Raw genomic sequence first — 72,089 nt, 5'->3', positions numbered from 1 at the left:
TTGTTTTGCTTTGCTTGCGTGCGCAGCTTTTGCTTTACTTATTAAACTGTCTTTATCTCAAACCATGAGTTTCCTCACTTTTCCAATTCTCTCCCCCGTGCCACCGTGGGGGAGTGAGCGAGCGGCTGCGTGGTGCTTAGTTGCTGGCTAGGGCTAAACCACGACAGCATGCGTGGACATTTACATGGTAGGCGAAGAATTTTTAACCAATCCTTGTATGGAAACCTGATGAATATGTATTGACCTTACGATCATATGCCTATAAATGTTTGATTTTTGAACTGATTGGGTGAACACGATTTGGGAGGAGCTATTCCCAGTGTTCCCGGCACCGTGAATGAAGAATGCCTGCCTTTTAACACTACATTGGTGTTACGAGGTTTATTCCCGATTTCGGTGACGTGACGCTAGCAAAGAGCCAGACAGGGAGATCGCCTCCACCAGCATAAAAGGCCATGCGGGAGCCGAGGAAGTCACTGCTGAGCACGGGGGATGGCAGAGGTCAGAGGGAAAGTGCCAGCCAAGGAAGGGTGCGACTGTTCACTCAAGTCCTGCTGCATTTTGGCTAAGGCCTGATGTGTGCGGGGAGCAGCGCCATTAGGGCAAAGCGAGAGCACCACGTACGCGGGGCAGGTGGCCAGAAAGAGCTAACGAGCCATGATGCAGCCATTGCCACCTGCAGACTGCTGTCTCCTGCAGACATTCTCTTTTGTCTGGCAGTTTCCTCAGAATCCACAAACTTATGGAAATGGTATAGGCCAAAGCTGCAAACTGGAGGGTACAAAACATGAGCTTACTCAAAAAGCTCTTGAAGTGGATCCAACAGCAGCTGAAGTGCTGAGGCTTTCATGCTTCCCAGTGTGATACGGGGGACGCCCTCACGTCCTCCCCCGTGACGGAGGAGGAAGGATGAGCACTCTCGCTGTCGGCTAGGTAACTAGCTGGGGTTTTTTGCTCACGGGCGCACGGGATTAAGAGTTACGGATTGTAAATTATGAAGCCTTGTGACTTGACTGGTGAAGAAGTGAATTCACGCCATACACTAGTCTGGGCAAAAGGGGACTGAGCCCCTCTTTGTTTATGGTATTTCTTAGTGAGCTGATGAAAGAAAAGTGTAAGTCACAGAGTATGTTGTCCCGTACATTTGAGAGATCCAAATGGACCGTGACAAAGGGGAAGGTGTGGGAACGAGACCATGCCCCAAGGAGGGGAAGCCACAAGCACCCTGCACCTTGAGGCACAGCGGTGCTCCTCACACAGGCTGGGACAGTTCCCGAACCAAAGCTAAGGAGGGGCCTTGGGCACTTGGGCCTTGAGGCACGGGAGAGATACTGGGGTTTATGCCAGCGGCTTTGCCTTGCCCAGGAGAGCGCTGCGAGCTCCTGAGAAAGGAGCGGGGAGCAGTGGCATTAGTCCAGCGTGAGCAGGATCGGCGCTTGGGGACGAAGCGCTTGCCTGCAGGAGGGCAGATGTGCCATCAGGCGCGACACCCCTCTGCCGCGGCACCCGGGGAAGCCGGGGGCGTAGAGGGAAGCCCTAAGGCCTCCCCTGCCTCACCTCATGGTCTTGCAGCCGTGTTAGCAGGGAAGTCCCGACGGCCGCAAAGGTAGTGATGGCCGCAGGGACAGTCCCCGTCGCCCTGCCTCCATGCTCAGGATGTGCAGGTCTGGACTGGGAGCCCATGCATGGGCAGAGAGCTGGGAGAAAAGAATGAAACGGTTTTGCTGGCGGCAGGGCTTCGCGCCCGGGAGGGGTGAGGCTCTTCCCAGCCTCCCACAGCGCCATAGCCCACGCTGGGCTGTATTGGCAAGAGGGCAGTCTGTGGGCGGAGGGGAGGGAGTCCTCCCCTGACTGCGGCACTGGGACGGCCACGCGACGGGACTGGGCCCATTGTGGGCTCCTAGTGCCAGAACGGCAGCAACGCGCTGGAGCGAGTCCTCTGCGAGGAGAGGCCGGGGGGGTGGGGCTGGGCAGCCCCAACAAGAGCTGTCCGGGCCGGGCTGTCTCTGAGCGGTCCCCAGCTGCCCCACAGAGGGCGGGGAGAGGATGGAGCCAGAGCCCTCTGCGAGGGGCCTGGCAGCAGGATGAGAGGTGACGGGGACGCGGCCCGCAGCAGCCGGCGGGGAGGGACACTGCCTCCGGCAGGCATCAGCCCCCAGCCTCCCGCCAGCCCCTCACCTCTGAGTGCTCTCATCCTCCTCGCGGCAGCAGGATCTCTTCAAAAGAAAACAGAACTCTGTAGCTGAGCATATAGAAATTTCTGATTACCTTGTTGTCCAGACACAACTCTGGTTCCGTAGAGGCAAAATACCTGTTGTGGGAACCTCAAAGACCGTATCTCACTGGTGCGTTAAGAGACGTATTACTAACTAGTTACAGTGTTAGAGGAAAAAAACCCACATATGCAGAAGCCATCTGCTAATCTCTAAAAGACCCCATGTATATAAATTACCATATTTTTTGAGCTCTTTGAGATGTGCTGATTACAAATGCAATACAAAAGTTAAGGATTTATCCTTCCTAACAACAAATCTGAGTCGTCTAACACTGACACAGGGAAAACACTACTCAAAAATCCCACTGATGAGCAGGTTTCGCTTCACATTCTTGCAGATCTGGATCTTCGGAGTATCAACAGCTGTGCAAAGTTTCCATGTTCTGGTATCCCAGATTCTAATCTTTCACATCACAGGCACGTACCTCGGCGGTGCTGAATGAAGAATAGCCCTGAGGAAAAGCTGGGAACAAACCTCGGCTATCCGAGGGATTGCCGCAAAGTGCATGGCCTTTCCGCAGGGTTGCATTTAACATGGTGACTTTATGGCAGTTTGGCCAGCAGTTACTACAGATACAGGGAAGTGTGGCCAGGAGGGCTTAATCCAAATTGGGAAAGGATGTACAACACAGTGGAAATCATGAGTATTCTTTTCTTTTGAGGGTGCAGCTGTCACTTCCAAACATTCATTCCCCATCTCCAGCACAGGAAGACTGGACCTCCCCAAGCACAAAGCGCTCGGCTCGTTTCTGCCCCCCAGGTGCAGCTCAGTGCCTGGGCCAGGCTGCATTCACTCCACACAAATAATTCTGCCTGAAGAACAGGTTTTGAATACGTTTACGAACCTTCTTACCTGCCCCTTCTTTCAACACTAACACAACTCCGGTAGTTTCCAAATGCCAAGGGAGGTGGGGAATATTGATCTCTGTTGAGGTGGAAGCAGGCAGCACCTGAGGCCCCCAGCCTCCCACTCCAGTGCTCAGCTTCTGAACTGCTGGGGTTTGACGTTTCAAACGCCCAATGTGACGCCCATGTCGCACAGCCTGGAGCACACCTGGTGCCCGTTGCAGCGCCGGGCCCCGTCGGCAGGGCCGGGCCCGGGCCCGGGCCCCGGACTTCTAGGCAGGCTGCCCGCTGCCCGCCACCCGTTCCCCGGAGGAAAGTGCCTTCCTCGCCTGTACCTCGCGACCAGCTGCCCGCTCCCCCGGACGTCCGCCCCGAAAGCGCCCTCCTCCTCCTCAGGGCAGCGCCGCTCCGGACGCTCCAGCCCGCGGGCAGCGCCACACGCAAGCGCCGCGCGCCGGCGGCCGTTGCTTGGCAACGACGCCCCCCTTCGCCTCGCGCCGGCCGTTACCGCGCGAAGCTTCCCGAAGCCGCGCGTGCACCCGCCGCCGGGGAGAGGGGAGGGGGCGCCGGCAGCCCCGGGCAGAGGCGAGGGCAGCCCCGGGCAGAGGCGAGGGCAGCCCCGGGCAGAGGCGAGGGCAGCCCCGGGCAGAGGCGAGGGCAGCCCCGGGCAGAGCTTCCCGCCCGGCAGCGCCCGCCTGCCGCTCTGGCAGGGGCAAGGAGAGGGGAAGAGAAAGCGGCGCGCAAGGCAGAGCCCGCCCCAGGGACCAGCCCTGGGGGAAACGCGAGCTGGCAGGGAAGGGGTCCGGCAGGGAAAGCCCCGACGGCCCCTCCCCTCAGCCGCGGCCCTGGCCAAACCCCAGCTGAGGCCGAGCCTGGGGCAAGGCCCAGCCCCACGCTACAGACCTGCTCCGGTCCCTCCTGGGGAGGGCTCGCTGGGGCGGCTCTGCCCTGACACTGCCTGGCTCCAGCCAGGCCCTGGGCACAACCTGCAGGCCAGCTCTCCCGGGACGGGGCAGGACAGGCGAAGCCCAGCCAGGCCGGGCTGGGCACTGCCTCGCTGCTGCAAGGGCAGCTTCCTCCGAGGGGAAGGATAGCGAGGAATTGAAAATGCATTCATTTCATTGCAAGATTAAATCACATTAACTCATGAGTTACATTTCAATACCCACAAAAATACTCAAATAGATTATCCAAGAGTTCCTGTGTATTCAGGCCATCACAACAACAACAAAAAAACCAACCAAGTGAGAACTGTGAGAAAGGAGCTAAATGTCCCCGTTTCACATGTCAGTGCAAACAGACCTGTCAGAGAGACGGGAGGTTGGCAGGTACCGGTACCTGGAGGGTACGTCTCCAAGAAAAGCTAGAAGGAACAACAGGTCACACTTGGCTTTCAGGCAGGTAAAGGAATCAAGCAAGGCAGCACCAGCAGGGTCGGAGCGTGAACATGAGGTATGGCTACGCTAGTTGGTGAAATCTGGACTAGCTGTCAGCTAAGCGAGGCATTCGTGTCTACCAGGTTTGGTTTCTGTTCAACTTTTCACCTTCGAGAAAACACCATTTCTTTGCAAACTTGAGTTTCTTACCTGAAGCTGGAAAGTCACCTAAGAACTGCTCCTGGCCATTTATAGCAGAGAAGCCGACCTGCTGACCAGTCTGCGCCAGTCTCCTAATCTTAAGTTTCAAGCTTGTCAGAAGATGCTGCAAAGGACAAGCTGCATTACTACAGCCCATTCCAGAAGAAAAATAAAGCAGACAGATTCATTTCTGGGCTGCCAAATACCAGACTACAGCAAATTCTGCAAATGGGTACTCACGGGGAAAGCAATGAGCAAGCCAGTGCACTTTAGGCTAGACTCAACAAGACTTTCACATGTTTGGGGGGGGGTGGGGGGGGGCTCTCCAAAAGCAAGTTGCCATCTCTCCCTGCAAGCAGCAGGGATGGAAGAGCAACAGGTCAGCTACAGACATAACTATCTGCTTTTAAACACTTAGATATTGATATCTGTCAAGGACTGACTTGCTAAACAAAGGAAGTGATAACAGGAACTGCAATGATAGTCTTATCACAGAACCGGGTGGAACTTGTTAACAACTGCTGAAATCATCAAGTAAGAAGAGAGCACGTGTAAATGACTGAAGTTCATCTAAAAGACAAAAGAGGAAGCTAACACCCCTGAAGAAGTAAAGGACCACCAGAGACAGATCATTGATAACATAAACTACTGACACAAACCTTTGGAACCACTCCGCCTCACTTCACATGTATGTTTTGTATTGCGTAACCATATGAATATGTATGCTTTTGTGTAATAAATATTTGCCTGCTCGCCAAAACGCTGTGCAAGTTAGGAGGAGCAATCCCCCTTGCATCCGGCGCCGTAATAAACATACCTGTTTTGAGTTGTTTGTTTCCGCACGTTACTTTGGTGACCCAGATGGGACCCTCTCTGCCCAGCTGCGGGACTGGCTGAGAGTGGAACGTCCTTGGCGCGCCCCGAGATTTCTCGGAGGACCTCCCTCGCTCGCCCGATCACTGCAGGGACAGACAAGGACCATCAGCGGACCAGGTATGTTAATTTGGGAGAGGAACCTGTAAGTTGTCAGGAGACATCCTACGCGAGGTAAAGAGCATTGGCGCTCGTCCCTGGGAGGTTAGGATTCAAATCCAGTAGTGGCACAGGAATCTCTGGCTAGGGAAGTACACAAACGCGGGAATCCCTGATAAAGGGATTGGTGCTCTTCGCTGGAATTACGGGAGTATGGGATGGGATAGCGATCGTTTGGACCAACTATTGTAACCCATGGGAATGGAAATTTATTTTGTCGTGGCTATAATTGGGATTTTGATGATAGTCATTACAATCTGAATACTTAAGAAGTTTTGTGCCCGGTACCGTGTATTCTATGAAAGTGCTTCATTGTACAAGTCGTGTTGTTGCAAGTTGGGTGAGTGTTTGAGTGAATGATACGCAGTCTGACTGCGGGGCAAGTGCGGAGTTCTGATCCACGGTTCCGTGTTCTCCGCGAGGAGAGACGGACGAAGCGTATGACAGACTTTGGAACTGTGTTAGTTGAACCGGTTGTTAACTCTTACTGTCATATACACGGACATCAAGATTTTTCATGCAACCCAATATATGTTTTTGAATGCTCTGGTTGTAAACAGAACGTTTGGGTGCGGTTTGGGGACGATTTTTGGTGTGGTGAATGTCGAGGAAACTGGTCTAACTGGGATAGGATTGAGCGTTCAGGCCAGCTTAAGCAGGTATTTTGTGGAGACTTAGAAAGTGTAAAGAATCAGTAAGAATGTCGTTGGTATGGGGGGGAAATGTAGAACAGAGTTTGTTCACGCTAAGTGTTTGGAGTGTCATAAGTACATTCTTTTAAAGGGAGACAGGAGTTTCGTCTGGACAATCGTCTTGAATTTAGGTGCATTCGCTGGGGGTCGACTACGCCCTTACATCTTTTGCCTTGGATAAGGTATTATTGTCGTCAATTCAATCAGGCTGTATTCTTAGACGGAGGAATAAACCCCTGTGGGTAGGGTGTTCATTATGGGAGGTAAACAAAGTGGCGAAATACTGAAAAGAAGCCCTGGCTGTATTTTAGCTCACTGGAAGGAGATAGGAGAGCCGCCAGGAGGAAGTGTGAACAGGAAAACTTTAATTGAGTATTGTAATCCGTGGTGGCCTCTCTAAGTTAGATGATGAAGAAAAATGGCCCTTTAATGGGACATGGAAATATAATACATTGTTACAACTAATGTGGTTCCTTCGGAGAGAGGGAAAATGGGATGAAGCAGTTTATGCAGATATGTTTTTCACATTGCGAAATCATCCGGAATGGCGGAAAGATTGTGGAATCAATATAGCCCCTTCAGAGCCCTTTATCCTGGCCCTGGAGAAGGAAAAAGCGAAAGAACTGGGAAAACTGAAACGATGCTGTTCAGCGTGTAGTATAGGACAAAGACGCCTTAAGTTAAAAGAAAAGGGAGAGTCAGAGGAAAGACTGGAAGATTATATTACACCACTGCTGACTTCGGTGCCAGTCTCTCCCTCCCCCTTAAGGAATGCAGATACTTCTGATGAAGAATCTGTTTCTGCCTCTGGCAGTGCTGCTTTGGGTGCGGTAACCCGAAGCAGAGTCCGACTCAGGGTACAAGCCCCCCTCCCTCAGACAAGCTGATTGTAGGGACGACCCAATAGGGGTGGCAAAAAGATTTGAATTGATAGTTTAAAAAAAAAAAAAAAATCAGGATCCTGACTGGAAAGATACAGATTTAATGTTAGATACAATGATGGAAACAGAGAAACAGCTAGTGGTTAAAACCGCTCAAACACATACAGAAGCCCTTGTCACTGCAGGAATGTATACTGGTAGAGTAGATAATCACGTTCCTCTCACCAATCCGAACGGGGATGCTAATGATCGTATGGAATATAGACAACTGAAGTCATATCAAAAGTGGATAAAATTTGGACTCGAAAATGGAATTCCAAAATCAGTAAATTGGTCAAAACTTGTATGAGGTAAAACAAAGACAGGATGAAACCCCCTCAGACTTTTTGGAATGGCTAAGGGAAGCCATGCGTAAAAGTACAACTTTAGATCCTACCTCAGATGTGGGACGACAACAATTAGTTTCGTTGTTTTTAGGACAGTCATCAGAGGATATAAGGAGAAAGCTTCAAAAATTAAAAGCGCAAGAAACAGATGTGAGAAATTTAGAGAAATTGCTGGAGACTGCTTGGCAAGTTTCTATTTCTATCGGAATAGAAATGGTCAGAGAGAGAGTAATGGGTAAAACACCTGCCAGTGCTACGGTGGCTGCTTTGCGCCCCACAGGGGCCAGGTAACCTCTGGGAACCCACCAGGAAACAACACTAATGGGAGGAGAGGAGCCATGAGAAGTAGTGTTAAGTGCCCCATCTAAGGGAAATCACCCCCACCCCCCGAAAGATCAGTGTGCCTATTGTAAGCAAAGGGGGCATTGGAAAAAGGAGGTCCCGAGACTGGGCAAGTCGGTGATGATTACTGACACGGCGGATAATTGACAGGGACCAGGGGAATCTTCCCTAACGGAACCCTTGGTAAAAGCTCAGTTAGGGGAAAAAGAGAAACTTGTAGAATTTGTAGTTGATTTCACTTGTAAGAAGTGAAGGTGTGCCCCGGCGCACCCAGCGCCGTTTGCTTGCCTCTATTCGTTTAATAAATTGTAAACTTAAATTAGAATCCTGTTTGGGACTAAATCATTTATCACAGACTTGTTTGGAAAACTGGTTTTTCCTCATTGATGTAGGCACTACAGGAAGATTTTAATGGGGGCAGGGGGATTCAGCAATGCCTTTCTTGCCTATGTGTATTATTTTGGTGGAGGCTTTTTGTTTTACTAAGTGGTGGAGCCAGAGGACTGAGCTCTCAAAGTATTTTGGTGTTCCCGCCTTGCCCCAAATCTACTTCTTTTCTAGCACTGTTGGTAGCTCTGACGTGCGGAAAACAGACTCCACAATCTATAAGATTGTAAAGTAGGTATGTTTATTCAGTGCTGGGCAGCACGGGGGGGTAGTCCCACCAAAAACCGTGCGCGCCCCAACGCGGCACTTACTGCAAATATATACAGCAAAGTGTTGCATATACATAAAGTTTCGCAATATGCCTATACATATGCATGACCTGTCCTCGCTTCGTATTGAAATGAGTTCCAAGACGGTATTTCCATGAACTCCTCCCATCTGCGCTTGCGCAGTGCCTTCTGGTGGTGGTCGCTGAGGGTCGTGAGGATGAAGGCCGGTGGCTCCTCTTCATCACCGCTAGTAACCCCTTGCTCTTACGCAGACTCAGTTGTTCTTCGGTTTTCGTCCAAACCACAAGGTCAGTTTCAGCCGGTTCTTGAGGCACTCTCCTGGTTCTTATCAGGGACCGTCCTTGTGAGGGGCCACAAGTCTTCTCACTCCTGTCAGTTTATCAGGAACTGTCTTTGTAAGGAACTACAGATCTCCTGCTTTAGTTACTTTACGAAATAGCTAACAAGATTTCAAACCTTATCTACTAATTAACTGCTAAGATTCCCTTAACCCCTCCTCTCAGTCCCCCCTTTTCTAAAAAGTTAGTAAATTCTTTTACTATGCCTGTTTCTAATACAGTATTTTTTATTCAACATCTTTTTAAAGTACTTGTTAGATTCCAGTTTGCGTCGTAATTGGTTTCTCTTCCATTCACCATAGGAGTCTCCTGTATTTTGAAAACACTATAGACTACATTGAACCGTAATACAAAGAGTTATAAACAAAAAGATAATCACAATTATCAAAACAAATAATTGTCTTAACCAAGTTAAGTTTGGGAGCCAAGAAGTCAACTTATTCCAAAGATCAGAAAAAACAAGTGAAGTATCATCTTGAGATACTTGATGTTGATACTTTGACTGTTGTCAAATTCGAGCAATGTCTGTTTCGATTTTTTTTTTCTCTTGATTTATACATGAGCAGCAACTCTGGTTTATTATTAAGCAAACTCCTCCCTCCTTTGCCGTAATTAAATCTAGGGCCATGCGATTCTGCAAAACTACCTTACTAAGGGAAGATACTTCAGTTTGTAGTCCCTGGATAGCCTAGTTTCACAATCTTTTGCTTGATTAGGTGGTTCATTTTCTCTACTTGGCCACTCGATTGGGGACGGTATGGGGTATGAAGTTGCCAATCTATGCCCAAATGGTGGCTAACTTGTTGTACTATTTTTGAAACAAAATGTGGTCCCCTATCAGAGGACATTATCATTGGGACCCCAAAATGTGGTATTATTTCTTGTATTAATACTTTAACTATTTCTCGAGCCTTAGCGGTTCTAGTTGGAAATGCTTCTGGCCAGCCTGGAAAGGTATCAGTCAATACCAATAAATATCGATACCCCCCTTTTCTTGGAAGTTCTGTAAAATTAATCTGTCATTGTTTCCCGGGCCTATTGCCTTTCCTAATTTGGCCCACTTCTAGCTTGGGAGTATTCTTGGGATTAATTTGGAGGTAAAGATCACATTGCTGAGTAATTTGTCTCACCGTAGTGTATAAATTTCTGGCCACAATTTCTCTAATTAAATGTTTATATAGAGCTTCTATTCCTCAATGCCTCTTCCTATGTTCCTCTCTTACCAAATGCCATATTAGGCAAGAGGGAATAACTAGTTTTCCTTGTGGGGTATAAGCCCACCCTTCTTCATTGTATAATCCTTCCAGATCTGTAATAAGTTTTTGATCTTCCTTGGTATATTTTGGCTTACTTTCTAAAGAGATTTGTCTGTCGGGGACTAAAGCTTCTTCTGTTTTTACCTCTACTTTGGCTACCTGTTTTGCCTCTCTATCCACCAGCTCATTTCCTCTCTCCAATTCTGAGCTCACTTTCTGGTGTGCCTTAATATGTAGAATCATCACCTTCTCAGGAAGTTGGACTGCTTTCAACAGTTCTTTTACCACTTAGGACATAGCTGCTTTCGTCTGTGAACCAGTTTTCTCCGCTTTCCATAGGACTGTCTTTCAGATCTGGGCAGCTTGTATACGTTGTTTCAATAGTCTCCAAGCAGTCATGATGCACTGGTTCTCCTGTGTTTCCAGTGAGGAAAGAAGCTGGGTTGACAATGTTAGTAACTACGCATCTTGTTCTACCAGTATAGTTTGATATCTCGGGAATCTTTGTGGGGAAAGCCAATGCCCACCCTTCACTTCCAGCACTGCGGATACTGTGTGAGACACTAAAACAGTCATCTTCTGGCCCAGAGTAAATTTTCAGGTTTCTTGTATATTCAATATTACAGCTGTAATTGCTCTCAAGTATCCAGGCCAACTCTTTGCAGTTGTGTCTAACTGTTTGGAAAAGTAGGCAACTGTTCGTTGATAGGGGCCCAGATCTTGTGTTAATATTCCCAGAGCAATTCCCTGTTTCTCATGGGAAAAGAGAAAAAAACAGGTTACTCACGTCTGGGAGCTCTAAGGCCGGAGCTGACATCAAAGCTTTCTTTAGTAGCTCAAAGGCTCATACGGTCTCCTTGTTCCATTCAAGGTGTTTCATCCAGATCATACAATCATCTTCTGTTTCGGTGGCGATCAGGATATCATCCACATATTGTAACAGTTTCCCTTTTTCAGACGGGGTTTCCCAAGATTCCAAATTTTTGCGAGCTGATTACCAAAGATGGTAGGACTATTCTTGAATCCTTGTGGCAACACCGTCCAAGTGAGCCGAGTCTTGCGACTGGTTTTGGGTTTTTCCCATTCGAATGCAAACAATTTTCTTGGCTGGCTTCATGGAGAGGGAGGCAAAAGAAGGCATCCTTCAAATCTAAGACAGTGAACCAAGTTAGTTTAGGTGTCAATACAGTCAACAGGGTATATGGATTCGCTACTATGGGTTAAAGGTCTTCAGTTATCTTATTTATAGCTCCTAGGTCCTGAACCACACGGTATGACCTGTCAGGCTTACGAACAGGTAATATAGGTGTGTTAAAATCAGATTCACACTCTTTTAATAATCCTAGTTGTAAAAACCTTTCAATTACTGGCCAAATTCCTTCCCTATCTTCTTTTTTTAGGGGGTATTGCCTAACCTTTACCGGTTGTCGGCCTTCTTTGAGTCTAACTTCAACCGATCTAGGAATTCAGATGGGAACTCGGAGGGGCCTTGTTTGACTGCATACAAAGCTGACTAATTTATTGTTTTGGGGATAGCTCTTTCCATTCCTCTCGAAATCCATTCCTGATACCCCTGCAATCTTTCCATATGTGAGGATCTGTTAGGATCCCATTTCGGATCTTGGAGAGGAAAATAATCTTTGACGTCCCTTCCTATAATCTTACAATGATCTTCGGCTAAATTCCCTGCCATTTTTAAAATCAGCTGTTTTTCTTTCTCAGTCATATATTCTAATAATAACTGTATATCTTTCCAGTCAGGGTTGTGTTGTTTCACAATAAACAGAATGTGTTTAGTTACATTCACCGGGCCGTTTCTGTAATCCTTTGGAACCTTTTTCCATTCCCCCAAATCAACAGTAGAAAAGGGTACTTTAATTAACATCGTCCCACCTTCAGGGTCTACCGCCTCCTGAAGGGGTGCCTGTAAGATTGTTGGAGCCGATTTCTTTCTGGTGCGGGAGGATATGGGGCTATCTGGGGGAGTGGAAGCTCCGTCCGAGCCCACATCCCGTTCCTGTGGTCGGGGGGGAGATCTGAACAGATCTGCTAGATCTGGTTCTGGCGCCTGGTGAACTTTGTTTAATTTAGTACACCTTTGCTCAATACTACATGCCAAACAACGCTGCCTCAGTTTACCCTTAGGTTCCTTATTTTTTTTTTTCGCTTAAGTGTGAGTACCATAGGGTCCTGTGGTGGTACTATTCCACAGTCCCTTTGCCACTCTGGATGGTTTTGGAGGGTAAAAAACGTATCTGCATATGAAACTTCATCCCACTTCCCTTCTCTCCTTAAAAACAACATCAATTGTAAAAGGGTATTATAGTCTATAGATTCATTAAGTGGCCACTTAGCATCATTCTCTAACTTACACACCATTGGTTACAATACTTAATAAGAGTCTTTTCTGTTTCTGTCCCTCCAGTTCCAACAACGTCTTTCCAATGAGCAAGCACACAGCCCAGGGGGCTTTTCTTCAAAACTCCTCCATAAGTATTACCCATTTTGCAAACCTCTTCTATTACTTTAGTTTTGGATATACTTTTCAATAAGTTTCCACATAAGTTGTTTCTTACACTTCTTTATGGTTTCTTCCCAGTTCTTTTCCCACACTTCCCAAATTTCCGGGATTAGATTTTCCTTTCCACACACAAAACAGGGAATTACTCCTATTTGTCCACCAGCACTGGGGCCTATAAAACGTCTGAAACTTGTTCTCTATCTAAGGCCACTTTCCGCTCTGCAGGAGTCACATATGCTCCTCAGATAAAATTGTTCATTTTCCCTTTTTATCTAATGTGCTCCTTTGTTTAAATATTTCCAAGGCTCGAACCCAAACCACCGAAGGAGTAATTCCCTTTGCCCCGCTCCTTCATTAACATATAAATGTATGCACAATCTTTTATACATTACACACATAAAGACAAAGACTTTTAACATAAAATTCCCGGGTACTCAATTTATACATTTATCACTCCAGGTAACACCCATCCAGCAGCTGCAAATATATAAAAATAGTAACCCTATCGCAATTGCGAGGAGGTTCGCTTACCCTTCTCCTGCTTCTTATATACCAGTCATTAGCAGGTCCATCCTGGCTCCCGACGCTGGGATGCAGCGGTGACCTCGGATTTGCTCGATCTACCCTCAAGATCGCTAGCGGCCGCCCCTTCGGTCAGCAAATCCCCTTATTCCCATCCAGGGTACCCTCCTCCCATGCGGGGACTCTGCTGCACGCCAGACGTCTCTGCGCGATTTACCAGCTGCCCCGGCCACGCGTACGACTTACAGGCTCCCCTCATAAAACATACCGTTTTCTTCCGCGGCGTCAGGAGGTTGTTATCTGCTCCCGCGGTGAGCGGCTGGCAGCGGAGTCCCCTCCGAGGAAAGTGCTCGAGGCGCGCCCAGGGGCGTCCGCTCCACAGCCGGTCCCGCGGTTAAGCAGAGAGTCTCCTGCCTGGCTCGCCAAAACTGACGTGCGGAAAACAGACTCCACAATCTATAAGATTGTAAAGTAGGTATGTTTATTCAGAGCTGGGCAGCACGGGGGGGTAGTCCCACCAAAAACCGTGCGCGCCCAACGCGGCACTTACTGCAAACATATACAGCAAAGTGTTGCATATACATAAAGTTTTGCAATATGCCTATACATATGCATGATCTATCCCAGCTTCGTATTAAAATGAGTTCTCCTCCCATCTGCGCTTGCGTATTGCCTCCTGGTGGTGGTCGTCGGGGGTCGTGGGGATGAAGGCCGGTGGTTCCTCTTCATCACCGCTAGTAACCTTTTGCCTTTGCGCAGGCTCCGTTGTTTTTTGGCTTCTATCCAAACTGCAGAGCTAGTTTCTTGAGGTAAGTTCTTAATTCTTATCAGGGACCGTCCTTGTGAGGAGCCACAAATCTTCTTGCTCCTTTCAGTTTATCAGGACCTGTCTTTGGGAGGAACTACAGTTCTCCTGCTTTAACTACTTCACACAATAGCTAACAAGATTTCAAGCTTCATCTACTAATTAACTGCTAAGATTCCCTTAACCCCTCCTCTCAATGGGGCGGCCTCGCTCACGCTCTTCCTCGCCGCAGCCGCAGCCCGGTCGCACCGGGCGACCGCTCCGCCCCGCCCCTGGCTCCCCCCGGCCCCTCCACGGCCACCCGGGGCAGGGCAGCGGCGGCGGCAGCCCCTCCCCCGGCAGCCACCGCTGTGCAGGGAGCGGCCGTCCCCACCGGCCTCACCTGGGGCTCTGAAACAAGGATCTAAAACAATTACAAGGTTTCAACGTCACTAATCAACTCTAAGTTTGGCAAATTTAACATATGGAAGGTTATTGATTAGTTTGACTTCAGTATAGAATTCTTTAGCCTAATAACTGTGTGATCATGTTTAATGGCCTGCTCTCACAGTCCTTAGGCTGTATTTGCCTCAATACTAACATTGTACCTATGTGTAAACAGTTAATCACGAGGAAAGCAGGCCTCATGAAAATTAAAACAAAGAAGAGTTAAGAGCAAGGACTGAGAGATTAAAGAGAACAGAGAAGGTATCTTAACCTTGAGCGTAGAGACAGACTGGCAGGACTGCTCTAACAATGACGATAAGAAGGAACCGCTTGGCTGGACAACAGAAGGGGCAAACATCCAAGGAGAAGAAATTATCCTCAGGAGACCTGTGACCGTAAGAGGGAAAAAGAAGTAGGGGACTAACTCCCCAGACCACCACCGACGACCACTCGAGACCCCCGCGCACGCGTAGTGTAGTTTTGCAACACCAGCGTTATGTAAATGTAGTAGATAAGCGAGGAGACGGTGATTTCTCAGAAAACGTGCAAATATTCATGGCTTTCAGGTACATAAAGGATGAACTGTTTCAGCGCACGCATGTTAGGAGGAGATATCCCCCAGGCATCCAGCGTGGCAATAAAGATGTCTGCTTAATGACACTTTGATGTTATTGAGTTTAAATTTCTTTAACTTCTTTGCATCACCTCGCTTTGGCAATTTTTTTCTCCAACTCTTTTAAAAGGAACGGTGAGGAATTTATGTTTTTATGCTTACTTTAACCTGTTTTTCTGTCCCTATTATTTACTCTTTTCCTCTCTGTCCTCTACCTCATCACTTTTTACATTTTCTGTGTCTACTTTTATCGAGACTGCTAACCCTATGTTTTTATTATTTCCTGGCTATCCCGTGTGAAACCACTTCTAAATTTTTTTTTCATATCCATTTTCATGCAGTTCACTGTCCTTATTTTTCATTTCATTCTAGTCTGCGCTATACCCTGTCACTACTTACATTTTCTATGTCTTTGTTGATTTATTTTGTGGCCCCATCGTTAAATTTCTCCTTCTTTAATGCCTTAGCTTTTGAAAACTTTTTTGTCTACTTTTATCTAGTCTTCTCTATTTTTTAATTTTTTACTCCTTTTTTTGCTTTTTAAATTTTCTGTTTGCTTTAATCAAGATGTCTATTTTTTCTGATTCTTTCTTGTTTGTCACACACCCCATCACTGTTTAGATTTCCCTGGCGCGTCTCCCTTCCCCCCGCTCCCCCCCCACCCCCATCCCAGGGTTTTATGGGGTCTCCTCGGCGCGCCGTTATCTCTGGAGCGTGATTTGTACCCCTCTCGGTTTGTCAGAACATCTCCTCGGGCCATCCCTCTTCCTCAGAGCGGTCTTTCTGTCCTCTCCTCCATCTTGCTCGCCTCCCGTCGGCCAGCGTCTCCCCGCCGCCGCCTGTGCTCCGTCCAGATCCCCTCCCGAGTACCTCTGTGCCCTCCAGCCTTCTGCCGTCTCTCCGGCCGCCTCGGCACCCCTCTGATTTCCGCCACGACGCGTCCTGCGAGCGACCCCGCGTTCCGTAACCGGACTGTGAAACAGGACCTGAATTAATCGTAACTGCAGAGCGTAATGGCACATTTTCTCGTATTTTACCCTTACCGCCTTTCGGGCCGTGGCTGGAAACCTGCTACGCGTGGCGCGCAGGATGCGGCAGCAGCTTTGGCGGCGGATGGCGAGAGGCGAAGGCCGAAGCAGAGGCTGCGCGGATCCCGTGCGCTGGGTTTATTGTTTTACTTAGGAGCGTGGCCGTTCGTCTTAAACTGTTTATGGTGTTCTCGCCCAGCGCAGCAGTTTGAAATCAGCTGGTTTAAGGACAACATGGTGTCATATCTGTCAAAGTTCTAAATATTTTGAAAGTGAAATATGAAAATAAGAACTTTAATTCTGGGTTTACCGGGATTAGCCCTTGGAATTGCTTTAGAATCCCTTACGTGTCAGCTCCCCGAAACTTACTGCTCGTCTGCCGCCTCTGCCCTGTACCACTTCACCTATTAATTTTTTTCCACGTTTCCCTCTCTGCAGCTCCCTCTCCCTGTTTTTTAACGCTTTCCTGTGTTTCTTGCACCCTGCTGCATTTGAATTTCTCGTGCTACAGTTCCCTCCCTCCGGCACCCTGTCTCTGTTATTTCCTCCCTCTGTCTTGCACCCCGTCATTTAAAAAATTTTCTTCCTGTGTTTCCTTCTATCCATCTCCCCGTCCCTATTTTTTCATTACTCCCTGTGTTTCTTGTACCCTGTTAAAACTTAACATTTTCTCATTGCGGTTCCTTCTAGCTGTCTCCCTGGTTTTTTAATATTCCCGTGTTTCTTGTACCTGACCGCCACTTAGTTTTTCCTTCTGCCTTGTCCTCTGTCCGTCTCCCCGTCCCTGCATTTTAATTCCTGTCCATGTTTCTCATACTCAGTTGCTTTTTAAAAGTCCTTCCACGTCTCCCTCTACCCGGCTCCCTTTCTCCTTTTTTTTTTTAAATTTTTCCCTGTATTTCTTGCACCCCACCGCTACCTAATTTCTCCTTCAACGATTCCCTTTATCCAGCTTCCCTTTCCCATACTTTTAACTCCTCCCTTTTTTCCGTATACCCTGTCACTTTTTAAATTTTGTTTCAGTATTTCCTTCTATTCTCATTCCTCTTCCTATTTTTTAATTCTTTCCTGCGTTTCTCGTAGCCTGTCGCTTCTTAAAACGTCCTTCTGTCCCTCTATCCGATTCCTTGCCCGTTTTTTAATTCCTCCTCCTCTGTCCCATATCCAGTCACATTCATAACTTTCTATGTGTCTATTTATTTAGCTTCCCGTCCGCCTTTTTTTTCCCCCGTCTATATTATACTCCAACCACTTTAAATGGTGTTTCCATGGCTACTTTTCTACGGTTCGCTGCCTGCATTTTGTAATTCTCTCCTGTCTGTCCTGTACCCCGTCGCTGCTTCAAGTTCCCATGTCTGCTTTTGTCAAGCTCCCTATCCATGTCTATTAACTCTTTCCCGTGTCATGTACCCCATTGCTTTTTACATTTTTTTGTGTCTGTTTTTTCCACAATCTTATTTTTAATTTATTCTCGTCTTTCCTAAAAGCCATCTGTTGTGTTAAAGGCTAAAGTAGCCCAAGTTGTCGCTATAAGTCCGGTCGCGTTCAGTACACTGAACTACCACGATTACGGATGCACAAATGACGTGATACGCCTCCTCGGTCTAGTCGCGTTCCATGAACTACCACGGCTGCACTTAAAGGGTTTGGTCACGTTCAATGAGAACTATCATGGGTAGATTAATGAGTAGTGCAGTTTATTAAAGCGACACACTAGTTCTTTGGATTGCCAGCCAAAAGTATGAGTAACACCGCTTGGCTACAAATGCGTTAAAAGATGTAAAGTGACTCTATAGGGATTTCTAAGTTTCCCAGGGAGGTACTTGCTATGACCAAGTGTTCGAATCTAACCCAAAGGCGTCCCGATGGGGGGGAAGAGAGGGTCAGCCCGTCGGCGGATCCTAGAAGTCAGGAATGATGGTGTCTTCCCTGACATTCAGCTCTTTTCAAACTATTTTATAGTGTTTTACTTTGCAGGTGGAGCTTGAGTGACTCTAGTCATACATACCTTTATCAGGATTGGTTCAGAACTCTCTCGCTTCGCGTTTAAAGGTACAGACTAGGAAAAATTCAGTGCGCAAGCTCATTGAGGGGTGGTCGCACCTTGGGAGGTGGGTAGCTTTGAGAGGGGTGTGCGTTTTAGTATTATAATGATATTATAATAAGCAAAGTTCACTCCAAGTACAGCATCTTGTCAAAAACATGACAGACCGTTGGCTCAGGGTAGTGAATATGCAGCTTATCGGTTCCATTGTACCTTCAAGTTCTCCATATGTCACAGAGCCTGGCCGCGGTGTCTCCACTCCGCTCCACCCTCCGTACAGTTCCTCCTAGAGTCAGCACACCAAGTTGCCCTGGTGTGGTAACACCTAGGGTTACAGGCCTAGGGAACTCCCGCGGAATGGATCCCTTGCCTATCAGCCGCACTACACCCCGGAAGCCTCTTCAGTGCTGTACCTTCCTTTAAAATATGGATATAAGTTAGATTTCTGGGTCACCTCCAGCAATTATTCCACACCATCGCATTTTAAATTTTCTTTCTATATCGAAGCTCATCCACCTCGCTGTCCCCGTTTTTTGTTCTCCCGTCTACGCTGTACCCCATCGCTTCTAAAATTTTCTTTCCGTGTCTACTTTAACCAGTTCACTGCCTATATTTTTTATTTGTTTCTTGTCCATCCTGTACCCCGTCGCTTTTGAAATTTTCTTCCTGTGTCTCTCTGTTTTTCTGTCTATTCTCATTTTTAACTTTTTCTTGTTTTTCCTTAATGCTTCCGCTTTTAGTTTTCTTCCTATGTCACTCTCCATCACCCTACCCTTACATTTTTTCTTGTCTTTCCTTAATGCCTTTGCTTTTAAAATTTCCTTTCTACATCAACTTTTATCCCAACTTCTGTCCCCCCTTTTTTTCCCCCAGCTTCTCCTTTACCCAGTTGCTTTTTACATTTTCTTTCCATGTATGCTTTAACCAATTCACTGTCTTTCATTTTTATTTTTATTCCTGTCTGTCCCCAAACCCTGTTGCTCTTGCAATTTCTGTTCTAGGTCTACTTTTATCAAGCTCCTTACCCATATTTTTTAATTTAATCCTGTTCGTTGTGTACCCTGTTGCTTTTAAAATTGTATTTTCAATTGTGGCTCTGTTATTTACCATCTCCTTGGGTTTTTTTAATTGTTTGTCTTTTCTTAATGCCATTGCTTATTCCATTTTTCTTTCCCGTCAACATTTGTGAGGTTTGCTGTCCCTAGTTTTTATTGCATTCCTCTACCACGCTGCTTTTTAAATCTTCTTTCTATGTCTCTGTTTATCTGGTTTCCTGTCCCTGGTTTTAAGTTTTTTCCCGCGTTTCTAGTACCGCGCTCAACTTTTTAAACTGTATTCGCGTGCGTGCTGGTTTGGGCTCGGATGTAGAGTTAGTTTTCTTCGCGGTAGCCGGCGCGGGGCTACGTGTTGGATTTGCGCCGACACCCGGCGCCGATGACGCGGGCACACGCGCCGCGTCTCGCCGAGCGGTGCTTGCGCGGCGTCAGGGGCTGTTCTGCTGCTCCCGCGGCCCCACCAGCGAGTAGAGCGGGCGTGCGCGCGGCGTTGGGAGGGGACGCGGCCGGGGCAGCTGACCCCCATGTTCCCGAGCGTACGACGTAGCGCTCGGCCAGCAAACTGGGGCTGGAGGTCGCAGGGGCGAGGGGGGCCTTAACGTCTTGACGCAACCCTGTCACGTACCACGTCGCTTTTAAAATTTTATTTCTACGTCTCCATTTATCCCGTTCCCTGTCCCATGGTTTCGGTTTTTTGGTTTTCTTCCCTGCGTTTCCAGTCGCCCGTCGATTTTTCTTTTCTCTTCCGCATCCCCCTCCACATCGCTCCCTTTGGCGGGTTTTTAATGCCCTGACTCTGTGTCCCGTCCCCTTTCTATTTTTATGGCTCTGTCCACCTTATGTTCTCTAATTTTTCTTTCTTTCCCGTGTTTGTCCCTTTTCCCTCTCTCTTGCCATGACTGCCTCTACCCGCCTTCCTCTCCCTTCCCTCCCACCCGCCTTGTTTTCCTTAATTCCTTCTGCTCCGCTCCCCTCGGGCAGTTTTCTCTCTGCCTCCCGATACCCAGCTCCCTGTCGCGGTACCCGCCGCTCCCAGGCCGGGCGCCGCTCGTTCTCGCTGTCTCTCTCCGCTGTCCCGCTCGGTCCCCCCAGCTCTCTCCCCCGCTCCCTCCCCCTCTTCTTTATCGCTCCCCCCCTCTCCGCGCTGCAGTTCTTCCTCTTCCTCCGCCTCGACACCCACGTCCGGCTCCCGCCCCCCGGGCCTGGCTCCCCGTCCCTCGCCTCTTCTCTCCCCGCCTCTGCGCTTACCTCCCGCTTCCCTCTCCCCTCCTCCCCCTCCGCCCGGCCGCCCTCGGGCACCGAGCCCGGGCGGCAGCTCCCGGTGCGCCCGAGGGAACAAACCTGCGCTGCCCGCTTTGCGCGCCCGGGTGCGTTCCTCCGCCGCGGGGCCGGGCCCGGGCCCGGGCCCAGGCCCAGGCCCAGGGCAGGGGCTCCCGTGCCGTTGGGGGGGGGCGGCGGCCGCTTGTTCCCGAGGGGCTGCAGCTGCGGGCTCGACGCGGCCTGCAGGCGCGGGTGAGGCCGGCGCTGGCCCTGCGGTGCCCCGGCGGCGCCGCCCGGGCCCGCCCGCCGGCGGGAGCCGGCTGAGGAGCGGCGCGAAGGCCGTTCCGCAGGCAGCCGCCTGCAGCGAGGAAGGGCCGGGCGCCGCGGCGAGGCGGGAGTCCTCCCGCCCCCGCGGGAGCGCGACCCCAGCACGCGGCGCCGGGAGCGCTGTCGGCGCCTCCGCGGCCGCGCGTCCCTGCAGCCTCGCGGGAGAGGCGCCGCGAGGCACCTCCCGCAGGACCGGCCGGGGGGGGGGAGCGCGCAGGCGCAGGCAGAGACGCCTCACGGCGCACGCGCGCGTCTCGCTCCGCCGGGTCTCTGCCCGCCTCCGGGCCGCGCCCCGCAGCTGCAGCGCCTCGGGAATAAGCGGCCGCCACCCCCCCAACGGCACGGGAGCCCCTGCCCTGGGCCCAGGCCCGGCCCTGCCGACAGGGCCCGGCGCTGCAACGGGCACCAGGTGTGCTCCAGGCTGTGCGACATGGGCGTCACAATGGGTGTTTGAAACGTCAGACCCCAGCAGTTCAGAAGCTGAGCACTGGAGTGGGAGGCTGGGGGCCTCAGGTGCTGCCTGCTTCCACCTCAACAGAGATCAATATCCCCCACCTCCCTTGGCATTTGGAAACTACCGGAGTTGTGTTAGTGTTGAAAGAAGGGGCAGGTAAGAAGGTTCGTAAACGGATTCAAAACCTGTTCTTCAGGCAGAATTATTTGTGTGGAGTGAATGCAGCCTGGCCCAGGCACTGAGCTGCACCTGGGGGGCAGAAACGAGCCGAGTGCTTTGTGCTTGGGGAGGTCCAGTCTTCCTGTGCTGGAGATGGGGAATGAATGTTTGGAAGTGACAGCTGCACCCTCAAAAGAAAAGAATACTCATAATTTCCACTGTGTTGTACATCCTTTCCCAATTTGGATTAAGCCCTCCTGGCCACACTTCCCTGTGTCTGTAGTAACTGCTGGCCAAACTGCCATAAAGTCACCATGTTAAATGCAACCCTGCGGAAAGGCCATGCACTTTGCGGCAATCCATGCACTTTGCGGCAATCCCTCGGATAGCCGAGGTTTGTTCCCAGCTTTTCCTCAGGACTGTTCTCCATTCAGCACTGCCGAGGTACATGCCTGTGATGTGAAAGATCAAAATCTGGGAAATATCAGAACGTGGAAACTTTGCAGAGCTGTGGATACTCCGAAGATCCAGATCTGCAAGAATGTGAAGCGACACCTGCTCATCAGTGGGATTTTTGAGTAGTGTTTTCCCTGTGTCGGTGTTAGATGACTCAGATTTGTTGTTAGGATAAATCCTTAACTTTTGTATTGCACTTGTAATCAGCACATCTCAAAGAGCTCAAAAAAGATGGTAATTTATATACATGGGGTCTTTTAGAGATTAGCAGATGGCTTCTGCATATGTGGGTTTTGTTCCTCTAACACTGTAACTAGTTAGTAATACGTCTCTTAACGCACCAGTGAGATACGGTCTTTGAGGTTCCCACAACAGGTATTTTGCCTCTACGGAACCAGAGTTGTGTCTGGACAACGAGGGAATCAGAAATTTCTATATGCTCAGCTCCAGAGTTCTGCCAAGTTTATTTTTTTATAGTTTTGCTTAAGGCAGTCAACGTGAACGTTGTTGATTCCGACATGGAAGAGTGTCACAGGGCTTGGCCGAATCCCCTCTCTCTCTGCAGGAGAGTGAAGGTGTCATTGTCCTCTTGTGGCTGCTGGTCGGTGGTGAGGAGGACTTTGTGGACATGATGCCCTCTAAAACGTACATGCGGTGTGTTTTGACCAGCTCATGTGCCCATCTTGTTGTGAACAGGCTCCTCTTGGGAGAAAGAGTTGAGGGGGAACCAAACCCAGCATTGACTGGGCCTTACCACTCCTGCACTGAGCTGTGTGTGGTGTCGGCCATCCCTGCAGCCCTGAGCCCTCCCTCTGTCCCTGTGTTGGGATGGGTACCGACAGGTGGCTAGGCATATCCTCCAGGTACCAGTACCTGACACCTCTCCTCTGTCTGTCTGATAGGTCTGTTTGCACCCAGGCACAAAAAATGGAGAAATTTAGCAGCACCTCATGTTATTCTAGAATACACTTTGCTTTGAAAAGAATTACTTTTTGCTCAAAAATGGTAAATGACCAAGACAAAAATACCTTCCGCTTGATGCATTTCATAAAAATGTATCTATATTCTTAGATCAGCCTATTGTCTCTGAAGATTATTGCATTCCTGAAGGGTAGTCTTTTTGTTCCTTCCTCTCTGCCTTCGCAAGGTTAATTCACTTGGTAGGGTGGGGGGATTTCCCGTCCTGCTTGGCAAGTACAGTGTCATATCGGGTGCTTGTGGTAGCGTCTTGCATTAGGAGAAAGGCAAGAGAGAAGCATTTTTTCCCCGTGGGGAGGTCAGTAGCAAGGTTTGCAGTTGTTGTGGACGGTCACAGAGCAATATCGCACCTGATTTGACCTGAGATGGCTGTCCTGGATAAACATGCTTTCCCTTTACTGTATGTGGCTCTGTCTGCTTGAAGCATTGTCCTGTCCACTGTCCTAGCAGAGACTCTCTTGCCTGCTTCATGTCCCTGGACAAGCAGTCCTTGTTCCTCAGAGAAGTGTCCTGTGGTCATAGGAGCTAACGCCTGACTGTGCCACCAGCCTGATGGGGGTAAGCAGCAGGATGTGTTTGCTCCTATTTGTGCCTTCCTGAGAATACTGCCAGGGCCCGGCACTCTTCCCCCTGGATGGTGCTTGATGCTGTTGGTGTCCATATAGGTGCCTGGGAGATGGGTGGAGTCTGGGAAGAAAAGGCGGCAGGAGGTGACTGGGGTAGAAGCTCCCTGCACGCACTTGTAAGCAATGGAGAAGGCCTGCCCTGCTTCTCCCAGCCCATCAGGATGTATTCTACAAACCGAGAGAGGAATCTTGCCTTGCCTCGCCTCGTCTAACCCTTCTGCCTCTGCTCTACAAAAAGTGCATTCCCTGTGTACGGACAGGAGCACCCCACCTTCTCCTGCCTCTCGGGGTCTGTTGTACCGATGAGCAGTATACGTTGTAAGTGCATAGTCGTCTCTCTGGTCTATAAACAGCCTATATTCCACATACAGGCAGAAGAGCCCTGTACTACCTGTGTGCACCAAGTCTTTGCCCTGCAAATAGCCTCACCTCACTTGTTTGTGCGCTTCTGTAGGCAGAACTTGCCTGATGTACAGAGAGGTCCCACCCTTCACCCCAGTCTCCCTAGATTTCACATGCAGGTGGGTGGAAAAGCCCTGCCTCACCTGGCCCATCTCGGTTCTGTAAGCAGAATACGTTCTGCGTCCCAAGAAGAAAGTGGTGTGTGGTGCTCTCCCCGTGTGTTCTCTGTAGAGCCATTTTATAGTCTGTATGGTGACAGAAAGATATTGCCCCACCTGACCCTTCTCTTGTTTTCTATTTTCTATACAGCCAGTGTGCACTGTATAAGCAGACCAAAAAGTGCTGGTGGTATCTAGTCTATGACTAGACAGAAAAGACATGTTGTCCTGCATGCAATCTACAGATGGCATATAGTCTCTATCTGGAGAGCAAAGCCTCACCGTCTCTTTTCTGTAGACAGAGTATATCCTGTGATATACTACATACTGAGGAACTGCGTCTGGCTTTGCCTGTCCATGTGTAGTCTTGAGGAAGATAGCATGTAGTCTGTATAGTGACAGCAAATGACTGTAGTCTATATGCAGATAGTACATGTGCTCTATACAGAGGCAAGTGCAATACCTGGCCTCTCTCTCATGTAGGTCTGCATGTATCGTATGTGTATTCATGTGCATGTGTTCCAACTAAAGACGGCATACATTCTACATGCAGAAAGAGATGCCCTTCCTCCCTTGGCCTTGAAAATGTCTACGTTCCATGTGGAGATAGTACATATCTAACATAAAGGCAGAAAAACGTAGCTTCCCCTCACCTGTCTGTCTGTTTTCTGTAGTATGCATGCAATTTCCAAACTGTGTGTATATTCTGTATGTTCTATGTATGTGTGCTGTGTATAGAGTGCATCTACAGACAGAAAAACTTGGTTGTGCTTCCTGTGTCTGTATACTTGTTTTATATACATAGCTAATGTATCTTTGGAATACGGAGAGGAAACAAGCCTCAGTGAGATGAGATCAGCTGAGGCTCCTCTTCCTGGCTGTAGAGCATATAGTGTCTGTATAGACTGTGTTGCGGGGTGTGTGTGTATGTATATATATACACACACACTCAAAAGACCGATACTGATACGCATCCCTGTATGTCTAGCCGTATATCTTCTGTATATGTTTGCTGTATGCTTTATGTGTAGGTTCTGTCTGTAAAATCTACCTAGATGGTGTCCTAGCTGTGTGTATTTTACATCCAGAAAAAAATTGCCCCATTCGGGCAATGCAGGACTTGCTCTGTATGTAGAATAGGTACTACCTACATATAACATAAAGGAAATGAAAAATGTTTGAGCTAAGCAAGGCGTAGAACATAGAGTCTCTTGTTAATGCTCTGTTCACAGATGGGAAAAACCTCAGCAAAACTTTTCCAAGCATATGTGCTAAATATACTGTCAAGTTCTAGTCAACCTACAGATGGAAAAAAAAAAAAATAGTCCAAACCCTTTTGTCCACATACAGAGTCTCTGCTGTCTGAATGTCTTCTAGGTGCAGCCTGGGGAGCTCAGCTGAGTGTCGTGAGCTGACACAGATGTGGACCCTGGCTTTATGGGGCGTATCACCACCTGGATTTTTGGGGGAGCTTAGCTGTATATCTCTTTAGCAGTGCTTCATCATCACGCTTTTATTAGACTGCATCCCCACACAAGCTGGTAGAGAGTACCACCTCTCCATACAACCCTGGTGGAGAGTACTACTGCGTGATCCCAGAGGAGCCCTGCCCAGCTTTTTTGGGGTGCTTCCCTGGATGGTGTTTTTTGAGTGTTTCACTGCTTTCCTTTTTTTCTAGAACGCTTCACTGCCAGGAATTCCTTGGAGCCCTTCACAGTGCCACCAGAGAGGAGCCCGTCAGCGTGCCACCCCAGAGCAGCCCTACTTCACACCACCCCAGAGGAGCCCTTCATCACACCACCCATCTCTTCTTGGAGCCCTTCATCGTACCGACCAGTGGAGCCTCTCACCGCGACGCCCTGTTAGAGCACTTCATCACACTGCCCCATTCTTCTTGGAGCCCTTCATCGTGCCGTGCCTGAGGAGCCTTTCATCGCATTGTCCCACATGACCCTTTCATGGTACTGCCCGACTCTTTTTGGAACGCTTCAATGCGCGGGCCCTGAGGAGGCCTTCATGGCGTCACCCCAGATGAGCCTTTCATAGCGCAGCTGAGCTCCTCTCAGAGAGGAGTTCATCGTGCTGCCCCTAAGGAGCTGTTAATCGTGTCGCCTCAAACGAGACATTCATCGTACTGCCGGGACCGTCTTGAAGCCCTTTATGGTGCCACCCTTGAGGAGCCTTCCTTTGCATTGCCTGAGGAAATTTTCATCATGCCACTGGACTCTTTTTGGAGCTTTTCGTCACGTCGCCCCTGCGGAGCCTTTTGTCACTCCGCGACCTCTTTTTGCTGTCTCTCGCCGAATCGCCCCCCAGGAGCGTCTCGCCGCATCGCCCCACGGGAGCCTTTTGTCACTCCACCGGGGTCCTTCTGGAGCCTTTTGTCGCGTCGCGCCTGAGGAGACTCTCGTCACTGCGCTGGGCCCTTTTTGGAGCCTCTTGCCGCGTCGCACTCCAGGAGCCTCACGCCGTGTCGCCCCCTCGAGGAGCCTCTCTTCGCGTCGCCGCCAAGGAGCCTTTCGTCACGTTGCGCCTGAGGAGTCGTTTGTCATGTCGCCCGGCTGTTTTCGGATCCTTTCGTCGCTTCACGCCCGAGGAGCCTCTCGCCGCGTCGCCCGCCTCCTTCCGGAGCCTCTCGCCGCGTCGCCCGCCTCCTTCCGGAGCCTCTCGCCGCGTCGCCCGCCTCCTTCCGGAGCCTCTCGCCGCGTCGACCGCCTCCTTCCGGAGCCTCTCGCTGCGTCGACCGCCTCCTTCCGGAGCCTCTCGCCGCGTCGACCGCCTCCTTTCGGAGCCTCTCGCCGCTTCGCGCCTGCGGAGTCTCTCGCCTCATCGCGCCCCAGCAGCCTGTCGCCGCGTCGCCACCAAGGAGCCTCTCGCCGTATGGATCCTTTCGGAGCCTTTTGGTATTTCGCCCGCCTCCTTTCAGAGCCTTTTCCCGCGCCGCCCGCCTCCTTTTGGAGCCTTTTCCCGCGTCGACCGCCTCCATTCGGAGCCTTTGGCCGCGTCGACCGCCTCCATTCGGAGCCTTTGGCCGCGTCGACCGCCTCCATTCGGAGCCTTTTCCCGCGCCGCCCGCCTCCTTTCGGAGCCTTTTCCTGCACCGCCCACCTCCTTTCTGAGTCTTTGTCCGTGCCGACCGCCTCGTTTTGGAACCTTTTCCCACGCTGCCCGCCTCCTTTTGGAGCCTTTGGCCGTGTTGCCCGCCTCCTTTTGGAGCCTTTTCCCGCGTCGACCGCCTTCTTTTGGAGCCTTTTCCCGCGTCGACCGCCTCCTTTCGGAGCCTCTCGTAGCGTCACGCCCCAGGAGCCTCTCGCCGCTTTGCGCTCCGGGAGCCTCTCGCGGCGTCGCCCCCCAGGAGCCTCGCGCCGTGTCGCCCTCGAGGAGCCTTTTGCCAGGTCACCTGCCTCCTTTTGGAGCCTTTTCCCACGTCGACCGCCTCCATTCGGAGCCTTTGGCCGCGTCGACCGCCTCCATTCGGAGCCTTTGGCCGCGTCGACCGCCTCTATTCGGAGCCTTTTCCCACTCCGCCCGCCTCCTTTCGGAGCCTTTTGACGAGCCTTTTGATGCGTTGCCCGCCTTCTTTCGGAACCTTTTTGTGCACCGACCGCCTCCTTTCGGAGCCTTTCGACGCTTCGCGTCTGTGGAGCCTCTCGCCGCGTCGTGCCCCAGGAGCCTCTCGCCGCGTCGCCACCGAGGAGCCTCTCGCCGTATGGATCCTTTCGGAGCCTTTTGGTATTTCGCCCACCTCCTTTCGGAGCCTTTTCCCGCGCCGCCCGCCTCCTTTCGGAGCCTTTTCCTGCACCGACCGCCTCCTTTCGGAGTCTTTGTCCGTGCCGACCGCCTCGTTTTGGAACCTTTTCCCGCGCTGCCCGCCTCCTTTTGGAGCCTTTGGCTGTGTTGCCCGCCTCCTTTTGGAGCCTTTTCCCGCGTCGACCGCCTTCTTTTGGAGCCTTTTCCCGCGTCGACCGCCTCCTTTCGGAGCCTCTCGTAGCGTCACGCCCCAGGAGCCTCTCGCCGCTTTGCGCTCCGGGATCCTCTCGCGGCGTCGCCCCCCAGGAGCCTCGCGCCGTGTCGCCCTCGAGGAGCCTTTTGCCAGGTCACCTGCCTCCATTCGGAGCCTTTGGCCGCGTCGACCGCCTCCATTCGGAGCCTTTGGCCGCGTCGACCGCCTCCATTCGGAGCCTTTTCCCACTCCGCCCGCCTCCTTTCGGAGCCTTTTGACGCGTCGCCTGCCTTTTTTCGGAGCCTTTTGACGCGTTGCCCGCCTTCTTTCGGAACCTTTTTGTGCACCGACCGCCTCCTTTCGGAGCCTCTCGCCGCGTCGCCCCCGAGGAGCCTCTCGCCGCGTCGCCCCCGAGGAGCCTCTCGCCGCGTCGCCCCCAAGGAGACTTTTGGTGTTTCGTCCGCCTCCTTTCAGAGACTTTTCCCACGTCGCCCGCCTCCTTTCAGAGCCTTTTCTCACGTTGCCCACCCCCTTTCGGAGCCTTTTCCCGTGCCGCCCGCCTCCTTTTAGGGCCTTTGGTCGCGTCGCCCGCCTCCTTTCGGAGCCGTTCGCCGTGTCGCCCGCCTGCTTTCGGAGCCTTTGGCCGCGATGCCCTCCTCCTTTCGGAGCCTCTCGTCGCGTCGCACCTCAGGAGCCTGTCGCTGCATCGCCACCAAGGAGCCTGTCACCGCCTCGCCACCCAGGAGCCTCTCACTGCGTGGCCCCCGAGTAGCCTTTTGAGGCTTCGCCCGCCTCCTATCGGAGCCTTTGGCCGCGTCGCCGGCCTTATTTCTGAGCCTTTGGCCGCATCGCCCGCCTCCTTTTGGAGCCTTTGGCCTCGTCGCCCGCCTCCTTTCGGATACTTTGGCCGCATCTACCGACTCCTTTCGGAGCCTTTGGCCGCGCAGCCCGCCTCCTTTCGGAGCCTTTGGCCGCGCAGCCCGCCTCCTTTCGGAGACTTTTCTCATGTCGCCCACCCCTTTACGGAGCCTTTTCCTGTGCCGCCCGCCTCCTTTCGGGGCCTTTCGTCGCGTCGCCCACCTGCTTTTGGAGCCTTTGGCCGCGACGCCCTCCTCCTTTCGGAGCCTTTGGCCGCGCAGCCCGCCTCCTTTCGGAGCCTTTGGCCGCGCAGCCCGCCTCCTTTCGGAGCCTTTGGCCGCGCAGCCCGCCTCCTTTCGGAGACTTTTCCCGCGCAGCCCGCCTCCTTTCGGAGACTTTTCTCACGCCGCCCGCCCCCTTACGGAGCCTTTTCCAGTGCCGCCCGCCTCCTTTTGGGGCCTTTGGTCGCGTGGCCCACCTGCTTTCGGAGCCTTTGTACGTGACACCCTCCTCCTTTCGGAGCCTCGTCGCATCGCGCCCCAGGAGCCTCTTGCGGCGTCGCGCCCCAGGAGCCTTTCGCCGCGTCGCCCTCCTCCTTTCGGAGCCTGTCACCGCGTCGCGCCCCACGAGCCTGTCACCGCGTCGCCCCCGAGGAGCCTGTCACCGCCTCGCCACCCAGGAGCCTTTTGTTGCATCGCCCAGCTCTTTTTGGAGCCTTTTGTTGCGTCGCTCGGCTCCTTTCGGAGCTTTTTCTTGCGTCGCCCGCTTCCTTTTGGAGCCTTTGGCCTCGTCGCCCACCTCCTTTCGGAGCCTTTGGCCGCATCGACCGCCTCCTTTCGGAGCCTTTTTCCGCATCGACCGCCTCCTTTCGGAGCCTTTTTCCGCATCGACCGCCTCCTTTCGGAGCCTTTGGCCGCATCGACCGCCTCCTTTCGGAGCCTTTGGCCGCATCGACCGCCTCCTTTCGGAGCCTCTCGCCGTGTTGCGCTCCAGGAGCCTGTCGCCGTGTCGCGCCCCAGGAGTATTTTCCCGCGCCGTCTGCCTCCATTAGGAGCCTTTTCCCGCGCAGCCTGCCTCCTTTCGGAGCCTTTGGCCGCGCAGCCCGCCTCCTTTCGGAGCCTTTGGCCGCGCAGCCCGCCTCCTTTCGGAGACTTTTCCCGCGCAGCCCGCCTCCTTTCGGAGACTTTTCTCACGCCGCCCGCCCCCTTACGGAGCCTTTTCCAGTGCCGCCCGCCTCCTTTTGGGGCCTTTGGTCGCGTGGCCCACCTGCTTTCGGAGCCTTTGTACGTGACACCCTCCTCCTTTCGGAGCCTCGTCGCATCGCGCCCCAGGAGCCTCTTGCGGCGTCGCGCCCCAGGAGCCTTTCGCCGCGTCGCCCTCCTCCTTTCGGAGCCTGTCACCGCGTCGCGCCCCACGAGCCTGTCACCGCGTCGCCCCCGAGGAGCCTGTCACCGCGTCGCCCCTGAGGAGCCTTTTGTTGCATCGCCCAGCTCTTTTTGGAGCCTTTTGTTGCGTCGCTCGGCTCCTTTCGGAGCTTTTTCTTGCGTCGCCCGCTTCCTTTTGGAGCCTTTGGCCTCGTCGCCCGCCTCCTTTCGGAGCCTTTGGCCGCATCGACCGCCTCCTTTCGGAGCCTTTTTCCGCATCGACCGCTTCCTTTCGGAGCCTTTTTCCGCATCGACCGCCTCCTTTCGGAGCCTTTGGCCGCATCGACCGCCTCCTTTCGGAGCCTTTGGCCGCATCGACCGCCTCCTTTCGGAGCCTCTCGCCGTGTTGCGCTCCAGGAGCCTGTCGCCGTGTCGCGCCCCAGGAGTATTTTCCCGCGCCGCCTGCCTCCATTAGGAGCCTTTTCCCGCGCTGCCTGCCTCCTTTCGGAGCCTTTTGTCACTTCGCGTCTGTGGAGTCTCTCGCTGCGTCGCGCCCCAGGAGCCCAACTCCTTTTAGGGACTTCGGCCGTGTCACCCGCCTCAATTCAGAGGCTTTTCCCGCGCCGCCCGCCTCAATTCAGAGGCTTTTCCCGCGCCGCCCGCCTCCTTTTGGAGCCTTTTCCCGCGCCACCCGCCTGCTTTCGGAGCCTTTTGCCGCGTCGCCCCCCTCCTTTCCAAGCCTTTGATTGCGTCGCCCTCCTCCTTTCAGAGCCTTTTCCCTTGCCACCCGCCTCCTTTCGGAGCCTTTTCCCGTGCCGCCCGCCTCCTTTCGGGGCCTTTGGCCGTGTCGCCCACCTGCTTTCGGAGCCTTTGGCCGCGTCACCCTCCTCCTTTCGGAGCCTCTCGCCGCGTCGCGCCCCAGGAGCCTCTCGCCGCATCGCGCCCCAAGAGCCTGTCGCCGCGTCACCCCCGAGGAGTATTTTGCCGCGTCGCCCCTGAGGAGCCTTTTGTTGCATCGCCCAGCTCTTTTTGGAGCCTTTTGTTGCGTCGCCCGGCTCCTTTCGGAGCTTTTTCCCGCGCTGCCCGCCACATTTTGGAGCCTTTTCCCGCGTTGACCCCCTCCTTTTGGAGCACCTCGCCGCGTCACGCCCCAGGAGCCCTTCGTGGCGTCGCTCCCCGGGAGCCTCTTGCCGCGTCGCGCCCGGGGAGCCTCTCGCCGCATCGCCCCCAAGGAGCCTGTCACCGCGTCTCCCCCAAGGAGCCTTTTGGTGTTTCGCCCGCCTCCTTTCGGAGCCTCTCGCCGTGTTGCCAGCCTCCTTTCGGAGCCTCTCGCCGCGTCGCCCGCCTCCTTTCGGAGCCTTTTCCCGCGCTGCCCGCCCCAGGAGCCACTCGTTGCGTCGCGCCGCAGGAGCCTCTCGTCGCGTCGCACCTCAGGAGCCTGTCGCTGCATCGCCACAAAGGAGCCTGTCACCGCCTCGCCACCCAGGAGCCTCTCACTGCGTCGTCCCCGAGGAGTATTTTCCCGCGCCGCCCGCCTCCATTCGGAGCCTTTTCCCGCGCTGCCCGCCTCTTTTCGGAGCCTTTCCCGTGCCGTCCGCCTCCTTTCGGAGCCTTTGGTCGCGTCGCCCACCTCCTTTTGGAGCCTTTGGCCGCGCCGCCCGCCCTGTTTCGGAACCTTTGTCCGCACAGCCCGCCTCCTGTCGGAGCCTTTTCCTGTGCCGCCCGCCTGCTGTCGGAGCCTTTGGCCGCGTCGCCCGCCTGCTGTCGGAGCCTTTGGCCGCGTCGCCCGCCTGCTGTCGGAGCCTTTGGCCGCGTCGCCCGCCTGCTTTAGGAGCCTCTCGCCGCGTCGCACCCCAGGAGCCTCTCGCCGCGTTGCCCCCGGGGAGCCTGTCGCCGTATCACCCCCGAGGAGTATTTTGCCCCGTCGCCCCTGAGGAGCCTTTTGTTGCATCGCCCAGCTCTTTTTGGAGCCTTTTGTTGCGTCGCCCAGCTCCTGTTGGAGCTTTTTCCCGCGCCGCCCGCCTCCTTTTGGAGCCTTTTGACGTGTCGCCCGCCTCCTTTCGGAACCTTTTCGTGCACCGCCCGCCTCCTTTCGGAGCCTTTCGTCGCTTCGCGTCTGTGGAGTCTCTCGCTGCGTCGCGCCCCAGGAGCCAAGCTCCTTTTAGGGACTTTGGCCCTGTCGCCCGCCTCCTTTTGGAGCCTTTGGCCGCGCTGCCCGCCTCAATTCAGAGGCTTTTCCCACCCGTCCGCCTCCTTTCGGAGCCTTTTCCCGCACCGTTCGCCTCCTTTCGGAGCCTTTTCCCGCGTCACCCCCCTCCTTTCCAAGCCTTTTCCTGCGTTGCCCGCCTCCTTTCGTAGCCATTCGTCGCTTTGCGCCTGAGGAGCCTTTCTCCGTGTCGCGCCTGAGGTGCCTTTTGCCGCGTCGCGTCCCAGGAGCCTTTCGTAGCAGCGCCGGGCTCCTTCTGGAGCCTTTCGTCGCGTCCCCCCCGAGGAGCCTTTCGTCGCAGCACCGGCCTCTTTTTGGAGCCTTTCGTCGCATCGCCCCCGAGGAGCCTTTCGCATTTGGAAAAGGTGCACGAGTCCTCAGCCTCTGGAGACGACTCCTGTCAGGTGTGAAGGAAAGGTATCCCTTCAAGGAAGATGTTCTATGTCACCCAGGCAAGTGGACCACCATGGAGAAAGATATCCAGTACCTGAGGGAGCTAGTTCTGCTGGAAGTCATTTATGGTGACCTGGACAATGGACAATCATCCAAAGATTCATATGAAGTCAATTGCACGCGACCTATGTGGCGGAACTTTCTACGGAGCGCACCATCATCATATGCCAACTCATTAACAGTAGTGGCCTGGAAAGACGGAGAGAGACCAACGGTGGATGAATTGGCTGGCCAACTCCGGCAATATGAAGAAAGTCTCTCTTCCTCCCTACGGGCCTGCGTCTCTGCTGTAGAGAAACTGTCCCGGGAGTTCCGGCAATTCAAAGAGGATATGCCCTACCCTCCACCCGTACGGACCAGTGTTTCAGCCATTAGGAGTAAGCGCTCTTCTGTTCAAGAGAGAAGATATAGAGGATACACACCGCGAGCCACCCTGTGGTTTCAATTGCGTGACTACGGAGAGGACATGAGGAGGTGGGATGGAAAACCTACCTCGACCCTAGAGGCACGAGTACGCGAGCTGCAAGGAAAAACAATTACAAAAGGGGGTTCAGGTTCCTCCAGAAAAATCGTCGCTCCACTTTCCAGTGGGCAGTTTCCCAGAAAGAATAGAAGAGCTGATCTCACCTCTGATCCTCTTGAAGGGACTTCTGATTCCTATTTACAAGAAGTGGGTAACGAGTACTATGACCAGGACTAGAGCGGCCCTGCCTCCAGCCAGGCGGAGGAGAGGGACAACCGAGTTTATTGGACTGTGTGGATTAGATGGCCTGGCAGGAATATAAGGCTTTAGTGGACACTGGTGCACAATGTACCCTAATGCCCTCAAGCCATATAGGGGCAGAACCCATCTGTATTTCCGGAGTGACAGGGGGATCCCAACAGCTGACTGTACTGGAGGCCGAAGTGAGCCTAACTGGGAACGAGTGGCAGAAGCACCCCATTGTGACTGGCCCAGAGGCTCCGTGCATTCTGGGCACAGACTACCTCAGGAGAGGGTATTTCAAGGACCCAAAAGGGTACCGGTGGGCTTTTGGTATAGCTGCCTTGGAGACGGAAGAAATTAAACAGCTGTCCACCTTGCCTGGTCTCTCAGAGGACCCTTCTGTTGTGGGGTTGCTCAGGGTCGAAGAAGAACAGATGCCGATCGCTACCACAACAGTGCACCGGCGGCAATATCGCACCAACAGAGACTCCCTGATCCCCATCCATGAGCTGATTCGTCGGCTGGAGACCCAAGGAGTGATCAGCAAGACTCGCTCACCCTTTAACAGCCCCATATGGCCAGTGTGAAAGTCTAATGGAGAGTGGAGACTGACAGTAGACTATCGTGGCCTGAATGAAGTCACGCCGCCACTGAGCGCTGCCGTGCCGGACGTGCTAGAACTTCAATATGAACTGAGGTGAAAGGCAGCCAAGTGGTACGCCACCATTGATATTGCTAACGCGTTTTTCTCAATCCCTTTGGTGGCAGAGTGCAGGCCACAGTTTGCTTTCACTTGGAGGGGTGTCCAATACACCTGGAATCGACTTCCCCAGGGGTGGAAACACAGCCCTACCATTTGCCACGAGCTGATACAAACTGCACTGGAACAGGGTGAAGCTCCAGAGCATCTGCAGTACATTGATGACACCATCGTATGGGGCAACACAGCGGAAAAAGTTTTTGAGAAAGGGAAGAAAATAATTCAAATCCTTCTGAAAGCTGGTTTTGCTATAAAACAAAGTAAGGGCAAAGGACCTGCACAAGAGATCCAGTTTTTAGGAATAAAATGGCAAGATGGACGTCGACAGATCCCAACGGATGTGATCAACAAAATAACAGCTATGTCTCCACCAACTAGCAAAAAAGAAACACAAGCATTTTTGGGCGTTGTGGGTTTCTGGAGAATGCATATTCCAAATTACAGTCTGATTGTAAGCCCTCTTTATCAAGTGACCCGGAAGAAGAACGATTTTAAATGGGGCCCTGAGCAACGACAAGCCTTCGAACAAATCAAACAGGAGATAGTTCATGCCGTAGCCCTCGGGCCAGTCCATGCAGGACAAGATGTTAAAAATGTGCTCTATGCGGCAGCCGGGGAGAATGGCCCTACCTGGAGTCTCTGGCAGAAGGCACCGGGAGAGACTCGAGGCCGACCTCTAGGGTTTTGGAGTGGAGGATATAGGGGATCTGAGTCCTGCTATATTCCAACTGAAAAGGATATATTGGCAGCATATGAAGGAGTTCGAGCTGCCTCAGAAGGGGCTGGTACTGAAGCACAGCTCCTCCTGTGCTTCAGGCCCAGGACCCGACCCGGCCCAAAGAGAGGGTCCCCTCTACACATCATGCGACTGATGCTACGTGGAGTAAGTGGGTCGCGCTTATTACACAGCAGGCTCGAATAGGAAACCTTAATGGCCCGGGAATCTTGGAAGTGATGATGGACTGGCCAGAAGGCAAAGATTTTGGAATATCACCAGCAGAGGAGGTGGCGCGTGCTGAAGAGGCTCCACCATATAATAAACTGCCAGAGAACGAAAGGCAGTATGCCCTGTTTACTGATGGGTCCTGTCGTATTGTAGGCAAACATCGAAGGTGGAAAGCTGCTGTATGGAGCCCTATACGACGAGTCGCAGAAGCTGCTGAAGGACAAGGCGAATCAAGTCAGTTTGCGGAGGTGAAAGCCATCCAGCTGGCTTTAGATATTGCTGAACGAGAAAAATGGCCAATACTCTCTATCTTTATACTGACTCATGGATGGTGGCAAATGCTCTATGGGGGTGGCTACAGCAATGGAAGCAGAGCAACTGGCAACGTAGAGGCAAGCCCATCTGGGCTGCTGAATTGTGGCAAGATATTGCTGCCCGACTAGAGAATCTCGTCATAAAAGTACGTCATGTAGACGCTCATGTACCCAAGAGTCGGGCCACCGAAGAACATCAAAACAACCATCAGGGGGATCAGGCTGCTAAGATTGAAGTGGCTCAGGTGGATCTGGACTGGCAACATAAGGGTGAATTATTTATAGCTCGGTGGGCCCATGACACCTCAGGCCATCAGGGAAGAGATGCAACATATAGATGGGCTCGGGATCAAGGGCTGGACCTGACCATGGACGCTATTGCACAGGTTATCCATGAATGTGAAACGTGCGCTGCGATCAAACAAGCCAAGCGGTTAAAGCCCCTCTGGTACGAAGGACGATGGTTGAAATATAAATATGGGGAGGCCTGGCAGATTGACTATATCACACTTCCACAATCTCGCCAAGGCAAGCGCTATGTGCTTTCCATGGTGGAAGCAACCACCGGCTGGCTGGAAACATACCCTGTGCCCCATGCCACCGCCCGGAACACTATCCTGGGCCTTGAAAAGCAAGTCTTATGGTGACATGGCACCCCCGAAAGCATTGGGTCAGGCAATGGGACTCATTTCCGAAACAACCTCATAGACAGCTGGGCCAAAGAGCACGGCATTGAGTGGGTGTATCACATCCCCTATCATGCACCAGCTTCTGGAAAAATTGAACCGTACAAGGGACTGTTAAAGGCTACACTGAGAGCAATGGGTGACGGAACATTCAAATGTTGGGATAAACATTTAGCAAAAGCCACCTGGTTAGTCAACACTAGGGGATCTACTAATAGAGCCGGCCCTGCCCAATCAAAACTTTTACGTACTGTAGAAGGGGATAAAGTCCCTGTGGTGCATGTGAGAAATACGCTGGGGAAGACAGTCTGGGTTACTCCTGCCTCAGGCAAAGGCAAACCCGTTCGTGGGATTGCCTTTGCCCAGGGACCTGGGTGCACTTGGTGGGTAATGCGCAAGCATGAGCAAGTCCGATGTGTACCTCAAGGAGGCTTGATGTTGGGTGAAAACAGGCAATGATTTGAATTGTATTATGTTAATTGTTACACAATACAGTATGAAATTACTACTATGGTTGCTATCTACCATATCAATGGTATTACAGTAAGAATCACCCAGACTGATGACGAATGAGCTTCACTGAAACCAAGCAACGTGCAGCAGTGGTGGAACCAGAACTGGCTTCAGCAGCTTGCGCCCAACAATTCCCTCGAGATCGACATCTTCGACCTGCAGATCATGGACATGGACCGTGCCAGATGACAATCCAACACCGCATACCATCTCCCCTGCCCTGAGAGACTGCTATGATGGATGAAGCCCAGAGTCATGGACTGAATGAATTCCACAGACATTTTAAAGTGATGGCCCATGGACTAAGAAAGTGGTATCTGTGTGTATATATTAGAAGACAGGAAGAGTAATAATGAATAATTGGAATGTATTGAAAAGTATAGGACCCGGGCATGACGTAAATAGTATGGAATAAGGGGTAGATACTGTCCTGGTTTCAGCCAGGATAGAGCTGGTTTTCTTCACAGAAGCTAGTGTGAGACTGTGTTTTGGATTTGGGGTGAGAAACTGTTGATAATGTTTTGGGTTGTTGCTAAGCAGGCAAGGACAGTCGAGCTTCTTGTGCTGGCCTGCCAGCGAGCAGGCTGGGGGTGCACGGGAAGCTGGGAGGGGACACAGCCAGGACAGCTGACCCAGGCTGGCCAAAGAGAGATTCCCTACCATCCGACGTCATGCCCAGTACATAAACTGGAGTTAGCTGGGGGGCAGAAATCGCTGCTCGGGGATGGGCTATCGATCACTGGGTGGTGAGCAATTGCTGTATTGGGCATCACTTGTTCTTGTACATTCCTTTGTTGGTATTATCATTGTTGTTTCCTTCTCTCTTTCTGTCCTATTAAACTGTGTTTATCTCAACCCAGGAGGTTTTTTTCCTAATTCTCTCCCCTGTCCCACTGTGGGAGGGGGAGTGAGTGAGCGGCTGCATGGTGCTTAGTTGCCAGCTGGGGCTAAACCGCAACACCTGGTCAGCGTCTTTGGTAATACTTCAAGTGAAGAACAATCCCCCCTCCCCCCCCGCCCCTTACATCTTCTCACTTCACGGTGAAAGATCTGTCATATAAATGTTGTGTGCAAAACAAACATTCCAGCAAAGTTCCAAAATGCCAGTGCTGAATGCCTCGCCTCCTGCTAGTTCTTTCTGCCCAGAAGAGATCTGGAGTGCCATATGTTGATGTAACAAAGGGAAGATACAAATCTGTAAGTGGTCCTGAGGCTAGCAAATGACCAATGACCTGAGGACTGCATTTAGGAGAAGGCTCTGAGCTCTAGATAAATCTGTGCGCACTGTAAGCACAAAAGATAAGGCTAAGCCAGGAAACAAGGGGTCCTGTGATTTTGAATGTTTTTTTTTCCCCCCCAGGGGCTTGGACAATAGGAAAAACAGTGAGGTGGTTTAGAAGACAAGCAAGCATGAGTAAATGCATCTGTCTTTTTTTGAGTCCTGTTCAATACGTAAATCAAAAGTTTAAAGCTGTTACGTTAACGAGCACATCAGATTTTCAGCTTTCCTCTAGCTTTTTTTCCCACACATCTCCAATTTTGCCCATAATGAATATGATAAAAACATGTTTTATTAGGCAGTTAAGCTGATCCAGTAGTACAAATGCAGCCTCTAGTTTGCTCCGGCTACTTTTAATTTTGCTAAGACAAGCTTTCCCCTGTATGGGGGTTAAGCTGATTTAATGCTCTAATATGCTGAAGGATTCCTAATGTTTAGGAAGGCATATTTTAGTTACAGGTAATACGGAATAGGAGTCTGTATGTGTACGTTTGTTCTTGGGTCTTTATTCTAAAGCTTTTGGACAGTATTGCTTTGTAAGAAAAAAGAATGCTCTGAAATAACACATAACAAAGTCTTCTGTTGGAGAAGTTTGTAAATATGAAGCATCAAAAACATCAGCTTTGGTCTGCTGGAAACTTAGTTGTGAGACTAAGCCTGCTTGTTTACAGCAAAAGAAATATGCTTCTCAGTCTGTCTTAGTATTTGCTTTTAATACAAGCCCATCAAGTAGTCTTTCTGCATCAATGGGATAGCTATGTTAGATTAAAGCAAGTCATTGCAGTTACCCATATTTTTAACAGGACGTGTACGTAAGTGAGATGTGAATGGGTGCTTTGAAGGAACACATTGATAGTGTCTTCGGTTTTTCATTGTGTAGCGTTTTCCTTGAGCAAAAAGTAGTTTTTAGAGTTGCCGAGGAAGAGGAGCTGCTTTGAGTGCTCTTTTGAGTACAATGGGTGTAGTTGGTTTCCCTCTCCTTCATTACTTTAACCTTACGACAGGTGTCTTCTAAGCAGATGTGCCGTAGGCATCAACATCTTAAACGAGGACTGCTTTGGTAACCGTAACATTTCCTTAAAAATTTTTCTGGGTAAGGTTTCTTATTCATAAAATGTCATTTATTCCATAACTAAATGCTCTTCAGAGTTCTAGTTTTTATTTTTGTAAGCTCCTATTAAGAGATACTTGACTTCTGGATATGACTTAGGCACCGTTGGTAGGTGCCTAGTAAAATAGCACAAATGTAAAACATTGAAAACTAGTTCTGTTGATTTTATTAGATTCTCTAAGGTGTATCTTAAACATTTAGGAAATAATTTTGTAGCCCATGGTTCGGTTTCTTCATTTAGGCATTTGAAAACACTGTTCTTGAAAGAATCAAGCTTGATGCACGCCTCTCACTCCAGGGATTCTTCTTGTTATCGTCCGTCAGTGTCAGATTCTCTTTCTGAGGTATTTCCAAAGCTTCAAGAAGCTGAAAGAAACTGCTATTACCACTAGGAGGCGAAGTGCTCTATGTTATGTCTGAGCATGTTTGTTGTCCAGGAACTTACTCTTTGAATAGCGTCTTGTGTTTGTTTTCTTGTCAGCTATTGTTTTTTCCAAAGTTAGAAGAATAGGGAATTAAAATTAATCCAAACCCAACCCCTCTTCTCAAGGGCTGTGTAGAAGGGGTGTGGTAGACCTGAACTCTCATCTCTAAAACTGGAACGCACATTTCTTTTGTCCACAATTCTGTCCTTTTGCTAGCCTGAGATAGAGTGCTCTGCTGACTGGGTGTGTGTCAGTCTTTCCCGTAGCTGTCAAAGCAGGGCACACTCAACCAGTCTTTGGATTTGTATGTGCATTCTTTTAAATACTTTGCTCTTTGTTTATGAAAGTATTGTTCGTTTCACCTTAAGCTTGTAAATCTGGCAGCTGAAGACCTGCATCTGTCTTTTTTTGAGTCCTGTCTTCTAATAAGACTTACCGTTTAGAACTTATGAACATCTCAGGCACATTTGTGGCATAACTTCAGTCTTGAATTCTGTGGCGTTGTAACGGCTGCTGGTCATTCATTACATCTTCGCTGCCAATGTCTTTAGTGGCTGGGAAAATAAGCCCTTGAAATGGCAGGGGTCTTCTGTGTGTGGTTGTGAAGAGCCAGGGGTTTTGACCTAATCAGTTAAACTTGCTGTAGAAAAAGCTTTTAAGTTGCATTTGGTAGCTGCACAGACAAAAAACTGTCTTAAATATTTCACTGAGCAATGCTTACCTTCTGCTTGAGATGACTGCATTGATTCTGAAGAACTTTATCACTTTAATTTGCGTCATTTTTATTTGCGTAGTTTCCTGCATCATGAAGTGTGAGTATACAAATTCAGAGTTTCTGTGAAAGCAAAGCTGCAGCGACTGTGTGAGTATGATTATGAGAAAGCAAATCTTCTATAAAACTTTATTCTTAAAATAAGCTTTTAATTGGTTCATTTTGTGTGAGTAAAGCTTAATGATTTTGTTTTGATCAAATGAATCACATATTCCTGTGCAGTGAGGTTTTGTTGTGAAACTATTTAATCAACTGCGGACTGCAACTCATGGCATTACAGATGTTGTGCTCTTACACCTCAAATCTCTTGTGTCTAAAAAAAACCAAAAACCTAGCCCCCAGCCCCCTAAACAAACCAAATGAAAGGAAGAAGCTTTAGATTTTTGCAAGAAGGGAACGTGTTTGCTTAATATAAGCTATGCACTTCTCTGCTGCTCTTTATTTTGCTGGATATCGTTTCAAAAACACACAGAAGTGGAGTAAGTACAAATTACCCAGGTAAAGGTAAGGTAAAATAGGAGCACCTGAAGTAGGATGTGTTTAATGTGCTTCATGGGTAATATTCACCACTCCCCACAGGCAGGCAGGTGTTCAGCCATCTCCAGGGAAGCAGGGCTCCATCAGGCGTAACGGTTTCTTGGGAAGACAGGTGCCATAACTCTGAACATCCCTCCACCCCTTCCTCCTTCTTCGTCCCAGCTTTATATACTGAGCATGATGTCATATGGTATGGAATATCTCTTTGGCCAGCCTGGGTCAGCTGTCCTGGCTGTGTCCCCTCCCAGCTTCCCGTGCACCCCCAGCCTTCTCGCTGGCAGGCCAGCACGAGAAGCTGGACTGTCCTTGACTACTTAGCAACAACTCAAAATATCAGCATGTTATCAACAGTTTCTCATCCCAAATCCAAAACATAGACTCACACCAGCTTCTGTGAAGAAAATTAACTCTACCCTGGCTGAAACCAGGACAGATGTGTTTAAGGTGCTTCACAGGTAATATATAATTTCAGGAGCATCATCCACCGGCACAAAGCATCCTGAAGGCTAGCGATAGGGAGCATACATAAAGACCCTTTCGTTTCTCTTTCTCCTTCCTTCCACGCTACTTTCTTTTTTTCCTTCCTCCAATAAGGGCTGTTTGGTGTTGTCCAAGTAGGTTTCAAAGTAGATTTTTGAAAGGAAATGGGTATCTCCTAAAATGCAATAGGTTGGCTAATCAACAGCTATTAGGCTTTCTTGCCTTGGTGACTATGATGCTACATGTATCTTATTGTAGGAATAAACATTAAAATTATTTCACAGAATGTTAGTTGCTTCTGTATCCCTTTAAGAAGATGAACTGTGTTTCAAGTGACTGAAAATTCTTGCTAAGATTGCTAGGAAGTTAGCGCTATGCATTTAGAAAACAAAGCAAGTAGCCTCTAAAACGACTTTAATTTATTTTTAAATGGGAAAAGAACTCGGCAGACAGTCTGAATTTGGTGTAAGAAGTGATGTTTCCTGGGAACTTGTCATAGAATAAAAGACTGGTAAATGCAACCTCGCAATGATTTCCAGTGAAACAGGATTTACTTACCCTACAGTTTGCAGAAATTAATGGAAAAGACCAGGACAAGAAGTCTGTCACCTACATAGGTAGATTCAAGGGACACTGGATCAGTGATAAGTTGCTTATTGGAGAGTTTATCTGTAGCTTGCTTGTTGGAGTTTCCTGAATGAAAGATACCAGACAAATGGAGGTTTCATACTAAATACCTAATCTTTTTCAAATGCCTAAAGGGAGGCCTGAATGGCTAGTAGAGCTCATGACACTTAAGTAATCGTTTTGCAAAAGCTGTAACAAGCTTTTTTTTCTTTTGATGGTAGTTGAAATGCTGACATTAGTATTGACTGTTCCCTGTAAAGGTCGTAAGAGGGAGCTGTGAATTTAAAGGAGAGAGTGTCTGTGATGGAGGAGGAAGCTATTGAGTGTCTGGCTAGCTACATACATGTTTCTGGCATTGTGTTTCTAAATGCAGCTGTAACAAGTGTAAATTAAACCAGTAATTACTCTGTAGTTTAAAGTTGTCATTTCTCTTGCTTGAGGCAAGCAGTTCACCCTTATAATTTGCGCAAATACATTGAAGATTTGTACTCTGGGAATTAGGGCGGTAAATCACTGAAGTATTTTGTGGATGTCTTTGGGAAAATCATTTATTAAAATATGCCGCATTTCTTGCTTTTAAATGTTACGCTTGAAAAAAAAGGATCCCTAAAAGAAATCATAGGGAAGAAGTAGATTTGCTTTTGGTGCTGATATAATCACTTTGACATAATTTTTTGTCACATGTGTTGATCTGTCACATGAATTCCTCCTGAAGTCATAACATGTTGTTCTGTGTTCTTTTTAACATCACTTACAGAAGTTTTATAAAGCAAACTCTTCTCTAAATTATGTTGTTTATAGCTGCCCTGTCTTGTATGGTGTGTATGCAAACACAAAGGAATACCCTTAGAAGTAGCAGAAATGTTCTTTCAGTGATGCATATATTTCTGTTTGCTACTTGCTCAGCTTGGGTTCAGCTGTGTAAGTGTTGTAGCGCAAAAAGGTGTGGATGCTAGCAACGTGCTCTCCTCACTAACATTGGTTGGACTCAACTACGTACAGAGTTGTTACGTCTTATGGTACAACTTCATGTCATCATTGTGATTTGATATTTCAAATAAAATGTCATGGTAGCCAAGGCAAACTTGACAGCTAATCAATGTAACGTCCAGTAGACTGCTCCACCTGGAATAATATGCTGGCGTTCGAAGTATTCAAGTGGGCAGAAACTTGCATACAGAACAGAAATAAGAATTGAGACGTACTGCCTGAAGCTAATAGGTGACCGCCCGAGGGCGTAGGGAGTCTTTAACACTGCAGTTGTTTGGCTGCAATGCACTGGCCTTCAAGTCGAGCTAAGACTTTGGTAGTGGTTTCTGTAGCACTTCAGTAGCTCCAGAGGGAGTCATAACAGAGCAAGTTGGCCACATGCTACGTGACTGCATCAGTAGCTTGTGTACGTGTTGGAGGTCTGGCTCTTAAAGCTGATGGCAAATAAGAAAATTCCTGGTTTAACCTCTTTTGCGGTATGTGCCGAGATAAAACTTTTCTTCTGTTATCCTGAAAGTAGGTCTTACATTCTGCGTAAAGTTAAACATGAAAAGCTCCTCTTTGTGTAGTCACAGAAAAATGAGTTGTCACTGATTCAGTAACACCTTTCGTATCTCCCCTTCCCATGTTTAAATGGAACAGTCAGTTCTCAATATAGATTTATCTTTTGCAGGAAGAATCCCATTCACTTCCAGCAGTTCAGTCACCCTAACGATGATGACTATCACGAAACGGAGATAGTAACTCAGGACTGAGAGAAGGGGTTAAGGGAATCTTAGCAGTTAATTAGTAGATAAAGTTTGAAATCTTGTTAGCTATTGCGTAAAGTAACTGGAACAAGAGATCTGTAGTTCCTTACAAAGACAGTTCCTGATAAACTGTCAGGAGTGAGAAGACTTGTGGCTCCTCACAAGGACGGTCCCTGATAAGAACCAGGAGAGTGCCTCAAGAACCGGCTGAAACTGACCTTGTGGTTTGGACGAAAACCAAAGAACAACTGAGTCTGTGTAAGAGCAAGGGGTTACTAGTGGTGATGAAGAGGAGCCACCAGCCTTCATCCTCGCGACCCTCAGCGACCACCACCAGAAGGTACTGCGCAAGCGCAGATGGGAGGAGTTCATGGAAATAACATCTTGGAACTCATGTCTATACGAAGCGGGGACAGATCATGCATATGTATAGGCATATTGCGAAACTTTATGTGTATGCAACACTTTGCTGTATATATTTGAAGTAAGTGCCGCGTTGGGGTGCGCAGGGTTTTTGGTGGGACTACCCCCCCGTGCTGCCCAGCGCTGAATAAACATACCTCCTTTACAGTCTTGCAGATTCTGGAGTCTGTTTTCGGCACATCAGGACAACAATGATGATCGGCCTGAATGTCCGTATGGAACGGCGTGTTAGAGGTAAGAAGCACTGTACAAAATGGCTTTTCTTCTTTTACAGGTTAAGAATGTTCTCCCACGGAATTGCAAAATGACATTAGGATAATGAGTAATTCTAGATGTTAAATCTTGACTGCAGCCTTCTGAAATTTACTGTGGGCAGACTGCTACTGTAACCAAGGTGGTAGGGAATTAAAATAAAATAGGGTTAGAAAATAGGTTTGTGAATTTGTAGCAAGTTGTAACTATAAGAACATTATGCACCAGCAATGCTGCTCGAGAACCCACCTAACCCTTCCCATCTTGATTTAATTATCAAGGAGTTAAGTGTAACATTGTGATCATGGTATTATGTTTTGTTCTAATAACAAGTAGCTAGAAAGAAGGAACACCTTGGTCAGTTCTGCGGTCCGGTGGATAAGTAATTATTCATTCTATAGCCTTGTCTTAAAACAAAGGACTGTGGGGTGAATGATTGCATATTGGACCGACAGCCCGTGAAGGTCTATTTAGTGTTGCCAAGCTTAAGTGAACTTTGTAGGAAAGGTAATTCCGGCAGGGGGAGGTCGCGACCACCGACTCAGAGACCACCCACTCAAGAAACCCTCCGACTCAAAAGATTAAGGAAGTAAAATCTCAAGAAATCATAGTGAGCATGCGTGGTCATTTACATGTGAGGCGAGGAATACTTAACCAATCATTGTATGGACACTTGATGAATATGTATTAATCTTGCCTATAAATGTTTGATTTTTGAACTGATCGAGCGAACACGATTTAGGAGGAGCTATCCCCCGTGTTCCCGGCACCGTGAATAAAGAATGCCTGCCTTTTAACACTACATTGGTGTTACGAGGTTTATTCCCGATTTCGGTGACACTACCACTAAAGCACTAAAGTCTGTGCAAAATATTTGTTAGTGGTTTCAGCTGGCAAACATGGAAACTTGACTTTTGGAAACTATTCAATGACCTAGAAATCAACGCCTTTTCACTTGTCAACATGCAGTAAACTGTTCTTCTTTTATACATGTGTATATGTTTATGTTTATGTTTATGTATGTGTATACACACACGTACACACATACACAAAAATTTATTATTACATGTCATTCCCGTTATGTAACTCTTAGTTTAAATTTAGAGAAAGTATTTGTTGAGATTTTGTACAAAAACTCTATTTTAATCAGTATTTGATTTGTTAAAAAGCGTAATTTAAGTAACAGCAATAAAATCCAGTTTATGGCTGACTGGTACAGCTTCTTTTTAAAAACTGTTGTTTTTCTTCAAAAAATTGTTTTATTCCATTTTGTTTCTCAATGTCCGGGTTTTACACTTTTATTTAGCAGAGTTTAATGACCGCTTTGTAACTGACACAACGGACAAAGGATGTACTTTGAGGCAATAGCACTTCTGTGTGGGCATATGGAAACTTAACAGCTGCTGTATTAAAGGTTGTGCCTGAGCAGAAACATTTTCTCCCCTCTCTCCAAGAAAGTGTGGTGATCCTGAAGAGCGTGTTCTCTATGGACTGCAACAAAATGAGGGCAGCTTTTAAGAAAAAGCCATGTTATATTTAGCTAATGCATAAAAATTTTCTCTTCTGAGAAGCATCTATGAGAGAAATTTCTCATCTCGGGATGAGAAATCCGGGTTTATCCTGGTCACGAAATTGCCAGTGTACTTTTCAGGAGTACAGTGGATACTTTATGCAACACTGTCTCTTCTTCCAGATGAGACAACCTCTCTGCTGTATTAGTTGATCATTTCTTAGTCTGTGTTTCATTCTTTGGAGTTAGAGGAAAGGACACACCCATGAAGCAATGATAATTCTTTCAACAAAGCAACAAATGTAATTTGAAGGGGTTTTGTGTTTTGGGGTTTTTTTTAATTGTCTTTATCTGTTGGCTCCTACTTGAAGGGAGCACAATTGAATGGTCTAGAGGCTACGCCTTGAGTCAGGATCAAATGGCCTGATGCTGACAATAGTCGCAGAACACTGAAACAGGCAATTCTTTTTGTTTCAGTACAGTGTATTTAATAGGAAGCTGTACTTCCTTTTTCATTCAGATAACTGTCACTTCTAATGCACACGTAATGTACTTTGGCAGTAACTATGGAACTGTAAATCAACTTGAAGTGTGTAAATTTGTCACAAGTTATTTGACATAAAATTAAGATTTTTCTGATGCAGACTAACTGTTACTCTGTTCTTTGAAGAATAAGAAAACATAAATAAGCAACTGATTTTACAAGGCAGCCTTCACAGCAAGGGTATCTTGTAAAATATACAGGCAATTCTGCTGTTGCAGAAATGAATCTCCAGTTTCAAGTAATGTCACATGGTATGTCATTCTTAAATAGTGGGCTTTAATTGTTGCTTATTTTCAGAAGCAAAAATTAGGACAACTGAACAGGTTTTCTGCCAAAGTTAGAATTTTTAAAAATTTTCTTCAGAAAAATAAATGGAGTTGAAACTATTTTAACATGCAGCCCTGCGAAAAGCCTCTGATATGCTAACATGACAGATTAGCACAATTTAAGTTGCACCAAGTTAAAACAATAGAGCAGCATTGGATAACTGTTTGGGAGGGGATAAATCTGTGTGTTAATGGCCTGGATCACAGCCTGAATGAGGGGAACGTTTATTGTTGTATTGATTTTATTGTATTGATCCAAGAGTGTGTTGACTTTAAATTTTCTTTTGATGCTATTTTTTTATGGAAGACATACAAACTTGTAAACTGAGTTTGATGGATTGCAGCAGCATACTGCAGAAGTGAGTAATCTTGCTGAAGGATCCTTCTGTGGCCTCTCCCCGTGATCCTTAGAGACAAGCAGTTCTTTCCAAATTCTTTGATTTTACCAAACTATTTAATTTGTAGCCCTACGTTGCAGAATGTGGAAGCTACGCCTGGATGCCCAAGACCTGGGATGCACTGTGCACGCATTGTACTTAATGCACCAGAAGTTATGTTCTGGTTTCATTTTTAGTGAGAGTAAATAATTGGATCAATTCTTGTTATATGCTGGATAAATGCGTCTCATGCTACAACTTTGGAAACTATCTCATCTCTTGGTTTTGATCAACCATCTTTTTCTTTTTTTATTTGATGCTGAAACAAGAGGTACTCTTATGTAACCCGATTTTTTTTTCTACCCTCCATTCTATACGCTGAGACACTGCAGTAAAGCACTCGTCACAGAATTTTCTTTTAAAAAGAAACTAAAATTATCCATAAAACACCAAAGAGCTCTGGGGCTTGTTAAGTGTGGAACAAGATGCGAATCAAGCTTTTACTGTTTTCTTTTTCGCAGGAAGAATCCACAGCACAAGCCAGAATACAGGCACAGTGTACCTCCAGGTAAGCCAAGTTCTTCAGTATAGCTCAAAGTGGGGGAGGAACTGCCAAACCCAGTAATAGATACCAAAATTTTGGAATAAAGTGCTTTCATGTACTGTACGTGAATAACGCTGCATTTGCAGCTTACTCTGTGTTGCCCTGCACCCTCGCTCTTCTCAGGCATGAGGTTTTGCCCTTGTCTGTTGTAAGGAAGGTTGCTTGGCCGCTGCAAACCTGCACTCACTTTTTCAAATGTTTTTCAGCTGCAGGGAGATGGGCTGGGTCAGACACAACTGACACAGTTTGGATGCCTTGTGTCTTGTGAATTGACAGAAATGCTGTGTGGCAAGTGGCTATTTTCATGAGTTTCATAGCTTTTGTTGAAAATGAAACATGGAATAGTGTGATATTACCTGACGTCTGTATTCTACTTCCTGCATTCAGAGCTGGAGCATTACAATGAAAACAGGGAATATATTTAGGTGTTACTGAAGTATTTATCCACATTTCAAGTAGCTGCTGCAGTAAATTATTTCTATAGGTTTTCTTCCATCCCCATCGAAAAAAGTGTACGCAGAGCTGTACAGATGTACAGAAATCTTAAGATTTCATACTTACTTTTTATTCTTATTTTTCTTTTGATAGGAAATCCTCAGGTAACATACAGCTTTAAAGTCTTGTGATGCTTTAAAATAAACATTGCAAGCATGACTGTTGTCTTTTTTATTTTATTTTAAATTTTTTTGACCAGTCATTTTCTTACTGAGAGAACAAATTTTTGCATGTATGTTCTCTTGAGGCATAGAGGGAATAGAATTAAAACTGAATCTGAGTTTCTATTCTAACATTTTCTAGTCTTTTATATTCCAGTAAACAGATTTGTTGAAAAACACAGGGGCGTGCGCTGTTTATCTTTTGTCTGCTCTTAAAGAATTCAAAGAGATACTTTGCATTTTTTGTGCCTTCTCTGATGCAAGTCCAATGACTTGGAGATTTTTTCCCACTTGAAATCCCAATGCAATAAATAATACTTCAGAGGAGAACAGTTATGGAAATGTAATGATAAATGTATTTTACTTTAAAGAATCAGGATTATGACATTATTGAGGAGAAACTGCATGTATGGAAACAATGGTGTAAAATATTTAAATGCTTTGAAATACTCCAATTTTCTGCTTTAAAAAAAATCCCCCAAAACAACCAGTATTGATGATATTTGTCTACAGATGGCATGGTTCACAACTGTAAGAACAGTTCATCTGGGTAATCTCTCAGGAATCATTCAGTACAATAAAGGGGGGGGGGGTTGGGCAACGGGGTAGTTTTTATACTTGTAAATACAGCGCAACCATTGCAGCATTTATTTTAATAGGTCAGTCTTCTATTGTAGCAACATCTATGAATAACCCTTATGCTAGGTTACTGTACTCTGTGCTGACTAGTAACTTTCCTTTCTTTAGTAACTGAAAGAGGAACCCGACAACGAACTTCAAAAAATGGTGAGTATATTCTGTTACGAATGGGCACATCAGCACAGGAGGCAACCGATCTCCTTTGGGTTTTGGGGGGTATTTGATAGTGCTGGAGAGGCTTGATAATACTTACCCGAGGAGAAAGCAGTCGTCATTTTGGTAAAACCCTGCTTGCTTTTTTACAAGGAATAGTGCTGAAATTGAATTTGTGCCACGCTTCCTGGATGAGCCTACCTGTACTGCCCTGGAAGCAGACAAGAAAACAAACGTTTTAAGGAGACACGCATGTGGCTCAATTGATTCTTCCTTCCTTACACAGGGGTCATAATAGGATGAAAGGAATCCAGTATTTCATCCACAACTAGTTAAGGTTGCCCTGTAAAGATTGATTGCTCTTGAAACAGAGAGAGATTCCTTCTGCATTGCATTGACCTTGAAATAACTTTCAAGTGATATCTGTGCATGTGTTCATGAGCTTTTTTTATACTTACTATGAGGTATCGCTGTTTCAGGTAAGTTGCTGGCTTGGTAGGACACTGAAGTGTAGAAGAAGGTTAATGCCTTTGAGTTGGGGGCAGCTTTCACTGTAAACTACGTATATGTCCTTCTCACTTCAGTTTCTAGTCGTCGGTGAGGGTTATGTAGTAGCACAGGCAAGCTGTAGTCTCTCTTGATAATGCAAATTGTAATATTGTGTATACCTCCTCCATTTACCAGTGGCACACCTAGCTGGCTTTGCTGCCGCCGACAATGTTCACTCCAGGTTTAGATATCCTTTAAGTCTGTTTCCAGGTTTCTTTTGTGTCTCAGCTTCTGCATGTGAAGCTTCCTGTTCTTTCTGAAAGAATTTAAAAGGGAGCTTTAAAGAGCAGTCTGAAAGTCTAATGATACACAGTCTTCATTTTCACTGGCCTGAACACGGCACGAGGATGTGGAGCTGCTGCATCTCAAGTGAAAGTGGAAACTGGCTTGTCTTCCTTGACGGTCAAGGTGTGGCTGGGCATTTCCTAAAACATTTTCCTCAAAACAGAGAGATCTGCTTTCTAGAGAAAAATAAATAAAAGTGCAAATAGGTGTAGTGTTTTGGCCTCCGTTTCTGTTATGGGTGGATGCAAGAGGTTGCTTTTGTATTTTCCACTGAGAAATTTCTTTCCCATCCCATTTGCTTCTCAGGTACGTGTGCACTTTTGCAATCACTGAATGCTTGATATTGTTGTATCAGTGCAGTAGCATATTCTGAAGCCCCATCTTGATCGCTGCTCCCTTGTAGAAATGTGTGTTACGGCATGCTGAGAATTGTTAGCAGCACTGTAAGAGCAGTGAGCGATTAAGATTTTATAATGAAGGAAGTTGGACTGTGTCCATTATGTAAAGGCTAAATCTAATCTTGAAGGCTTTAAACAGTAGCTGTGCCTTTCATAAGAACACCTTCCTTACCCAAACCCTGTGTGTACAGCTCATGGCAGGTGGTCAGCCAAGTGTGACTATGGAAGGAAAAGTGCTTCTGTTGTAAACGTGTAAAACTTTAACTCGGAAGTGAAATTCAATCTGTGAAATTCAGCTCCTTTTACTAAGTAAGAACCAGGGAAGATTTGATATTCTGTGCGCAGGACAAAGAAGGGAGTTAATCAATTAAAGTGCTGTTCATATTTGCTGATTTTTTTTTCCCCCCCCCGATGTCTTCTTGATGGGCTTGCTTAGCTCTCTTGAGGGCAAAGCTTGTAAAAGGTTGGGCTCAGCAAGTTCACATCTGAGGCAGTTGTACCGAGCCGTGCAAAGTCACACACGCAGTCAGGGCTCCATCAACCTGTATTTTGTGCTGTTTGGCACAACTGCATTGTTAAGCACAGCAGGATTAATTTCTATGCAAGTGTATTTAAACTCCACCAGCCAAGAAAAAGGTACCATCTACATGACATTTGACATGTTTAATTTTTAACACTTTTTTAGTCTAATTTCTACCAGAGAGATTGTAAATTTCCTGTACAGAATGTGGTCTATCTTCTGAGAAACAATCCAAGGCTCATTACTGGGGGAATGGTTGTAAGGGAGGAAGCAGGAAAAAAAAGTGAGAGTTATGCTGTCATTAAATTGTCACTACTGAATGACCTCACTACATTTTTGCTCCTTAGATGAATGACCTGCTGTGGCTGTGGACTGTGCAGGATTCTCCTACACACTTCTTTGTATGTTTTCTAGCAAGCTAATCAAGCTCACTTCCAACTGAACTCTTTGAAAGAGGTGGTCAGCAAGCTTTTTCTCCCCACATGAAGCAGATACCTTCAGAGAAAGTTTCAAGGATTTCTTGATAAATATAGTACTAGGGAACAGGCAGAACTGTGCTTAATGAGCAGCGTGAGGGGCTGTGGGGCTGAATTAAACTGTAGCTGAAAGAAGTGGAATAGGAAGACGTGGAAGGAAGTGCATCGTTCACTGCTGAAATCTAAAAGCGTTGATTGAGGGAAAACATAGTATGCGCCTCCTGCATTTGTAGGAAAAAAAAAATAGTTTGATAGAAGTAATCAGTATTTTGCCAGAATTCCCACTTCTGTTGCAAAATACCTCCCAGAGTGCTGTGAAGCTGAAGAAGAGCTTTTATTTGCTGAGCGGGTTTGGGCTTTATTATTCTTGTAAGCTGACAAGAGGGATTTTGTTCTTACTGTATTTAGCATCTTTGTTTTGACCTCTCCCGTCCAAGACATAATTCATTCTGCAGGACCATAGTCTGGGATTCTTATAAGAAATTCTGATGGTAAACATGGACACGATTAAGTTCCTCTGAAGGCTGATAAACAATAAACTAGCAAGCATAATAGTGGATTACAACTCAAATTGGCAGTTGGCATTTTCTGGATTTTCTGCTGGGTGGTGCACAGTGGGTCCTTCCAAGAATACCAGTTGCCAGCCGTAGGATTTTTCTCAGTTATGTTATTGGCTGCGTCACACACGGCTGGCGTTCTAGGAGGTCATTCAGTGCCTCTGTAGCACAACTCACCTATAAAATTGTGTATCTTTGAGAAATTTGACTAATGCCGTAACATGCTTTTGAAAACCTTGGGTGAGAGTTGCTATAGAGTATAAAATGTTCATCAGACCATAAGATAATTCTGCAATAGTAATGTTCCCACTAGCAGAAAAACATAACTAAGAGAGGATGTGATCTGACTAGATAAGATACCGATGTTCTCATTTGTTCACCACACGCGTAGCTTGAGTGCCTGGGGCTCTGACCCGAGACTGCAAGAGGTAGCTAAGAAATGCTTACGGTTAAGATAAATGTTGATGATTTGAACTGGGGTCTGTAGCTGAGGAAAAAAGCCCCCACGTTTATAGTTTCACATGAAAGATGATGATAAGAATTGCTCAACAGATAAATTATTTGTACAAGATCATTGACAGGCTATCTCTAGACGAGCTAAGAACGCAAAAATTGGAGGCTGGGAAGAAGAGGAATGAACATGGTTTTACTCAGAGGTATGACTTAAGGGCAGAGTAACATGACTGGGATATTAACAGACTGTGGCTAGTTAGGAATTGCGGACACGTGAGAAAAAGGGGAGACAATGTAGGCTTGTAGAGCAAGGGTTACGCACATCTGCCAAAATCAGGAGGCAGTGGAAATAAACTTGATGAAGGTTCACAGCTGCTGATAAATAAAAGAAGGCAGTGCTGCCCTGGCAGCAGCTTTGTGCAGACACTGACAAGTCAGATGGATAAGGCTTCTTCAAATACCAGAATTATCCTGCCTCTGGGACACTTAAACATGTGCCAACATATTTGAGCAATTAAAAGAATACTGCAAAACAAGCTGTGTAAAAAAGTTTAGGAACGTGCTGCAAACAGCATCTGTCTCTTGTAAACAGAGGTTTCTGAGTCTTTGATTTCTGCTGATACAAAGTATTGTGAAGTTACTACGAAGGCAGAAGGCAATTTCATCACAAAATATAAGTTGTGAACAGGATGGATGGACAGCAGATTAGAAGGCAGCGTGATAGAATAGACCGAACCGGGAAACAGGTAGGCTGCACCCAGCTCGGGAAGGTGGCATTCAGCATTTGTTGTCTCCTTAACCTGTGTTTGGAAAAGAAGCACAGACTGTTCCGCGTGGATCCCAGTTGAGAATGTGGGAGGTGAGTGAGGTAGCAGGTTCCCTTCTCTCTCCTGAAGCTCATGAAAGAAGTGAATGGAAGTTAAAAGCAGAGTCAGCTTCCAGAGGGTATGAATATAAAATAGCCCTAAGTAAGTATGGATGAAGGCAGAAAATCTAAGGTCAAAATAGCTGCCTAGCAATAGCTAGAGGCTGAGTGGCAAGAGAGATGTATTGTTTAGACACAGACGTAGCAGGAAGATGACCAGGGAAATTGTGTGCGCCACTCCTTAAGGAAAGGAGAGTTATCAGAAGACATTATCTGATATTGTCATCTTCTGATACCAGAAGACATTATCAGAAGAGGCCTGATACTGTTTTCCAAGTGCTGGAAGAAAAGCCAGTAAGGAAAACTTTCTAAGTGATCAGACTGGTAAGTGCTGCGGTAGGTGTCAGAGAGAGATGGTACAGCTGTTCATGAGTCTTGAAAATCAAAATAGTAAGCATTGGGTAGAGTGCGTTAGTCGATTCTCTCTCTCCTCTTGAGGAGAGAGACTAACTAGATGGTCTCTGGAAGGTCTCTTTCTTTCTGTGATGATGATTCATGAATATATGACATTTTTGTCCCTACAGGAAAAAGGGCTGTGGAGAAAGAAGGTGATGATGATGAACCAAATGAATATGGCCTTAATGACAGCTTTATAGATGATGAGGAAGAGGAGTGTGAGCCTACTGATGAAGGCTCTGACTGGGAACCAAGTTCAGAAGACAAGGATAATGAAGATGTTGAAACGCTTTTGCAGGAAGCACATAGATTTGTTAAGACCAAAAAGTAGCTGCGCAGAACAACATTACAAATGTCTGATCTGACTTAAAACATGGATGTGCAAGGAGAGGAATTGTGAGGAATGAGTGATTCGTGTGAAGAAAATCTAGTGAATATAAGCTTGAAGCAAATGTCATTTATATTGAAATAAAGGAAGGTATGTAGGGCATGACCATAAACAGGGGAGTGGTGTTAAATAGAAGAAACCATAATCTTTATGTAACTTCCTGATATGTGTATGTTAGTTCCTGATATACTAGTGCAAACCCGTGTTGTAGGTAACCGCAGAAATGTCAAGAAGGTGTATAGCCAAATAAGGTAGCATTATATAAGTAGAATAACAGAGCGCCTGTGCAAACAGAAAGGTCATGTAGAGTGCACGGACGAAGAGGAGCATCTTCCTCCCAACGACCACCAGACGACCACCTAGAAAAAGATGAAGCATGCGCAGACCGGGGAAGTGGTGATGCACTTAGAGGAGGAGTCATCTTCCGAGAAAAAGGCGGAGAAAGGCGAGAAAGGAAGCCTAGAAAAGTATAAAGGAGGGGATTGTAAGAAGTGAAGGTGTGCCCCGGCGCACCCAGCGCTGTTTGCTTGCCTCTATTCGTTTAATAAATTGTAAACTTAAATTGGAATCCTGTTTGGGACTAAATCATTTATCACAGAATTGTTTGGAAAACTTGTTTTTCCTCATTGATGTAGGCACTACAGGAAGATTTTAATGGGGGCAGGGGGATTCAGCAATGCCTTTCTTGTCTATGTGTATTATTTTGGTGGAGGCTTTTTGTTTTACTAAGTGGTGGAGCCAGAGGACTGAGCTCTCAAAGTATTTTGGTGTTCCCGCCTTGCCCCAAAACTACTTCTTTTCTAGCACTGTTGGTAGCTCAGTTTGAACTACAATTTTAAAGGTTGCTAATGCTTCTTTTTCCTGTGCTTGAAAGAAACATTGGCATTAGGAAAGCCTTTTACTTTGCTGGAAGGGGCTTGAATGAAGGGGAATTACACTTCATACCTGCAGTATTGCTGTCTTAAACCATTTTTTGATGTTCTTTTGAGTTAAGGCAGTCTTAAACTTCATTAGTCTGCTACTCACTTTAGGTGGGTTTTTTTTGTTCTTTTGATGTACAGTGGTTAAATACAGGTTGTCTAAATCACTTGAGAACAGTATCTCAGTTATCAAACCACTTGGTTGTCTCAACAACAATTATGGTGTATTTGCTGTAATTACAGTAGTACCTCTTTCCATCCCTGTATATCACTGTAATTGTGTTCAGTTCACAACAAAGCCGAAGTCTTGGTGACTGTATTTTTGCACAATTAAACTTGTAACATACTGTGGGAAAAGCGTGTAAAAAAAGTTTTAGTATGCTTCAGGACAGGTGACTGGAGCCATGTGGATTTGGTGCTTTTTTGGATGCAATCTGAAATGGAGCAGGGGAAGCAGTTCTGGTGTGGCTCTGGCTCCCCTGTGAACATCTGCCTGAGATAAATGCATTAGTCCCAAACAGGATTCCAATTTAAGTTTACAATTTATTAAACGAATAGAGGCAAGCAAACAGCGCTGGGTGCGCCGGGAGTCTCCGCTCCACCTAGACGCACACCTTCACTTCTTACAATTCCTTCCTTTATACTTCTCTAGGCTTCGTTTCTCGCCTTTCTCTGCCTTTTTCTTGGAAGATGACTCTTTCTCTAAGTACGTCACCACTTCCCCGGTCTGCGCATGCTTCATCTTTTTCTAGGTGGTCGTCCGGTGGTCGTTGGGAGGAAGATGCTCCTCTTCGTCAGTGCACTCTACATGACCTCTCTGTTTGCGCAGGCGCTCCGTTATTCTACTTATATAATGCTACCTTATTTGGCTATACATTTTCTCGACATTTCTGCGGTTATCTACAACACGGGTTTGCACTAGTATATCAGGAACTAACATACACATCTCAGGAGGCTACATAAGCTACACATATCAAGGGAGTTACCCAAACTATACTTATCAGCAAGTTACATAAAGACTACCACTCCCCTGTTTATGGTCATGCCCTACATACATTCCTTTATTTCAATATAAATGACATTTGCTTCAAGCTTATATTCACTAGATTTTCTTTACACGAATCACTCATTCCTCACAATCCCCCGTTTTCTTTTTCACCACTGTGATTCGTGTAAAATTTATTTAGAGTTTGTTTGATGGGTATTAACTCGGGTTCCTCTATATGTTTTACCAACATTAAAACATGTTTTCTCTCACTCTGTGTTGGTTCTATTGGAGTGGCTGTAAATTTCATTCCATTAATCGCAGAAGCTACAGCTTGTGAAAGACAAGGAATTAGACATGGTATTATTAACATACCTCCAAACAATCCTAACAAAACAATAATGATTTTTGTTACCCAGTTTCCTGAGAATAAATTTTCCCACGTTGTCCATAGTCCTTGGACATTTATTCCATTCCACGTTTGGACTGGCACATGGCCTACTTTTTTCATTTCTCTTACTAATTCATTGATGGCTTTTCCTTCATCATTTATCTCTAAACAACAATTTGTGAGATTAAATTTTCCGCAGACTCCTCCTTCCTGTGCTAGTAAATAGTCTAGCGCGAGTCTATTTCGATATAGGGCTGTACGCATTTTAGTATTTTGTTTAGCCACCGATCCTAGAGCATTACCCGTTTTATTTACAATTATTTCTACTACAGCTTGCAACCTGATTATTCTATTCAACATATAAATGGGGGTCCTATATCCCCAGGACCCATCTTCTGCCCATGTCGCTGGGTCATAATATGCTATTATTCTTTCAGGTGGCCACTCATTATCTTTCCATTTTCCTATTTGTAGCTCTCTTTTTTCCCTTCGGTTGTGAGTTTCTAATGTGTCTGTATATACCGGTACCCCTAGGCGTTCTCCTCGGTTTATAGGTAATAAGAAAAAGCTTGGCCATATAGTTCCTAACACGCACGCTCCGGTCCAATTTTTTTGGTAATCGGGTATATGCCAATTTTCCACAGATCCAATATTGCCCTTCTGGACTTGACCACCCTTTATCAATAGTGGCTCCATTGGTCCAATTCGCATGATTTTTACTTATTTCTTGGGCAGTGCCCCATTTATCCTACTTTTGGTAAGTACTCTTCCAGTTATATCCCCCTTCACATACTAAATATCTGACTGGTTTACTCCCGCCGTCATTTTGCCAACAGCTTCTTCCTATTATGCTGGTTTGTAATATCCATTGTTGTTTCCTGACCTGAGTTGATATATTCCAAACATTAGGGTCTGATATGTTGCTCTCTTGGGCCTCCCAGGGCCAATTCTCTCCTTGAGTAGTTCCGCCACATACATAACAATTAGTTACATTTAGTGACTTAGCAATGTTCTCAGCAAGATTGACAAATAGATTTTTAGCCACTGTGGGAATTTCATATTTCGTTCCTGTTTCCATTTCATGATAAAATGACTTAAATAACAGTCTATGCTGCACTGATTCTCTTTTCTTTCATTTCAATATTAATAACTACACCTGGGTCTTCTCCAGGTCCATATATCTTAAGTCCAATTTTGGGGTTTTTTTGGTGTTTTTTTTTTTTTCTGTTTCCAAATTTCTAAATTTATAAGGGTTAAATTTACTAAATTACAGGTACAGGTTGTACAATTATTGTCTGTTTGTACCCTTGTGATTGAAGCTTGTAAATCCCCACATTGGCTGTCATATCCCCAGCTTACAGTATCCTAACATACACAAGACCATCCCCTTCTTCCACATAGGTGTGCTGACTGATATCTCGCCGTTTGACTGGGTACATAATCAGGATTTATCTGACATTGACGTCCACCTCCACCTGGGCAAATATATTTTGGTTGATTACTATAGTACCGTCTCCACTCTAAACTCCCACAATTAATATCCAGATCATCATCTATAATATCGCATGCATCAAAAATTACCGATACTGATGTGCTCAAATTGGCCATATCCTTACTTATTCCAATTAATCTTCCTACTTCCGAATTTGTTTTCATTTCTACCCACTATTGATAAGGAAGTTCCTTTGGATCATAACAAACAGTATCATTTTCCAGCGAGCATTTCTTATATTGCGTTCCATTGTATATACAACTCCCGTTCTGTTTCCCTTTGCACTCGTAATAGGTGTGGTATATTAATGTTTTAGTACTTACTCGTCCATGCCGGCCGGTTCTTATGCACTCGGTGCAATTTTGATTACCTGTCACCAGGTTGGTGAGTCTGAGTAAAATCAGGAGAGGTCTGGTAAGGGATCTCATGGTCGGAGGCATCAGCTACAAGGGGTGCTCGTCCTTGACTGGCCTTACTTGGTCGCGACTGAGAATCCCTACCCGGTCTTGCCCTCTCCCCCTTCTCAAGCGGACTTCTTTATTTCGATGACAGTAATAAATCTTACTCACCAGAAATCTCCTATAGGAGTAGTCTGTCCACACCGAATGCAGAGGAAACTTCAGCTTTGAATTTGAAAACGTCCCTGTTAGCCTCTGTGGGAAATGATATATTTGTTACACAGGTTACACCTAAACCTCAATAATCATACAACATGGTTTACATAGTGGACATAAACTTAGTCCTGCCCGATAATTGCTTAATGCTATAGTCTTTAATTCGTGATCATTTCTCATACGTTCATTCCCTTTTTAATGTTATTTTTGTGGTTCCAGGTTGTAAAATAACTTTCCAGTCTTTCATGGGTCCTTTTACTCGAGTCGTGTGTGTCCACCCCTTTTCCGCGGTCCGGATGGCAGTATCTGTAGTTAACAATACAACAAAGGGTCCTTCCCATGAAGGAACTAAAGTTTCTTTCTTCCAAGTTTTGATCAGTACCTTGCCCCCTGGTTTGAATTGATGGATTGCAAACCCCAAAGGTAGGGTTTGTGCCATTATTCCTATATCTCTTACTTCTTTCAACCTTTCTCCTAAAACGATAACATATTTCCGAATATTATAATCTTCCACTACATTGTTTCCAATGGGCATCCCTTGGAGATAGGGCATGCCGTATAAAACCTCATATGGCGATAATCCAGTCTCACTGTGCGGTTTGATCCTTATGTTAAGAAGGGCTAGCGGTAAACATTTAGTCCATGGCATCTGTGTTTCAACCATTAGCTTCGCTAGCTCTTGCTTTATTGTTTGGTTTATTCTTTCTACTACTCCCGAACTTTGAGGATGCCATGGGGTATGATATTCCCATTTAATACCTAATGATTGGCACAAGGATTTTATAATTTTAGAAGTAAAGCGAGTGCCTTGATCAGAATCAATATATTGTATCATCCCATACCTGGGGATTACGTGTTTTAATAAAATTTTATCACCGTCTGAGCTGTCGCTCTTGCTACAGGATAGGCTTCGACCCATCGTGTTAAATGGTCTGCTATAACCAACAAATATTTCAATCTTCCTATTCTCGGCAATTCGGTAAAGTCGACTTGAATCCTTTCAAACGGTCTATAAGCTAGTTTTCTTCCTCCCATGGCCACTTGTCGAAACACGGCCTTATTTACCCTTTGACAAGTTAAACACCCTTGTGTAATTTGCCTTGCTATTTCAAAAAATTCCAATACAGCCAAACTGTTTAAGGAAATGATCACTTAACGCTTTTGTACCCCAATGTGTTTGCGCGTGTAAGCGTTCTAATACTTGCCTAGCGTAAGCTTTTGGCAACATCTCTCGCTCATCAGGTAATGTCCATTTCCCTTGTTCCACTCTAGCTCCTATTTTCTCCAATTTTGCTTGTTCCTCCAGCATAAACTTTTTCTCCTTTTCCTCTTATCCTCTTCCACTAGTGTCCTCCCTTGTTTGTGTATGATGAATTTTAACAGTTTCAATCCTCAAGGCTGCTTCCTGAGCCTCCTTATCGGCTAATTTATTTCCTCTAATTCGATAATCTAATCCCTTTGGGTGTCCCCTCACATGCACCACGGCTATTTCCTTTGGTTCTCTTAACACTTTTAAAATTTTTACTATCAACTCCTGATGTATTAAGTTCTTTCCTTGAGTGTTAATCAAGCCTCTTTCCTCCCAAATTTTTCCAAAAGTATGGACTACTCCATATGCATATTTGGAATCTGTGAATATGGTCCCTCTTCTTTCTTTTAATAATTCCAGGGCCCTACCTAGGGCATAAAGCTCACAAGCCTGAGCTGACCATGAGGGACTCAGAGGTCCTGATTCCACAAGTTCTAAGTCCTTGTCAATTTTTGCATATCCTGATTTTCTCTTCCCTTCTATTACTCGGGAGGATCCATCTACAAACAATTTTTCTCCTCCCTCTAATTCAAGATCTCTAAGATCGAGCCTTACTTTTGTCTGGGATTCTATAACTTCTAAACAATTGTGTTATAGCACTACTGCTTCTGAGGGTTCCCCAAACTGGAACTGAGCGGGGCTCTGGGCAGAGGTGACTCCTAATTCCAAATTAGGTGAATCTATCAAGATGGTTTCATATTTCAAAAGTCAACTATCTGTCAACCACTTCTCTGTCCTCTGTTGGAGGACATTCCTAACATTATGTGGCGTATATACCTTTAGAGGTGCACTAAAGGTAATTTTCCTAGCTTCCTCTATCAATAATGCCATAGCAACTAGGGCTTGGAGACATGCTGGCCACTCCCTGCTCACCGGATCTAATAATTTGGATAAATATCCCACCAGTTTTTTGGTTGTTTTTTTGTTGTTTGGTTTTTTTTTTCTTTCTCCTTTTTAGTCTGTGGAGGTCTTAGGATTAAAATACCAGAAACCCGGTCAGGATCTAATTTCTTTTTTTTCCTTTGCTTAACCAATGTCCCAAATATTTTACTTCTTGCTCTATAAATTGTAATTTCGAGCAGGACACTTTTAATCCCTTTTTCTCTAAAAAATTTAACAATCTAATGCTGGCTTTTCAGGTCTCCTCTTCAGTTTCTCCTGCTATCAGTAAATCATTCACATATTGTAATAATTTTCCCTCCTCGTGTACTGTAAAACCTTGTAAGATTTTCTTTAAGGTCTGTCCAAACAAATTTGGTGACTCCGTAAACCCTTGTGGTAGCACAGTCCACCTTAATTGTTGTTTTTCGTCCTGTTTCGGGGTCTTCCCATTCAAAGGTAAAATAATCTCTGGACCCCTTATCCAAAGGACAGGCCCAAAAGGCATCTTTCAAATCTATTACACTATACCAAATATGTTTAGGAGACAGGTGACTCAATAAAGTATAAGGATTTGCCACGAGAGGGAATTTGGTGATTGTTCGCCGATTCACGGCTCTCAAATCCTGTACCATCCTATATGTACCATCTGATTTCTTTACAGGGAGTATCGGGGTATTATGGGGTGACATACATGGTTCCAAAGTCCCATTTTTTTAGTAATTTATCCACAATAGGTTTTAGACCTCTCCGGCCTTCTATAGATATAGGATATTGTTTAATTCTAATTGGCTTATGAGGGTCTGTTATTTGTACCTTGATGGGTTCCATATCTAGTCTCCCAACATCTCCTTCCTTATAGCATACTTGGGGGTCAATTTTTTCCTCATCAAGTTGGGTTAAGGTACATAAGTTAATATATAACCGATCTCCTTGGCTCTGAATAGTTAGGTTTAGTTTTAAAATCAAGTCCCTCCCTAATAGGTTATATTCTGCTTCTGGTAATAAAAGTAAATCATTTAAACAAATTTTTGTCCCTGTCTCAATCTCTACTTCTTCTAAGATGGGGACTTTGAAGGGTTCTCCTTTTGCACCTATTACTGACATCTGGGCTTTTCCTTTTCCTACCCCTTTTTGGAGTTTCTGAATTGTTGACCTTTCAGCTCCAGTATCTACTAAAAATAAAAATTCTTCTTTTTGGGGACCTACTAATAGTTTTATCGAGGGCTCTGTTGATGTTGAGGTCCCCAGAAGATATAGCCCCTGACACCCATAGTCCTCTTTGAACATTTTCTCATCCCGCTCCCGTTTACGGCAGTTTTTCTGAACATGTCCCTTTTTGTTACAATAGTAACAGACGGGAACTGTGGGTTTGTCTTGATGAGATTGTCCCTGGGGTGGCTGTTCTGGTCTCTTATCTTTTTTCTCTCCCGGCTGAGTCTTACTCCTCTGACTTTCCCTCACTGCTGCTACAAAAATTCTTGCCTCTGCTTTTTGTTTTTCTTCATCCCTCCTGACATAAACCTTTTGAGCTTCTCTTAGTAATTCTTCCAACCCTCTCTCTTGCCAATCCTCTATCTCCACCCAGAGGTACTTCCTGTAAAGGATACAAAGACGCTTCTGGGTGCTCAGTTTGGGATCCTTCCCTTAGAGTTGAATTCGACCCCGGGGCCGTAGGGGAAGTCGTCAAATTTGGTGACGGTATTTGACGGGTAGCTGGATTATACGGGGGAGGTAAGTGATCTAGGGGGTCCCACTCCTTCTTTTCCTTTTCCATGTGTTGCTCCCCTACGGTCTTATTTTTCCCTACTCCTGTTTTAAGATTAAAAATGCCCACACGGGCCTTTATCCATAAACTAGCATACTCGCTCTCCTCTTGGCAAAACGGTTCCTTAGAATTTACATACAGGTTTAGCACCTGACAAACCCAATCCTCAAATGACCCAACAGGCCAAAAAACATGGGGTCTCAAGGGGTTCTTTGGCCATTTTACCATACAATATTTAACTAATTTCTCTTCTGTCTTCCCTTTTCTAGGGCCCTTATTATTCCAATGTTTTAACATTATTCCTAATGGACTCTCCGGAGGTATTTTTAGTAATTCGCTCCCTTTCTTCTGGTCCTGGGTTCTCGATTTCGTCTGATCCATCTAGGAATTTTTACTGTGGCAATTCCTACAGCCCTTGGTTACCAATAAGAGTGTCTTGCAGGGGGTTTCAAACTTGTCACTCACCTATGGATCCTATAAAAATCACTTCGGTCCTTCACCGGCCAAGTCCCTCGCGGGAGATTGGAACCGCAGTTAGAAGACCTCCACAATCGCTTCGGAACGAGGTTCCGTCTCAGTCACGCTCGTACACACACAGGCAACCGTACGAATCCCACCCAACCGAACGGTACACACCTTAAATACTTACGACTCCGTCGTCTTCGTTCGGATCTTCGCGCGCAGAATTACGGGCAAAATAAACTACTGCAGCCGGCAAGGGTGCTCATAAAAATTAAATTCTTTGCTTGCCCCTATTTGGGTTCAGGACGGCGTTAGTCCCGACCCGACCCGATCAGGAGCCACCAAATGGTGGGGCGCCCCTCCTAGATCAAGTCAGTATTCAGGAACCAAGACCATCCCGGATGAGCCCCCAATTGTGATAAATGATTTAGTCCCAAACAGGATTCCAATTTAAGTTTACAATTTATTAAACGAATAGAGGCAAGCAAACAGCGCTGGGTGCGCCGGGAGTCTCCGCTCCACCTAGACGCACACCTTCACTTCTTACAATTCCTTCCTTTATACTTCTCTAGGCTTCATTTCTCGCCTTTCTCCGCCTTTTTCTTGGAAGATGACTCTTTCTCTAAGTACGTCACCACTTCCCCGGTCTGCGCATGCTTCATCTTTTTCTAGGTGGTCGTCCGGTGGTCGTTGGGAGGAAGATGCTCCTCTTCGTCAGTGCACTCTACATGACCTCTCTGTTTGCGCAGGCGCTCCGTTATTCTACTTATATAATGCTACCTTATTTGGCTATACATTTTCTCGACATTTCTGCGGTTACCTACAACACGGGTTTGCACTAGTATATCAGGAACTAACATACACATATCAGGAGGCTACATAAGCTACACATATCAAGGGAGTTACCTAAGCTACACTTATCAGGAAGTTACATAAAGACTACCACTCCCCTGTTTATCGTCATGCCCTACATATATTCCTTTATTTCAATATAAATGACATTTGCTTCAAGCTTATATTCACTAGATTTTCTTTACACGAATCACTCATTCCTCACATGCCCAATCGTGGTTGAAAATAGACCTACAACTACATGCAAGCTTTTCAGCTGGGTGGCAAAATGTAAATGTTCTCTGCTTCAAATAAAACGGCCATTGCTGCAAACTGATATTAGGCTGCTTTTGGATCTTTTGCCAACTGTGTGCCAGAAGCTTCTCTCAAAAATTCTGGATAGCGAAAATACAAGTATTTGGAAAGGGCAACTGTTCCCACTTTGGAGAACATCAGCGCCTGTTGGCCGGTGACTTACTGTTTGCTAAAGCTATTTCACACAGAATGAACCTACTTGGTGGTTTTTTCACAGCGTCTGATAACTTCTGTGCCTGTAGCCTTCCTCAGGCCGGAGCGCTCTGTATCGTAGCGTTGTCTTGTAAACGGCTGTTTAAGCTGCCCTCAGGCGCCGCCACTCTATGAAAGCTGAACCGGCTTTTTCTCCTTGGAGGCGCCCGGTCAGATTTCTCTCCGTGCCAGAGCGGCAGGCGGGCGCTGCCGGGCGGGAAGCTCTGCCCGGGGCTGCCCTCGCCTCTGCCCGGGGCTGCCGGCGCCCCCTCCCCTCTCCCCGGCGGCGGGTGCACGCGCGGCTTCGGGAAGCTTCGCGCGGTAACGGCCGGCGCGAGGCGAAGGGGGGCGTCGTTGCCAAGCAACGGCCGCCGGCGCGCGGCGCTTGCGTGTGGCGCTGCCCGCGGGCTGGAGCGTCCGGAGCGGCGCTGCCCTGAGGAGGAGGAGGGCGCTTTCGGGGCGGACGTCCGGGGGAGCGGGCAGCTGTTCGCGAAGTACAGGCGAGGAAGGCACTTTCCTCCGGGGAACGGGCGGCGGGCAGCGGGCAGCCTGCCTAGAAGTCCGGGGCCCGGGCCCGGGCCCGGCCCTGCCGACGGGGCCCGGCGCTGCAACGGGCACCAGGTGTGCTCCAGGCTGTGCGACATGGGCGTCACATTGGGCGTTTGAAACGTCAGACCCCAGCAGTTCAGAAGCTGAGCACTGGAGTGGGAGGCTGGGGGCCTCAGGTGCTGCCTGCTTCCACCTCAACAGAGATCAATATCCCCCGCCTCCCTTGGCATTTGGAAACTACCGGAGTTGTGTTAGTGTTGAAAGAAGGGGCAGGTAAGAAGGTTCGTAAACGGATTCAAAACCTGTTCTTCAGGCAGAATTATTTGTGTGGAGTGAATGCAGCCTGGCCCAGGCACTGAGCTGCACCTGGGGGGCAGAAACGAGCCAAGGGTTTTGTGCTGGGGGAGCTCCGGTTTCCCTGTGCTGGACATGGGGGGAAGGGTGTGTAAATCACCCCCGAGCCAAGCAGGAGCTGCCTGAGCAGGCTTGATTCTGGCATTGCCCAGTTTTGCGGTGCTTGCCTGAAAAGGTGGCGTGGAGTCCTCTTTTCAGAGCGGTGTCACAAATGTGGCTTTGCTTGTGGTGTGGGTGCCTGTGACGTGCGGAAACAAACTTCACAACTCAAAAGAGTTATAAAGCAGGTATGTTCATTATGGTGCCGGGTGCAAGGGGGATCGCTCGTCCTAACTGCACACCGTTTCGGTAAGCAGGCAAATATTTATTACACAAAAGCATACATATTCATATGGTTACGCAATACAAAACATAGATGTGAAGTGAGGCGGAGTGGTTCCAAAGGTTTGTGTCAGTAGTTTATGTTATGCATGATCTGGTGGTCGTTTACTTCTTCAGGGGTGTTATCTTCCTTTTTTGTCATTTAGATGAACTTCAGTCATTTACACGTGCTCTCTTCTTACTTGATGATTTCAGCAGTTGTTAGCAAGTTCTACCCGGTTCTGTGATAAGACTATCATTGCAGTTCCTGTTATCACTTCCTTTGTTTAGCAAGTCAGTCCTTGACAGATATCAATATCTAAGTGTCTAAAAGCAGATAGTTATGTCTCTATATCAGTTCCCGCCTTTTCTTTCCCCTAAGCAAATTCTTTGGCTTTAAAAAGTGGTTCGTTATGTTTCATCATTATTTTTAGGGCCCATTTTTGTCCAGTAAGTTCCTTTAGTTTACACCAAAGGATAAGATTTACTGTTGTTAATGTTATTATATGTTATCACAGTTACCAAATTCAACCCTTTTAGACCATTTCCTAAGCTTCCCGTATTCCCAAAATAAGCATCTGTCCAAGGCCAATCCCAAGCACTTATTAAGTTACAGTTTAGTAGAGTCGTAAGAGTCCATATCATCGCTTTTGAATGCGAAGCTTCAATGGTCCCATAGGTGTCCATTCCCATTGTGGCTTAAGGGGCTTTCTTCACTCTGGTGTGATGCACCTACGAGGTCTGTTCTTTAATCTTGATTGCCGTATGGGATGTCAGCAGCACCTGGAAGGGGCCTTCCCACTTCCCAGGGGTGGTTCTGTAAAGGACTTTACATACACATAATCACCAGGCTTAATATCATGCACCGGCTCATCAAGACCTCGGGCTCTGGTTCCCAAGACCAGGTTCTCTGTCTCCTGAAGTTGTTTTTGTAGGCTTATCACATAATCAGATAACGTTTCATCTCCAATCTGACTTGATATTCTCGCCTGTACAATATAGGGTCTCCTGTACAATATTTCAAAAGGGCTCAACCCCTCTTTAGTTCTGGGCTTAGTTCTAATACGCAGGAGTGCCAAAGGTAATGATCGTGGCCAAGATAATCTGGCCTCCTGCCCTAATTTTACAATCTGTAACTTAATTAAGTGGTTCATCTTTTCCACTTGACCACTTGCTTGTGGCCTATATGAGGTATGTAACTGCCAATCTATTCCCAGGAGTTTACTAACTTGTTGAACGATTTTTGCAATCAAATGTGGTCCTCCATCCGAGGAGATTGTTGCAGAAATCCCGAATCTCGGTATTATTTCCTCAAGTAGTGCTTTGGTTACCTCCCTAGCCGTATTAGTTCTACAAGGGAAAGCTTCTGGCCAGCCCGAAAAGGTTATCTGTTAGTACTAACAAATACCAAAACCCCGCTTTTCTTGGGAGTTCAGAAAAGTCTATTTGCCAATTTTGACCTGGAACTTTCCCTTTATCAATACTTCCAAATTTTACAAGATTTTCTACCTTTGGATTATTCTTTAAGCATATTTCACATCTATTAACCATAGTTTTTATAGTTTGATACAAATCCTGGCTACTGTTTGCTTCATAAGGGAATTATACAAGGCTTCAGTTCTCCAATGAGTCTTGTCGTGTTCTGCTTTTACTGGTTTCCATACTATTCGAAAGGGAACTATTATTCCGTTATCTTTTAATTTTGCCCAACCTGATGATTCGATATCTGCTTCGGAATCTTTAATTAATCTAAGATCCTTGTCATCATAATTGACCAAGTCTGGTAGTGGCAAAGCTCTTTCAGGAATCAAACTTAATACCTCACCTTGTTCTGCAGCTCTTTTTGCCTCATAATCTGCTGATTTAATTCCCCACTTCCTGAACAGAGTTACCCTTTTGGTGCCCCTTGCAGTGCATAATTGCAACCGCTGAAGGCGATTGTACCGCATCCAAAAGTCTTAGGAACATGTCAGCATGCTTAATGTGTTCTCTCTGGGCCGTCAAAAGTCCCAGTTCCTTCCAGATAGTCCCATGGGCATGAACTACATACACCAAAGGCATATTTTGAATTTGTCCAGGTATTCACTGCAGTCCTTCAACAAGCTTTAATGCTCTTGTCACCGAAATCGGGAATAAACCTCGTAACACCAATGTAGTGTTAAAAGGCAGGCATTCTTTATTCACGGCGCCAGGAACACGGGGGATAGCTCCTCCTAAATCGTGTTCCCCAATCAGTTCAAAAGTTAAACATTTATAGGCATATGATTACAAAATTAATACATATTCATCAAGTATCCATACAATGATTGGTTAAGTATTCCTCGCCTACCATGTAAATGACCACGCATGCTCACTATAATTTCTTGGGATTTTTCTTCCTTAATCTTTTGAGTCGGAGGGTTTCTTGAGTGGGTGGTCTCTGAGTCGGTGGTCGCGATCTCCCCCTGCCGGAATTACTTTTCCTACAAAGTTCACTCCAAGTATAGCGCTTTGTCAAAAACATGACAGACTGTTGGCTCAGAGCAGTGAATCTGCAGCTTATCAGTTTCATTGTACCTTCGAGTTCTCACAGAGCCTGGCCGCGGTGTCTCCACTCCGCTCCCCCCCCTCTCCGTACAGTTTCTCCTAGAAAGTTTCTCCTGCTAGTTTCTCCAGCACACCAAGCTCTCCTGGTGTGGCAACATCTAAAGTTAGAGGCCTAGGGAACTCCCGTGGACTGGATTCCTTGCATACCAGCCGCACTACACTCTGGATGCTTCTTCAGTGCTGTATCTTTCTTTAAAATATGGATATAAGTACAGCAAAATTACATTTCATCGAAGTTGTTCCTTCTTCCTATCTACTCATTATCAAAACAAAATAGTACTATGATCACAATGTTACATCTTAATTCCTTGATAACTAAATCAAGATGGAAAGGATTAAATGGGCTCTTGAGCAGCATTGGTGGTGCATAACACTAATGCGTAACCTATTCCTATAGTTACGTTTTTTATTACTATCCTGTTTTCTAATTATCGTTTGATTTCCCCATCACCTTGGTTACACTCTCACTAAAGCAACTAATTCAGCTGTTTGTGCAGATGTACGCTTAGGGAGTGACTTTGCTTCCACCACTTGGTCTGTGGTGGTCATGGCATACCCCACCATTCGAGCTCCAGTCTTTACAAAACTACTCCCGTCGGTGTACCGAGTGTGTTCAGCTGCCTCCAGCGGCTCCTCCTTCAGGTCAGGCCTGCTTACACACGGTCTCAATGGTTTCTACGCAGTCATGCACGACAGTACGTCATCCTGTTCCATCAGGACTGCTTGATATTTCAGGAACCTTGATGGCGAGAGCTAATGTCCTCCTTTTTGTTTCAAAACGGAAGTTGCAGCATGGGAAGTGTGCACAATCATCTTTTGCTCCAAAGTGAATTTTCAGGCTTCTTGAATAATCAAAACAACGGTGGCCACTGCCCGAAGGCGTGATGGCCATCCTTTTCTGACGTCATCCTGTCACCGAAATCGGGAATAAACCTCGTAACACCAATGTAGTGTTAAAAGGCAGGCATTCTTTATTCACGGCGCCGGGAACACGGGGGATAGCTCCTCCTAAATCGTGTTCGCTCGATCAGTTCAAAAATCAAACATTTATAGGCAAGATTAATACATATTCATCAAGTGTCCATACAACGATTGGTTAAGTATTCCTCGCCTACCATGTAAATGACCACGCATGCTCACTATAATTTCTTGGGATTTTACTTCCTTAATCTTTTGAGTCGGAGGGTTTCTTGAGTGGGTGGTCTCTGAGTTGGTGGTCGCGATCTCCCCCTGCCGGAATTACCTTTCCTTCTAAGTTCATTTAAACTTGGCAACACTAAATAGATCTTCACGGGCTGTCGGTCCAATATGCAATCATTCACCCCACAGTCCTTTGTTTTAAGACAAGACTATGGAATGAATAATTACCCACCCACCGGACCGTAGAACTGACCAAGGTGTTCCTTCTTTCTGACTACTTGTTATTAGAACAAAACATAATACCATGATCACAATGTTACACTTAACTCCTTGATAATTAAATCAAGATGGGAAGGGTTCGGTGGGTTCTCGAGCAGCATTGCTGGTGCATAATGTTCTTATAGTTACAACTTGCTACAAATTCACAAACCTACTTTCTAGCCCTATTTTATTTTAATTCTCTACCACCTTGGTTATATTTCCCCCCTTTGGAAGTTTTGAAATAATTTCTTTTCAATACTTCCATTACAAATTAATTTCCTTATTAACATTCAATCACTTTATTTTATGATGGTAGGAGCATTATTAGTTAGTCCATTTAAATTTTGGTGTTTTGTAGTCAATGCAAGTGTAATTCTGCTATCAATGGTAGCTCTTTTTGTAAATTCCTTTTTTCAAACAATGATGAATGAATAATATTCCCAAAGATATTATTAATAATAATAACACAGTACCAATTAAGGACTTAACCCAAGAACTCAAGTTTCATCCCAATCCACTGAAAATTTTATCAAACCAATTTTCTTGCATGTCTTGTTGCATTTCCTGAGTATCCTTTTCTATTTTTCTCAATAAGTCCAAATCATATTCAATATCCTGGGTAACATTTGGGATATGTATGCAACAATGATCTATCCTATCCGTCAGGTATCCACAAACTCCATGTTCTTTTAGTAAGAGCATATCTAGAGCCATCCTATTTTGTAGGGTCATCTTCAAAGTGGCTTGTAACTGTAAATTTAGTTGTTTAAATCCTTTCCTTGTTATTTTGGCTAATCTTCCCACTTGACTTGTCAACTTATATAACCAATCCCTATTCCTGTAAGTTGCCAAGGGAGTCCATAAGGATTCTAAGGCTCATCCAAGTTTCACTCCTGTCGAGGGTTCATTCCAATCATCATCATCAATTTGTGATCTTTTTGTCCATATTAACTTTAAATTTTCAGAATCTCCCCTAAAGGGAGCTTTCTTTCAGATTGGACATAATGTTGGCATTCCTAAAGTAATTTTACTTTCCCGTCCACTGGTAAATGGGTGGTCCAAGTTCCATCACTCATTGTCCAAACTAAATGTCCTGGGTTCTGAACTGTAGACCTTCTACAACTAAATATTGATCCCTTTCTAATTTTATATACACTAGTCAAATTTAAATCGTTCTTGAGTCCTCTGCACCAACACCCATATTTCAATGCAACTGCTAAGGGAGGGATTTCTTGAACTGCTCTATCAACTGTACTGCAATTACATATCTTTTTACAATTCCACCAGGGTACTATGTCCTCCTTTTCCCTGGATGTGGTTCCCCTGTCATTAACTGATGGGAAAACTGTAAAGACTGTTCCGTCCCAGGCAAAACACCATGAAGTATTAGCCATATATTGAAATTGAGATAGAATAGCCATAGACCACACTGAATCCCATGCAACCTCTGCCTCTTGCTCGGTTTGATTTTTACAATTACGAACTACTCGTCCAGCTTTCTTGGGATCATATACAGGGAGGCCTCTACTTATTTCTTTTCATAATTGTTTATCTCTTGTGCTTACTGCACTCAAATTTGTTGTTAAGATTCCCCATGGAATTGATTCACCTACTGCTCTTGGAATTGGAAGACATATGGTTATTTAGGTTACATTTTGTAAATTTGCAAATTCTTTTATCAATCCTACCATTAAATTTTCTTCTGGAGTTCTCCTTGGAATGTATATTAGCTGCTCTGCTTCACTCTCCCTTCCAATTGATCTATTATTATCTCAAATAATGCTCCCAACATCATCAGTTTCCAAATCAAAACCCATTTTTCCATATTTTCCAATGATAATTTCTTAAACATGTTTTAAAATCAACTTTGCAGTCTCTGAATCCCTATTGATGACCTTCCATGCCAGGGCTTTCTTTGCTCGGGTGTAGTGTATCCCTGGTTCCACTCCTCCAACCTTGATTGCAGTATAAGTTGTTAACAGTACCTAGAATGGTCCCCTCCACTTTTCCTGCAGTGGTTCAGAGTTCCAAGTTTATAAAGATCACCTGACTGATACTGATGTACAGGCGTATCCAAGGCAAGTGATCTAGTCAGCACAATGTATCTCCGAAGTGCTCCAAGAACTTTTCCTAAAGAGATTAGATACACTTTCAAATCAGTTTCCCCAGCTACCTTCATATCCCCTGGGATTAAAGGAGTCTGGTACAGTTTACCATACAGGACTTCATATGGACTTATACCGTCTCTTGATCTTGGTTGGATCCTGATTCTCAAGAGAGCTAGTGGTAAAGCCTGTGGCCGCTTCAAAGATGTTTCCTGACAAATTTTACTTATTTGTCTTTTCAACATTTGATTCAATCTCTCCATTTTTCCACTCGATTGTGGCCTCCAAGG

This window comes from Phaethon aethereus (genome assembly GCF_964289735.1).
Source record: "Phaethon aethereus genome assembly, chromosome: 7".
Taxonomy (NCBI): Eukaryota; Metazoa; Chordata; class Aves; order Phaethontiformes; family Phaethontidae; genus Phaethon; species Phaethon aethereus.
This window is presented reverse-complemented; position numbering follows the sequence as displayed.